Source organism: Carcharodon carcharias, chromosome 11 (assembly GCF_017639515.1).
Source record: "Carcharodon carcharias isolate sCarCar2 chromosome 11, sCarCar2.pri, whole genome shotgun sequence".
NCBI classification, from domain to species: Eukaryota; Metazoa; Chordata; class Chondrichthyes; order Lamniformes; family Lamnidae; genus Carcharodon; species Carcharodon carcharias.
Genome location: NC_054477.1, coordinates 106,192,612 through 106,264,700, shown reverse-complemented (window position 1 = coordinate 106,264,700; position 72,089 = coordinate 106,192,612).

Below are 72,089 nucleotides of genomic sequence, written 5' to 3'. Positions count from 1 at the left end.
GATAAATACTTCAGCTAAAAAGGTAATAGCTGGGAATATTGTCCCCAGACTGGGGCTAACCCAGTGCCTAATATGGAAGCATGAATCAACAGTTTGGGATAGCAAACATTTAGTGTTTTTTGAACTGTATAAAGGAGGCTATAAGAAGCCATTTTGTGTGGCTTGTGTGAGAGACAATAGCAGCACAAAATTCTCAACTGAAACAGCCATGAATCATATGTGACAGCTGGGGCTCCCTGCCATCAGGAAGTACTCTCGCAGCATCTGCTCTACTTATTGAGTCTACCTATGAAGGAAAACTCCAACTGTTCAGCTTCATAAGCCATTGCAGCTGCTAAACTGAACCTCAAGTTTCAAGCCCTTCACTTCAGAAAAAAGGAATTCGAGCAATGGGCTTGCAACGATTTCTCACAGAGACTGATTCGAAATCTCATTTTTAAGTATCTGTTTTTCTTTATCTGCTTTTTAATCTTTGTATCTGTATTTTAATTAATCACTTCATCACTTTTACTGAAGTACTTTTCAGCAGTGGTTTCATAATAAATTAACCTTTGTCTTGTTTAATAATAAAGCTTGACTGCTGAGTTATTCTTAAATTGAATCACTCACAAGTTAAAAGGGGGCTACATACTCATATACACAAATTCTTAGCTCATGGGCCACTTTGAGGAAATGCATTTATATGGTCATGATAGTTGGCATGGGGGCATGAGGGGCCATGGGGGTGGGTGGAAGGGAACAGCTTGGCATATGAGACATAGGGAACCATGGATAGTGTGTGGAAGCGGAAGGCAGGAGATGGCATGAATCAGGCAAGGAGAGTGTGTGGGGGTCAGGGCTATGAGGGATGAGGACAGGAGGGCCTTTGTGTTTTTATTTAAACTGGGACAAAATCCCATAGCACTGAGGCGGGCCTTTTATACAGCCTCCCTCCACACCCGATAGCCCATGTAGCTGCCTCCAATCTTTTTCCTGGGTCAGCTGGTCCGACTCCAGCCTGTCACCATCACCTGGCAATGAAAATTCAGGCCAAAGTATTTATTCAATGCTTCTGCTATTCCCTCGCTCCCCAAGATAATTTCCCCTGTTTCTGCTTCTAACGGACCAATGTTTATTTTAACTGCGCTGTTCCTTCTCATATGCTTAAAAGCTATTGCAATTTGTTTTGATATTTCTGCTAGTTTACTCTCATCTTCTATTTTTTCTCATCTTGCCAACTTTTTGGTGGCTATTTTAGTTTCTAAAGCACTCCCAATTTTCAGACTTGCTACTATTTTTTTGCAACATTATAAGCCTTTTCTATTAACCTAATACTTCCCTTAACAATGAGCTACAGATAGGTCTTTTTTGCTGAGTTTTTGTTTTCAATGGGATGTATATTGTTGAAAATTTTGAATTGTTTCTTTAAATGTTTCCACTATTTATTTACTGCCATTCTTTTTAATCTTTTTTTATCTAATCAGTCTTAGCTAGTTCTCCCCTCATACCTTTAACCCTTTGGGCAGAATTTTTCTGTTGGTGAGTTGGGGGCGGGGCCCACTCGCCGATGCAAAAATAACACGGGATGACGTTGGGAGGAACCCTGGATGTCATCCCGCCCCATTTAAATATTCAGGAAGGCGGACGGACAGCGAAATCAGCTGTCTGCTCGCTGACCTGTCAATGGCCAATTGAGGCCATTGACAGGATAACTAAGCCAAGTAAAGGACCTGCCTGTCCAACCTTAAGGCTGGTGGGCAGGCCAGGAGCCCCAGCGAGCTTCTGAAAAAAACATGAAACCACATCCACTGGCGGGATGAGGTTTCATATCTGTTTTAAAAAACTGTAATAAAGTTTATGTGACATTTATTAACATGTCCCATCTTGTGTGACATGAGGGGGACATGTTAATAATTTTTTTATTTTTCTATTTTTTAAGGTTATAAAACATTCACCGATCTCCCTGAGACAGCACTTAGTCTCAGGGCAATGTCTGCTCTTTCGCGTATGCACGAAAGAGCGCACTCTGACAGTTGGGCAGCCTACTGGGCAGGCCTTAATTGGCCCGCCATCTCTAAATGGCGCCAGGCCCTGTTTCAGTGGCAGTGAACAGTTGCCCATCCGCCGCCGAGCCGGTGGGGCCAGCTCGCCCATCAAGGGCAAAATTCTGCCCTTTGTTTTTGTTTAAAATTCCTGTTTGTAATTGGAGTATGTCACTTTCAATGTCAACATGGAAATCAATGGAATTATGATCACTATTTCTAAGCAGATCATTTACTGTGAAATTATTAATTAACCCTGCTTCATTACACAACACTAGATCTAAGATAGATTTATTCCAAATCATTTCAACAACGTATTGCTCCAGGAAACTTTCACAAAAACATTCTACAAACTCATCTTCAAGACCACTCTTGGCAATTTGATTGTCCCATCCATATGAAGATTAAAGTCCACTACATTTATTGCATTGCCTTTGTTACAAGCTCCAATAATTTCTTGATTAATGCCCTGCCAATGATATAACTGCTGTTATGGGGCCTATAAACTACTCCCACCAATGTTTCTGACCCTTGTCTTTCCTGATTTCCACCCATATTGATCCTAATTCATGATTTTCTGAGCCCAGATCCTTTCTCACTGGTGTCTTTATGTCATCCCTTACTATCAGGGCTGCACCCCCTCCTTTGTCATTTTGTCTGTCTTTCCGAAATACTGTAATATTTATTTCCCAACCTTGATCACCTTGTAACTCTCTGTCTCTCTAATGGTGATTAAATCAAAACCATTTACCTCTATTTGTGCACTGCTAGTGCAGATGCTTCATGCATTCAGATAAGAAACTTGTAAGTTCATGTTTCACTCCAATCCCTGCATTTACCTTATTCACTGACGCACAATTAAGGTTAAACTTTCCGTCCCTCCCTGCCCCAATTTGCTAGTCTTTACCCGCATCACTACACTGTTCTATTGCTTCAACCTTTCATTTTGGATTTCTAAATCCCCCTTCGTCTGAACCAACACCACCCATGACACCACCACCCACCCCACCCCACCCCCCTCCAACCTCATTAGTTTAAATCTCTGTCCACAGCCCTAGTTATATGATTGGCCAAGACAATAGTCCCATCTTGGTTTAAGTAGAGCCCATCCCAAAGGAATAGCTTTTTCCCTGAGTACCGATGTCATGCTCCATGAATCAAAACCTCTTCTTCCCACACGACTCCATGAGCCATTGTTTAATTCTCAAATTGTTTGACCCTATGCCAATTAACATGTGGCTCAGTAACAATCCAGAGATAATTATCTTTGATGTTCTGCATTTTAACTTGGACCCTAAATCCTCAAACTCTCTTAGTGGAACATCAATTTCTGGTTCTACTTATATTGTTGGTTCCCACATGGGCTACAACAACTGGATCATCCCCTGCCCTCTCCATGTTCCTGTCCTGCTGCAAGGAGATGTCTTTAACCCAGGCACTGGGCAGGCAACACAACCTAATGCGATTCTGCAATTCTGGTCATAGCTGCAGAGAATAATATCAATTCCCCTTACTATACTGCCTCCTATCACAATCACATTCCATTTCTCTCCCCCTGATTTGAATAGCATCTTGCATCATGATGCCATGGTCAGTCAATCATTCACCCTGCAGTCCTTCACCTCATCCACACAGGTAGCAAGAACTTCATATCTTTTGGACAAAGTGAGGGACAGAATCTCCTCCATCACTCAATGCTGGATTCCCATAGCTGCCTGACTGGCCATCACACCCTCCTTCTCTGACCATTCATCAACTCTAAAGTTCTGCGTAATCTAAAGGATGTGACTGCCTCCTGGAACAAAGTGTCCCGGTAACTTTCCCCCTCTGATGCCCCATAATGTCTGCATCTCAGACTCCAGCTCAGAAACTCTGAGAGAAAGTTGCTCAAGCTGCAAACACTGACTGCAGGTATGGTTGTCCAGGATTACAGTGCATGCCACAGATTCCCACATGCTGTGGTCACGGCATACTACCACCCCTGCCAGGTTTGTCTAACCTTATTTATTTAATTAGTTAATGCGTTATTAATTCACATAGCTAAAATAATAGAATGTTACACTCTCCTAGCTTGGAGACAAGGGAAGGAGACATACCAGTTATTGGAGGCTGGAAAAATGTAGAAAAAGGAGAACCTCTTTCCCCCTCTGCACCAAATTCCTGATTTTGCCCTCAGTCTATGTCATACTCAGTCATCATCTCCTCTCTGTGCATCCTCTTACTCATAGCATAGCAGTGTGTTTGATCAGCCTGCCCAACCACCACCTTAAACATTCACTCCCTCTACTGCCAACGCACAGTGGTAGCAGTGTTTGCCATCTGCAAGATGCACTGCAGCAACTCACGAAGCCTCCTTTGACATCACCTTCCAAACCTGCAACTTCTTTCGTCTAAAAGGAAAAGGGAAGCAGACAGATGGGAAGAACACCACCTACAAGTTCCGCTCCAAGCCACAAACCATCCTGACTTGGAACTAATTCATCATGCATTTGTTGTTGTTGGGTCAAAAATTGGGAACTCCCTTCCTCACAGCACTGTGGGTATACTTACACTAGATGGACCGCAGCAATTCAAAAAGATAGTTCACCTTCACCTTCTCAAGGACAGTTAGGAATGGACAGCAATTTGTCATGCATTTTGTGGAAAGGACATACCTAGGCAATTTTCCACAGTGTTGGGTAGATGCTGTGTTGTAGCTGTTCTCGAATAGCTTATCTAATGTTACTGCTAGTTATGCAGCACACGTCTTCAGTACTAAAGCAGGGACATTGTATTGTATTCAACACAATCTGTAACCTCATGTCCTGATATATCTCCCATTCTACCACTATCATCAAGAGTTTCAATCTCAGTACAATGAGAAGTATAGGACAGCACCATGCATACTTGAAAATGAGGTGCCAACTTTGTGAAACTACAGCACAGAACAACATGCATGCCAAACAGTGTAAGCAGCATGTGACAGAGTGATCCCACAACCAATAGATCAGATCAAAGCTCTGCAGTCTTGTCACATCCAGTTGTCAATAGTGGGTAAACAATTAACCTGGAGGAGAAGATTCCAAAAACTTACCTAGTGTCCAGTGCCTTCAACTGTTTCTTACTATCACATGGAGTGAATTGAATTGATGAAAGACTAGCATCTATTATTTTGAGGATCTCCGGAGGTGACTAAGGTAGACCATCTACACAACACTTCTGGGCTGAAGATGGTTGCAAATGCTTCAGCCTTGTCTTTTGCACTGGTGTGGTGGGTTCCACTATCACTGAGGATGCCAGAGTCAGTGTGGCTGCTCCTCTTGTTCCTTATGGCATAGATGCATAAGCTGTTCCAATGCTGCAGTGAAGACTGACAGCACCAAAGTTCAGATCAAGATGATTAAAGCCCAAGATAAGTGAAATGACTTTCAACAAGTTGGCAATCCCACATAGGAAACAGTGAATCGTGCTCTTTATAAAAGATTGTTCTCCATTCGTATTAAACTGTAACATCCAGAGTGTGCTATCCGGAAAATGATGGACAAAATGAACTAGACACCATGGCACTGAATATCTGCAGGAAATCTATCTGCTTCACATTAGACTTACTGTCCACAGAATTTCGGCTCTAGTGGTTTTGAGTGTTGGTTTGACCTTGTCACATAGAAGGCTGTAGAATTATTCAGGCCACAAGGTTATGGCTGTACATTGTACCACTTCAGGGGGCTGCAAAGAGTCTGTAACCTCCAGGCAGCAAGGAATTGGTACCTCCTAAGTTTTTGAGTTTGTTTAAAGAAACTCCGATGTAATGCAAACACAAATGGTTTGTGAATCTTTTTTTTTAAGTCGAGCTCTTGTGGGTATTATTTCAGCTCTTCACCAATGATGATGTCCTCTGGGAATATGTTCCCTTTCCACATAGCAGGTCTCTTAGAAACGTTGAGAGTGGGTTTTAATAAGTGTGCTGTCTAACATATGGATCCGGTAGGTTTGCAGTTATTTGTGCACCTGCTGACTACGAGCAGGGACAGTCAGGGGCTGAATTTTAACGCTGCCTCCCCAGCAGAAATCAGAACGATGGACAATTAAATGACTGCAGTGACTTGCTCCTATTCCTTCTGGTGGATTGTAACCTTTACCTGTTCTTTTTAGTAGATGAAAGGGACACCTGCTAGAACACTACAGGCCCTTCTTCAAATATTTAGATCAGTCTCTGATAATGTCATCTGGGACTGACTGCAATTTTAACCTGAAGCCATTGTGCCTTCCCCACCAAGTCAACCAGTTGAAAAGAGGAGTTGGAGCCAGAAGAGGCTTAGGAAAGTGAGTGATTTTTACTTATTCTTTTGTCCTGTTTGGGGCCAGAGTGTGCAGGACTGCACCAATATTCCAACACTGAGCCAAAAGCAAACACTTAGACTTATATAGAACCATTAATGTAATAAAACACCCCAGAGCAGGGAGTAGCTTCAAGCAGGTGTTGGGAGAAATTAAGGGAGATGACTAAAGGCATAGTCCTTAGATGGGAAAGAATATAGAGCATGGCAGAGACATTCACAAAGGAATTTCAGATTTCAATGCTGTGATGACGGAGCACTTGGCTTCTAATGGTAGAGTGAGGACGTAGGAGGGAAATATATATTATTGTGTGGATTTGGATGGTCTGAGGTGGGCAGTAGTGCTGGATAATGGGGAAGGTATGGAAGGATTGGCTCTTAAGGATGACGGTATTGAAATTGATTCACTGACTATGTTTTGGTACAGGCTAGGAAGTAAACATTGGAATCCTGCCTGGATGAATTATGTAAGAGGAGAAGGCCATTCAGCCCCTCAAGCTAGCTCAGCCATTCAGTCAGATCGTGGCTGATCCCTACCTCAACTCCATTTACCTGCCTTAGCTCCATATCCTTTGATATCCTTCCCTCATAAGAGTACTATCCTCATAAATGGCCAAACTCTAATTTTAAGATTATGTTAATCCCTCAACCTTGATTCTCCCACCAGAAGGAAGAGTTTCTCCCTGTATCTACCAAATCAAATCTGATTTTCATTGTAAACCTGTGTGCTTTGTCACTCCATTATTTCCAATACAAATAATAAATGATATTTAGCAAATATGATATGATCAATATGCAGCTGAACTTTATACATCTCTAGCCTCAGAGGTACAAATTAATTGCATACTCTCTTACAAAACCTTTCATCCAAATCCTTTTAACATTTAAACAGCTCAATCAGAGCACTGCTCAATCTTCCATTCTCAAAGAAGTATAAGCCCAGTTTATATGCCATGTCCTCATCATTTTACCCTTTAGAACCTTTTATCATTCTGGTTAATCTATGATGCAGAACAAACTTAGTACTCCAAATGCAGCTTGACAAATTCTTATCCATTTAGAATTGGAGTTTATGTAGGGTAAGATCAAAAAGTGAGATAGGAGTGTACTTATGGTCATTGAGTCTGAACAAAGACATGGGATGGGCTGAGGTAATGACAGAGATATGATGCATAAAGAAGTGGAGAGAAACAACTGGGGTGATAGACTGAACGTGGGGGTTGAGGCCCAAATCAGGGTAAGACAGAGAACTGAGACTATGCATCAAATACAGATGATGGTTGAATTGCTTTTCAGGGTTTTTTTCAGAAGCCTTTGCCTCTGGTTTTGTTGGCCTCCTCATTCCCAGTGGTAGGATATGGTGCTGAGGGTTACAGATGTTGAAATTGCTCTTCATTTAGCAGTCATGGGTGATCACAAGTCAGCAGCCCATTTTAGAACCCACTCGATTTTTCATTCCATTACAACTGCGGTATAAATGGGTTGCAACTTTGCCTGTTCTTGTCCATTGAAAATTATTCTCATCCACACAGATTCCATAGCAGAAGATCATTTAAAAAGCACTCAATAATATTCTTAATGGATGTTAATTTAGGCATGTTTACTCCAAATTACTTATAACACTTATTGAGTATCTGTTAACAGTGCCCTCTGTTGGCTAGTGACCCTGCTCTTTTCATGGACTGCAATAACTTTGAAACCATACCACCCACCATTACCAAGTCTTAAGTGTGACAGTTTGTCCTCCAACTACCGTGTTCACTTTTGTTAATTTATAAATTCAAGATGCTGTATTTAATATTCTTGTGATCAAAATAACATTCCTATTGAATAGCAAATGATCACACTGTGCAATTGTCTCTCTGTAATTGCTGTGGGCAGGTGTCTAATAGTTATGTTACTAGATTAGTAATCCAATAGGCTGAACTAATAATGATTTGTCCCAGCATGACAGTTTGAGAATTTGAATTCAGTTTAAATCTGGAAAGAGAAAGCCGCACCATTAATAATAAGCATGGAGTTGTTGGGTTGTTGTCAAAAACTCAACTGTCCTTTAAAGGAGGAAACCTGACATCCTTATTCAGACTGGCCTATATGCAACTCCAGTATAGAATCAACATGAATTGCTGTTAGAAGGGCTCAATAATTTGGGATGTCAATAATTGATGTCCACATCCAAAGAATGAATTTTTAAAAAATGTAAATGAATGAATGGTGAAAACAGAATGCAGCTCAGCTGTGATGCAGTCTACCCACATTCGCTGTCTGCCAGCACTGTTTTAGCTCCCACAGCCATGAAGGGGCAAATGATCTCTTTCTGTGGTGTAAGATTGTATGGTTCTATGAAGAATGGACAATCAGTCAAGAAAGCAGTGGGTGAACAGATGATGAAACTAATAATCCAGCTCAAGCTGGCAGCTTTCAGAAGGAAGAAGAGAGAATGAAAATGGGAAATATACATAGTTTTAAGTCAGAGCTAGATAGATTCTTAATAAGCAATAGGGTGAAAGAATATTGGAGGAGGTGGGAATGTGGAGTTGAGGTTACAATCAGATCAACCATGATCTTATTGAATAGTGGAGCAGGCTTGAGCAGCTGAGTGGCCTACTCCTGCCCCCAATTCATATGTTTGTATATTTTATTAAGCTGCCACCTCAATATTTTGTTGTCGTTACAAATATGAAGTTTGTAAGATTTTGTAACCCTCTTTATTTTAGTGTAAAATGGAGGAATTAAGGAGTCATGTGACCTGTTCTGAACTCTGCCTGACAACAAGCTTGAGTGGTTTGATCATGAAAGGTTCAAGGGGGGCTCAGGTTGTCTTACTGGGAAGATATTTACATCTGTAAACAAATGACCAGGGCACCTATGCTGATGATGGATAGACTATTAGTCTCCAAGTCACAGGGAGGTGTTAGGATTGTCAAGTTTTATAAACGGTCATATGTTAAACTGTTTAGTTCCAAGATAGAATGGAGTTGGGGGTCTAAAGGATAGCTAATTAACATTTCTACTTGGACACAAGGCCCAAGTAACTCACGTTGACATGGAGATTAGCTTTAAGAAGGGAAGAGTCCATAGCAAGCCATTGTAGTATCAGATTATAGGGCTTTCCTTAAGGTATTTCTGAACCTCAGGGAAAGGCCCATTTGCAAAACCCTGGGTGAGAGCAGAAAGATAGAGGCATCCAGTCTTGACTGTTCACCACACAGATTACTGCTGGGAACTCATGCTCAGATTGAAGAGTTTGTAAGGATTTAAACAAGACTGGAAGATTTGCCTGCATTTGGTTAAAGAGAGGAATCTCCAGAGTAACCTTCAACCTGAAAGTCAATTTGGAGATTAGAATTTATCTGGCTGAAAAAGGGAAAAAGAAAGCAAGCTATCAGGAGCTAAGCATAGCTTTGGACTGGTTCCTGGAGAGTAAAGGGACAGAGTAAATTATAAAAGTGAGGGGGATTTCCAGTTGTTTTTAAAAGTTAAATGGGGGATCTTTTCTGCAGTTTAGAATATATTACCTACTGAGTAGTATTTAGACAATGCTGCTTTTAGATTGTTTATTACAGTATAAATCTTAAAACTTGAAATCTTGCAGTGTGATCTTTTCAGTCGGTCACTGGAATTCAAATATATTTCAAAAGTTATTGGTCTTTCTGGAGATCGTAGCATCAAACACGGCAGAACATTTATTATAGGCCTTTCTATTTTAATATATAAACCACATATTGGAAATAATTGAAGTTCAAAACATGACCAAAAATATAGAAACCTATAACCTTGCATTGGTCCCAATCTGCCAGATTATCCTTATGTATTTTCTGTTGACATGGATTGTTGTGTCCCAGGAGGAAAGAAAATAATAATTTGAGAAATCAGTGACTGTAGACAATTAGAAGGCTCTGACTGTATTTATCTAGCTATTGATTTTTGCGAGTGTTTCTTGATTATTCTCTCCTTTTCTCCACCAACACTTATAAAGTAATGCTGCAGACATGATTCTAACTTAGCATTACTTGTCAATAGAAGGAGAAACCTATGGAACAATAAATTCCATTATGTCAGAAATGTTTTTCTCTCTCTATTATGGTTGAAGATATCTTTCCTTTCAGCAGCTTTATAAAATAATGTAAAGTAAGCAGGTTAACACATCACAAAAAATAGAATTAATGAACTTGTATTTACATAGTATCTTTCACTTTATGCCCCAAAATATTTCACAGGTATTCTCAGGTGCTTTAGATGAAAGATAATTAAAGAGAATGTTAGGCAAGCTGAGGGATTATGAGCAAAAAGCACTTTCCTCTCTGTAATGTAATCTTTACTCCTGCTGCATCAGTTAGAAATGAATTGAAGTCTTTCACACAAGTAAATAGCCAAGTGAATGTTCATTTTTGGCAATGTATTCTTTTTAGGCCTAACTGGACATGTTGCAGTGTCCCATCTGATTTGAGGACTTTCCACAGTGGAGGATGTGAATCTCAAGGAAATTTGTCATTTATTTACATAGGTATATATTGTTAATGGGCAGAATCTTGCCAACTTTGAAGACTTTCTGAGGGTAAGTCAAAAAGCAGGTCCCAAACCCACAGGCGATGCCTGGATGCCCATCTGTGCAATCTTAGTAGAGATGGCCAATTAAGAGACTGCTTCCAGAAAGGCCATACAGTTAAGGATGACAGGCAGAACAGGCATCCAGCTGACCCAATGGAAGGGCCCGCAGCAATGTCCTGCAGGCAGTTCCATCAGGAGAGGAGAATTCAAGAGCACCTCAAGATGGAGGCAACCTCAGAAGATATATGAAATTATTCCAATTATTTGTGGACACAGCTGCCAGATCATTATTGTGGAGGGGTTACCCCTCAACTGGTATTTTATTTTTAAAGAAAGAAAACATTGAATTAGTCCGTGTATGTAACTGAATGGACACCGACACACCAGTGAAAATGCTAAAGGAAAGCCATGCCATGGGAAAACAAACCAGATTTAGCTGTGATTAAGGAGAGCTATCAGGTTGCAGCACACTAGTAAACTGGTACAATGTAAGAAGATTAAGAAAGCTTAGAATCTTTGTAAGAACAAATTAGAACAAAGACCTTTGTGCTGATAAAACAGGCCAAGCAAGGGAGAGCTTAAGGAAAATGGCATGGCATTCTTCAGGATTCTTCTCGCTTCTTTTGGGAGAATCAGCGGATTCTGGTTGATGACTAATTAGTTTAATGCCTGGTTTTAAAATAAGGGAGCAGTGGCATTCACCTGTTAACTTAGATGGGATGGAGTGAAAGATTCACATCCCCAGCATGAAAATAATAAAGACTCCAATTTAACACCCATCTATAAAAGCTAGTAGTCCAGATTGAGGGAGTCTCCGCGTGTTCCCAGACTGTGTGCAACAAAGTTTAGAACAAGTTTACTCTGCTCTGGTTAACAAATTGTTGGCATACAGCTATGTCCTGGGACTATGGAAACTTGATCCAGTGTCAACACTTACTAGATCAACAGCTACAAACAACCTCAGGTCTATTACTTTCTGTTGTGAGGTGTATTGAAAGCCCAACACTTCAATGTATTAAAAGAGAATCATTAAGAGATGAGAATTATTGTTCAGCAAGAAGAACAAAGAGTACCTTTGTGATTTAGGTAGTCTTTGCTGACACATAATGAAGCATCCTGGCTGCTATGTACATGTTCACATTGAATTTCTGCTTCAAACTCCATTATATATAGGAACAGGAGTAAATCATTCAATCAGGTCAGGACGGATCTGTACCTCTACACCATCATCCATCTTCGATCCATATCCCCCGATATCTGGCTTTGTTTAAACAAAAATGAGGCGAAGATCCAATTTTTCCTTGGCAACGAATGGGCAATATTGAATTAAGAAAGCATACATTAATAAAAATCTATCTGACATATCAAACCTACACCTGTCACAGCCTATATGTACTCTACCCATATTATTTAAACTTCTGAGTGTAACATCTGCATAAGTATTCCCTAATCGCCAAACATAATTAAACAAAACATCAGCATATTTACCCATCCACATTAATTGGCCTAACAGTCCTCCCCCTATTTCCATTGTGCTCAATGGAGTACTGTACTTGATCATCTCCCTCTCCTGTCAGCCTGAATTTAGTTCCTAGTCAGATACTTAGCCAGCTCCCTTTTGAAGAAGTTAGTTGATACATTGATGCTGAGGGGAGAATGTTGTTTAATAATGTCCAACCATTTAACACATCAGTTTGAAATTCCATGCACTGCTATTTTAATAGAGGCATTGATCTATTTATTTTAAATGTGTTGATGCTGTTAAACAAAATGGAGAAAGGAATATTAGATGAGTGCCAAGAATTTGTTTTGCTTCTTTTCACCACGTAACTTCAGCCCGCATATTAACAGGCAACCAAAGATTATATGAAACAGTGGGGGTAATTTTAAAAGTGATTCTCAATTCAGTCATCTGTTATACATCTTTCTCTATTTTCAGTACTACAGAGAGCTGTTTAATGACTGGCTGATTTGATCTGTTTTATACTATTGCTCAAAGTTAAATTTACCCCAGCGGCTTTTCTGATCTGATTAGATGTGTGCTCATTTTACTTAATTTGTTACGCTGCCTTTATTTTTCCTCTTCATTTTAAAAAAGACTTGGGCCATATTTTTGTCCAGGTACAGAGGTACATTTTAGTGAGCAAATGGCCACACTTTGATTTTTTTTGGAGGAAGTCCAATTTCCCAAACCAGCGCATTTTTGTTTGCCTTGTTTGCAGGTTGGGAATGCCTCCTGCGTGAAATGCACATCAGCCCCCCCTGACATTGGGTTCTCCAGTATAAGATGGAGATGAAAATCACTTTTCTGAACTGCTGCCAATTTCACTGGGATCTGTGTGGTTTGCAAACACAATAAAGGTACTACTCCTCTGTTGAGCTGTGAAGAAATTCGCCAGGCTGGGAAGGGGTGATGAGTAAAGTTCGGCGACTTTCCTTAAGGCAGAATTTTGAGTCAACGTGCGGCGGTGACACGCCGATACTTAAAATGACACGTGATGACGTCGGGCTTGTGTCCCGACATCACCACCCGCCATCACAATATTTCAGTGGGCGGACACGCTATGAGCTCCGATGCGTGCCTGCCATTAATTAACAGACCACTTAAGGCCCTTGAGCCATTAATACACCGCAATTTTTCAGAGCCTGTGCGATTTTCAGAGCGTCGCATGAGCACAATGAGCAGGCGGGTAGGCCACAATTATTAAAACCTCATCCACCGGCAGGATAAGAGGGGTGAGTGGGCTCACGAATTATAGTTATTAGTCATTTACTTTAGAAACTTACTGCGACTTACTTGTGTGAACAGGAGAACTTCAAATCTCTTCAGATCTGCTTTGACAGGAATAGCAGGATTCAGGTCAGGACTCTGGAGTTAACATCATTCTTGGGACCTTACAGATATCAGACAGCCTTCTCTTAGCCTGGGAATGGGGATTGTGCTCTCCACTCGAGGCACCTCCTCTGAGGAGAAAGAGAGGGCCAGAAGGGGGAGGGAGCCAGGAGTCCATACTGAGATCCAGGGGAGCCACCTTTGGGAGAAGAGGCGCAGGACCAACAGGAAGTGCAAAGCGGAAGGAGCTGCAGGAGATGCCACTATCCTGCTGCCATGGTTTACAGGCAGCAATGCAGCCACCTCAGTATGTCTGAGGTGCAGTGCTGAAGGAGGCTCCACCTCTCAAGGGAGATAGTGACCTCCATCTGTCAGATGATAGGCCCTGAGATCCGCGCCAACTGTATGGGTGGACAGCCCATGCCAGTAGCATTGAAGGTCACAGCGGCCTTCAACTTCCATGCCTCCAGCTCTTTCCAGGAGTTGATGGGTGATCTTTGCAGAGTTTTCTAACCAGCCGTCCTCAGTTGAATCAAGCTGGTGACAGACGATCTGTTCAGGTATGCATTGACTTTCATTCACTACTGCTTGGACGAGACCAGCCAGACAGAGCGAGTAATGAACTGCACACATGTGGCCATCAAGGCACCAGTGAGTGAACCAAGTGCCTTGGTCAACAGGAACAGATTCCACTCCATGAACATGCAGATAGTGTGTGATCACAGGATGCAAATTCTGCAATTCTGTGCAAGGTACCCAGGCAGCTCCCATGACGCTTACACGCTCAGTCACTCCCAGGTGCCAAAGCTCTTCAGTGCTCCAGCCTGGCTGGATGGATGGCTGCTGGGTGACAAGGGCTATCCTCTCAAAAGGTGGTTCATGAAGCCTCTCCGCCATCCAAGAACAGAGGCTGAGCAGCAGTACAATAGGAGCCACGGCATCACAAGGGCTGTGGTAAAGAGAACCATTGGTCTTCTCAAGATGCACTTCCAATGCCTGGGCCATTCAGGGGGTGCACTGGATACCCCTCATATCGTGTGTCACTGATAGTGGTTGCATGCTGCGCTCTGCACAACCTGGTGCTGGAAAGGGGCAATGTTGTGGAGGAAGAAGATGTTGACACAGATACTCTGGCTGCACAAGATGAGTCCAGTAGTGAGTCCGAGTTCGAGCACACTCAGGAAAATGCTGAGGGGATAGACACTGACCTAGGGAGCCTCCAGGGAGGCAGGGACACCCGGGAGGTTTTAATCCAATGCTCCTTCAGCTAGCACACCACAGATGAACCTCCAACACATGCCAGGGCTGCAGGCTCCAAACTCGATACCTGAGAGCAACATTTACCTGGTTAGGAACATTAACTCTGTGCCTTGTCAATATAACTCAATGACAAACAATTCATTCATAACATCACGTGTTCCCGTACACCTGCAGAAGTAATGAAGCACCCAGAGGCTTGTTGAGAACTAAAACATTTAATGATTTAATATAAAAACAGAAATGGAAATGCATTCAGAGGTGTTGAGCTGCACACCGACTAAGAAACAACTAATACAGGGGCAACAGAAAACCATTACTGATCAGCCCGTGGTGTGCCTAAGTTTATGTTTGTGGGTGCCATGTCTAGGTGCTCCCCCCTTGCTGGCACTAGCATTGGAGACAACCTGCTCACTCTGCTGTCCTGTTGGCCTTGATGACCTTGGCGGGCGTCCTCTGGCCTGTGGAGCCTGTGGCGGCCCCGCCTGGGAGGGACCGGCCAGCAGCACAACTGCCATCTCTCCAGTTGCTGCAGCCTTATCGGATGCCACGGTCACTGGTAGAGGGGTTGAGGAGCTGTTGCTCTCATCTGGAGTGCCCTGCGAGGAGACCGCAGAAACGACAGGCAGCTTATGCGCCAACGTGAGGTTGCTTTGGACCTCCCTACTCACCAATGATGGATGGGCACCTAGCTGGGATACTGGGTGCCCAATGCATCTCCCACACTGACACTGACCAGCTGAGGTCAATGCCACTGTGAGGGCTTGCAGGTCCGAGCGCATCCCCAGGATGCCCTGATTGTTCTCCTAGAGGACCCTTTCCATAAGAGTTGCCATTCTCTCCATGGGGGAAACATTTGGCTCGGCCCCGAAGGTCAATGCATTGCTCATGCTCCGCATGGAGTCTTCCATCACGGAGACCATGGCACGCATTGCCTCATGTATCTCCGCCAGATCCACCCGCAGATCCTGCTGGACTTCCAGCATCTGCTGCCTCAGGGACAACTCCGGAGCCTCATCATCAGCCACTGACTGAGCACGTTCCTGGTTCCCTGCGGTCCTTTGACTGCCAGCACCCTGGGCACTCTCTTTCTCCAACCGCACCTCAAGTGAGTATGAAGTGCCCTCACCATTGTGCCCTGGGACACTAGCCGATGATCTTATCCCCACTAAGGTTCTGGTATCTGTGCTGATGCCTGCCTGGCAGAGCTGGTGTAACGCTAGTACGTGTATATCTTCAGGGCTCTCAGATGTCAGTGATGGGCCCGCTGCCCCTTCAGTCCAGGCAGGCTCCGGTGAGGCTGAAAGGAAGAACAAGGACATTTTATTAGTTGAAGTTGTAACACTGTTAATGTGCATGCCTGGCACCCGGATCAGAATGTGCTCCTCCTTCCATTATCAATGGGCAACCCATGTTGGGGGCTGAATTCAATGAACAGTCAAAAGCGGAATGTTTGCACTGACAGACATTGTGACCTCAATGCACGATGGCACTCTTACCATCCACTGGCACCCCAACCTCAGCACAGCTGGTAGACCTGGGCACATGGTGCCTCTTCAGCTCTAGAGCCGCCTGCTCATATCTGGTCAGTATGAATATGTAGAGGTGCCCTCCACCAATCCCCGGCCATTCAGCATTATTGTGTGAGGTCTTCTTCTGAAAGGCGAGAGGAGCATTGATTGGTCCACCCTGTATCTGGATTGTCATTGCAGCCCTGCCACCCCCACCTGAGGGAAACATTGCAGGGCTCATCCGATTTGTGATCCTGGAGCCTCCATACTCACTCCAAGCAGCCAGGGCTGACCCCCTTGTCCAGATGCTGCCTCCATCACATTTGCCATCCACACTGTATAACCTTCCAGAGCAAGGAAGCACTACCACCTACAAGGACAAGGGCAGTAGATGGATGGCTACACAGCCACCTGGAAGTTTCCCTCCAAGTCACTCAGTATCCTGACTTTGAAATGTTTCGGCATTCCAGCACTGCGCCTAGGTACAGATCCTTGAGGTCACCCCCAAAACAGTCCTGTGGGTGTAAGTGCACCACATGCAGTGGATACAGAAGCCAGCTCAGCACCACCTTCTCAGGGGCAATTAGGCATGGGCAATAAATGCTGGCCCACCCAGCAAAGGCTACATGCCATGAATGATTCAATGCAGTAACTAAATTCAGAGTTGGGGGAATGGGGAGGTGGGCTAGAGGGGGCAACCTAACTGCTGTGCTAAGTGACCCATTCCAACACGGTACTCACCCTTCATAATTGCAAGAGGTCATTGAACTGCTTGTGGCACTGAACCCAGGTGTGTCTTACCACATTGTGTGGGCTGACCCCTTCTGCTACCTCCTCCCAGGCACGTTTTGTCATGTGGGGGGGCCTCCTCCTCCCATCTCTTGGCATGATGATGTGCTGCCACCTCCTCAAGGAAGGCAGCGAGGCGCTCATCTGAGAATCTCGGGATTCAATGCCCCGCCGACCTGCCCTCCTACCTGGCCTGCTCTCTGAGACCACTCTCAGGAATCCTTCTGTGAACCATTGTTGGCAGCCATTGGAAGGCTGCCTGCGCAGTTTTTAAACAGGCACCGGGTCACCATTGGATGCGGCAGCCATTGGGTTCCTGCTGTCACCCGCCCCCTCCCTCTGTTCTCAGGAGCTGCAATTCACACTGGGCAGACCTTAACTGGCCCGCCTGCATAAAATGGCGGCATGGGGCTGATCGTGGGTGGTGAACAGCTCCACGCCTGCCCGCGCCCGCTCCAGCCCAGCCCACCGACGTGCTGAAATTTCTCCACTTCGTGTTTCTCTGCTACTTTTAAATTGCAAGTTGAATGTCTGGCAGGGAGGGGTGGTGGAAGGAGGATTTCCTTAAAACCACACCCAGCACATCTGAACTCTAGCAAGAAGGAGCCCTGTGCCTTCAAGCTCAGATCCTGAGTACTAAGAAAAGCATTTTTAAAATCTGCAGTCTAGAATAGGAGCAGACCCATCTCAGCAGCAATACCAGGAGGCAAGGAGAAACAGCAGCAGCAGCCTGAGGTTCCTTTCTTGCAATTTTTTAATGGGATGTGAGCATTGCATTTGTTGCCCTTCCTTAATTGCCCTAGAACTGAATAGTTTGCTAGGCTATTTCAGAGGGCAGTTAAGAGTCAACCACCTTGCTGTGGGGTCTGGAGCTATGTCAGCCAGGACAGCAGATTTCCTTCCCTAAAGGACATTAGTGAACCAGATCAGTTTTTATGACAATTGATGGTAGTTTCATGATTACTATTACTGAGAGACTAGCTTTAATTCCAATTACTTTTAATTATATGAATTTAAATTCCACCAGCTGCCACAGTGGGATTTGAACCCATGTCCTAAGTATATATTAGCTTGGAGTCTCTGAACTACTAGTCCAGTAATATAACCACGACGCCACCATCTCCCCCACATGCACAGCTCCAAGGCAGGGAGGCACGACAATGCCAAGTGCCTACGAGAAGGAGGTGTAGAATGGTGAAGAGCCATCCGCATGTGAGACTATACAGGGACAGGGCAACTTACTTTAATTATTCTGAAAGGCAATGTTGGAGGAGGATAGGTCTGTCCCAAGAGGTAATGGCTGAACCTTGCCAATATTTGCAAAAAGAGCTCCAGCTAAGGGGGAACCAGATAAATGTGCTTATGGCCTTCAAGGTGACAGTGAAATTCAATTTCTTTGAGACCACTCTTTCCAAAGCCCCACATCTGACCTCTGTGGGATCGCACAGTCCACAGCACACAGATGAATCCATCAGGTAACCGACACCCTTTTTTCCAGGGTGGTGCACATCATCTCCTTTGACACAGATGCTGCAGAGGGTGATGTGATTTGCCTTGGTCTCACTATTCCCGCAGGTTGGGGGTGTAGTGAGCTGCACACACTTGGCAATAAGGACACGCCATGTGAATGCTGAGATGCACATCAACTGAAAGGGCTTTAATGTGCAACTCCTCTGTGACCACCACAAAAGGTTTTTACATGTCTGTGCCTGCTACACTGGCAGATGGATGGCTGGATACTCGGTGATAAGGACTGCTCCTCTGAAAACTTCTCATATTCATGCAACATCCCCAGACCTAGCTGCAGAGAAGGTACAATAAGAGCCATCTTCACATGAGAACACTCATGGAACAGGTCATTCTAAGATCATGTTCAGGTGCTTGGAACACTCAGGAGGCTCACTACAGTATGCACCTCACCGAGTTTCCAATCTGCTCCTATGTTATTGCTAATATTTTTCTGGAGTCAGGTTGACTGCAAGTAGCTCTGAATGATTCATCCTCTGGTTTTTATTTTCTTCTGCCTCGTTTAAAGTGGTGCCTTACCGGTGCTCAGTATCTCCCTCTGCAATTCAACCACAGTTAAGAAAATCCCATGTAGAAGCTCAAACTTTGAGACACAGCAGGTTGGTGAACCAGTGCAGGGCACCTTTCTCTTGTGCTTTATTAATTGTACAAGTGAATGATTACTCTGCTTTCTAACCACAACACCATGTCATTAAGCATGTTGATGATAGTGTTATCCTGGGATTCATTATTAAGAACTGTGGAAGGCCAAATAAGTACAAGATTGATAACTTGGTATTTACCAATGATAGATGCAATTTAACATTAAATGCAAAGAAATGATGTTTGACTTTTGCAGGTGTTGATATAACTTAGCTTCTGTTATGATGATCCGGGAAGATGTCAACTTTCTTAAGTACCTAGGAATGGTTTTCAGTTTGGGTTTAAAATGATGTGACAAGGAGTGCAGGAAGGTAGTAAATCACAACAACTACATTTCCTGAGGACATTGAGACAAGATCAAGCTGATAGAAATGTCTTGCTTAACAGTATATTCTACTGATCATATATCTTTCCGTAGTAAGACTAGTGCATCTTGGGTCTGAACTTTGCATTATATTAAGGGTCTAATGTAAAATAAGTTCAAATTATCATCACTTTCATGTGTATGAATCCAAAGTACATAATAGAGGTAATCTCAGTCACAGAGGCCACAAGAATGTTCATGTCTGATGATGTGAGAAATGGAACCATAGGGCTTTTTCTTTTGAGGTTTGAGCTAAGTAATATTATTGTTTATGGAGCCAGGGTTATATGTGACAGGAGTGGCAAGAAGTGGAAATATTTCATTCTCCAGCAATGTCATTGCCCTTGTTGAGAAAAGAAATGCATTCAACTTAAAACACACACGCATTAGTCTTTGCCCGAACACCCACTAAATTATTTTTTTAATCCTAGGCATATCAAAATTTTAAATAAATATTTTTAATGTGCTGCATGTCTCCCTTTATTATAAAAATAATTGTCATTGGTGTCTCTGTTCACATTCCTTGATAAAAGTATGTTTGACTTTGCTGCTGCATACCAGAGAGCAAAAAGGAAACTAATTATGAATAAAGTATGAAGCATGCATGTCAGTTAATAATTGTTATCAATAGCCAAACATACAAATTAAGAGGCAAAAGTGTTAGGAAATGTGATTTTGTTGTAACTTACAGAAATCTGACAAATGAGAGCAAAAGATTAAAGAGAATAAGTTATTGGAAAGCTAAGTACTTCTGTCACCACTTCTCCACATAGATTCAAAACAAAATATATATGAAAGGAGCACGAAAGAAAAGCTCACACTTAATGAGCTGCAAGTTGCATTCTGTGAACGATGTACTCACACTACTGTCTGCAGGAAGATATCTAACAGTCTTGTGTTTATTGTCAGAAACTGTCAGTCTTGATCACCATATGATCAAGAATATTAGGATATGAGTGCTGAGTATGGTATGATCAGGTCATAATGCATGGTTGTCTGCATGGAGGAAAGGAAAACTTGCAATGACTGGCATTTTTCATGACAGCAGGACATCCTAAAATGTTTTACAGTCAATTAAGTACTTTTGAAGTTTAGTCGCTGTTCTAATGTAGTAACCACAGCACCCATTCTGCAAAGAGGGTTATTAGGAAAGTGTAGGGTGCAGTACTTGTGGCCCCTATAAGGAGGATTTGTGTATTGAGATCATGTGGAGTTTAGGATTGAGGATAGGTTTGGGTGATTATGAATCAGGAATGGCTGTGCATTTGCAAGAAAGCTGCAGTTGTCATATATCTCTGGGCTCAAAGCTCCTTGATCTGTTCCTGGCCATGGAGTCTGCTGATCACAGCCAGCATTGCCTCCTCAAGGGAATGATATCATGAAGTAATGTCTCTCCTTCATCAGCATGTCCTGCTACCACCTGTTATGTATTTTTTTTTTCCTGGAAGAGAAAGAGTGATGATTGTAAATGAGTGGGTTTTAGGTGCATTTGTGCCTGATGCCGTACGTGGTTGAAGAGCTGTGGGATGTGCCTGATGGGTAAATAGAGCCTGTGAAGGATGGATAGAGAGATGTGGGGTGTGTGAATGTCAGTGTTTAGTTTGATGGTGGATGAAGTGTTTTGAGTTTGTGACGATGGTGGTAGTGCCTTTGAGCCATTAAGTTCCTTGTGACGTGGAAACAGGGTTCTGGGCCGTAGGCTCCTGACTGTCACCTACCAATGTGGTTGACTCTTTACTGTGCTCCGCAATGGCCTAGCAAGCCACTTAGTTTAAAGGATGGGTAACAAATGCTGGCTCTGCTGGAGATGCCCATATCCCATGAAAGATGTTTTAAAAAAGCAATCTCGTCTCAAATGCATTCCAACAACTTCCTCTGTGGCCTCCATCTCTCCTGTTGATAAAGGATACCCAGCTCCTCTTCAAGTCCCCCTCCAGGACCTCCACCTCCACATCAGAGGATCTGGAAGCCCCCTCTCTTGATTCTTCATGCATCCGTCTACTCTTAGCCATCAGTGGAAGTGGGTGAGTGCAGCTATGTTTACAGCTCCAGAAAAATTGTGTTTCATCAGCTTTTGAGTGCTGAGCTCCAGTTGTCAATTTCAATGCCTGCAGCCATGTTCGAACCATGATAATCCTCAATTAATCCAAAACCTGCATGTTAAATCAAGACTTCCATATAGGCATCTTTTATTAGCACAGCACCCACTTAGCGCCTGCTTTCATCCTTTGGCTAAGGTTTTATTTTAAACTTCCTGTAGGCTTAACATATGGGTAACTATGCTGCATACTTAATTTTTTTTCCAGATTTAGTGTTAATATAGTATGCATCCAATTGATATTTGTTAGAATTCCTGTACTTATTGATCTGGCCGATCATATGCATCACTAATAATAGTTATATAATGGCTGATCAAGCCTATAAATTTAGACATTTCTGAAGCAGATTTTCATTAACTGACATGTGTCAAAGTTGTCCAAACAAGTTTTGATGGTTTAAATCACAAATGGATAATGATTATCTTTCTTTATCCATTTGGAAACTTAAGAATCTGTGAGCAGTGGTTATAATGTATTTGCACTTTGCAAAAATTGGCAGTTTTGTTTAATGAAATTGGATCCAGTTAACTACTGCTTGTTAACATACATTTAAGGTAGAAGCATAAATAAGCCAGAAAGCTAAGATAATGCGACTGCTCTCTGAAAATGCCTGTAGTTGCATTAACATTGTGATATTAGTTTATTATTTACTGCTAATTAATGCTAATTAAAGGCTTGTTCAGGGCTTGCAATGATTGGAACTGTATTCCACTGGGTGTAATCAGAGCACTCCTTGTTCTGTTAGCTGAACTGCAATATTTTTTTTTCTCTCCAGACAAGTAAGGGCTGCTTCAGGGGAGTGTGGTTGCTGTAATTACTGCCCCTCTAAGTGTTACCACAAGTCATTACAAAGAAACATCCTCTGATATTGTTACCTTTAATTACCCAGTCATGATAACACTTATTGTATTAATAGTTTCAATTTTGAATGACCCTCAATGGGCTGTAAAGACCTCACAATGTGACTGATAGCCTTACTACCTTGTTAATGCCAGTCAATGCACCAATCATTTTGAAGGAGATCTACCACTGGGTATCCAAAGCACACGCATGATTCAGGTGATAGGTCCCTTTTAGTACAAATATCAAAGTCCTATGATGTTAACAGAAAATTGAATGCCATCTTAGGTCAGAATTGGTCAGAACCTGCTCTGTACCATGAGTGATCGAACTGAAGAGACCTTTAAAGATAAATCTTGAATTGCTTTTGTGGGCCTCAGAGAAGCAGAAGTGCACCTGCAAGGCCCATAAAAAAATTGGACCATTATGGACTCAAGACTCCTGTGTTCTACAATTGTGAGCCTTTCCCTTGCGATTGGTACTTTTTCTCAAACTTGTTTGTCCTAATCTACCTCTCATTACTGTGATGAATCAGGAGCAGATGGCTGTGAAATATCTCTTATTTACTAATGAAAAAGTAGATATCCTCAACACTGACGTAGCAGAAGTAAAAAAAGACCCTGGGAATACACAACTGTCAAGTTAACTATGATATTTTATTTTTTTTTTTCAATTGAACCAATGATTAGTTCCAAGAGCTGCCTGTGATAATGTCGCCTAAACTTCTAAGGGGCCAGGGATATGTTTCATTGATACTTATATACAGTGTGGTGTTTGCACAGAGCTGCTGCCCACAAACCAATGGGCTGACGCTGAACATTGTAATGTAGTGACTCCTAAAGGCAGATCTGACAGAAAGTAGTCAATAGGAGGATAGTAATGGTTGGAGGTAAGCCCTCTGGTGATGAGTCCATGGCAAATGCAGTATAATGGTTCAATATGAAGTGATGCACTTTGAGAAGAATGACATGGGGAGATAGTATAATGCTTCTGTTTTAAGGGAGCTGCAAGAGCAGAGGGATTTGGGGAAGCATATTCACAAATCCTTGAAGATGGTAGGGCCAGTTAATAAGGCAGTAAAGAAGGCATATGGGATGCTTCTAAATCTCTGGTGAAGGCTCAGCGAGAGTGTTCTGTCCAATTCTAGGCACTACAATTTAGGAAAGATGCCAGAGTCTTGGAGAGGTTACAGAGGATGTTTTACCAGGGTGAGAGGATGTCTTACCAGGGTGACACCAGCGATGAGGCACTTCAGTTATGTGAAAAGATTGGAGAAGCTGGGATTGTTTTCTTACAGTAGAGAAGATTAAGGGGTCAGCTAATAATGGCACTCAAAATTATAAGTTTTGATAGAGTAAGTAGGGAGAAACTGTTGATAAAAACAAAAAAACTGCGGATGCTGGAAATCCAAAACAAAAACAGAATTACCTGGAAAAACTCAGCAGGTCTGGCAGCATCGGCGGAGAAGAAAAGAGTTGACGTTTCGAGTCCTCATGACCCTTCGACAGAACTTGAGTTCGAGTCCAAGAAAGAGTTGAAATATAAGCTGGTTTAAGGTGTGTGTGTGGGGGGCGGAGAGATAGAGAGACAGAGAGGTGGAGGGGGCGGGGTGGTGTGGTTGTAGGGACAAACAAGCAGTGATAGAAGCAGATCATCAAAAGATGTCAACGACAATAGTACAATAGAACACATAGGTGTTCAAGTTAAAGTTGGTGATATTATCTAAACGAATGTGCTAATTAAGAATGGTAGGGCACTCAAGGTATAGCTCTAGTGGGGGGTTTTTTTTATAATGGAAATAGGTGGGAAAAAGAAAATCTTTATAATTTATTGGAAAAAAAGGAAGGGGGAAACAGAAAGGGGGTGGGGATGGGGGAGGGAGCTCACGACCTAAAGTTGTTGAATTCAATATTCAGTCCGGAAGGCTGTAAAGTCCCTAGTCGGAAGATGAGGAGGAACAACACTTCATCTTCCGACTAAGGACTTTACAGCCTTCCGGACTGAATATTGAATTCAACAACTTTAGGTCGTGAGCTCCCTCCCCAATCCCCACCCCCTTTCTGTTTCCCCCTTCCTTTTTTTTCCAATAAATTATAAAGATTTTCCTTTTCCCACCTATTTCCATTATAAAAAAAAAAACCACTAGAGCTATACCTTGAGTGCCCTACCATCCATTCTTAATTAGCACATTCGTTTAGATAATATCACCAACTTTAACTTGAACACCTATGTGTTCTATTGTACTATTGTTGTTGACATCTTTTGATGATCTGCTTCTATCACTGTTTGTTTGTCCCTACAACCACACCACCCCCCCTCCACCTCTCTGTCTCTCTATCTCTCCGCCCCCCACACACACACCTTAAACCAGCTTATATTTCAACTCTTACTTGGACTCGAACTCAAGTTCTGTCGAAGGGTCATGAGGACTCGAAACGTCAACTCTTTTCTTCTCCGCCGATGCTGCCAGACCTGCTGAGTTTTTCCAGGTAATTCTGTTTTTGTTTGGGAGAAACTGTTTCCTTTTGCAAGTAGATTGGTAACCAAAGGCCATAGATTTAATGTAATTAGCAAAATAACTAGATAACTAGAAAAACATTTTCACACCGAACACTACCTAAAAGCATGCTGGAAATAGATACCATAAGAACTTACAAAAGGACAATGGACATGAAGAAGACTAAAAGTGGGAATAAAGGGAAATCTAAGGTATTGGAATTTAATTTAACAGCAGGTCCTGATTTCCATACTTGGAATCAGTTTCCTGGCTGCAACTGACCAGGTTGGTTGATGGGCTTGAAACCAGCGACAGCAGACCACATCCCAGGATAGTAGCAGAGGGCCAGAGGGATCAACACAGGGGATAGAAGATTGCTGAGGGCCTATTAAGGAATTGCATGGTGAAGGGAGGAGATAGTGGGCCATGGAGGGCATTGAGAGAGCATTGGATGGTGGTGGGGCAGCGGCAATGGGACTCCAACCTCTGGGGAGATTAATAGATTTACCTGATGTGCCAGAGGAGAGCACTCTTGCTTCTCCAAGCTGACAAGTAATCCTGGGCTCACAATACTTTACTGTTCCATGCAGTGGTCCTTGACTGCCTTCAGCAGTCCAAGTCTCGGAAAATCTGGTCCAGTAGCGCTAAAGCTTGAACAGGGAAAAATGTCAGAGGCATGTAGCTTCCTTAAACTATTTAAATGAGGGACCCATCTCTGAGGAGCTTTTTGGTTGCCCCAATCACCAACCTCTGTTAAAACCTTAAGTGGGAAGTTTCAAGGCTGGTTTGGGTCAGGTTTGAATTTTTTTTTAGACTTTAACTTCCTACCCAACCCAACCGCACCCTAGCTGTTTTTCTTCAGTCATAATTGCCCTCATAGAATTGTATAGCACAGAAGAAGGCCATTTGGCCCATCGTACCTATTCTGGATATCTGAAAGTGCTATCTAATTAAACTCACTCCCCTGCTCTTTCCCTATAACTCAACAAATTCTTACTTCTCATAAAAGTCCTTTTTGGAAGTTGTCATTGAATCTGCTTCCAGCACCATATCAGGCCTTTCAGGCATCCCATAAAATAATAATTTGCTCTGTAAAAATTACATATCTCCTCAATCCTCACTTTTTTTTCGTCAATCAGTTCTATCACAAAAATCTTTATAAACCATGAGCAGGTTATTTCTGACTAATTCTGAAATGCTTTTTTTCTCTATTTTCTTCATTATCGTCATGGAAGTTGTAATAAGTAATTAAATTCCCATTAGTTTGAACTAACAAGCATTTATCATATTTCAATTTGGCTTTCAAAAATGCTAATAAGTTCTCTAAAATCAATGAATAAATTGTTTGAGTAAATGGCTATTATTTATTTTTAAAATGTGTTCACTAGCGTTAACCTGAGCTATAAATTATAGCTACTGAGCTGCACATTTCAAATGCTTTCTTAAAAGGAATTCTGCAGATCTCCAATACTCTCAAAATTACATAGTGGAGCCAAACAGTTAGTGACAGACATGAATAAGCATTGATTCAGCATTCTCAAGAGGTATATCCATGATTGGTTAAAGTTGCATGTAGCCCAAGGTACAAAGCAAATGTCATTGGCATGAACCACAAGACAAAGTGCCAACAACATAATCACTAGCTGTTTGTTAAAGGTGAAGTAATTTTGTGTGGAGCAACAATTAACTTTAGCTCATATTTCGAAGTATTGTTCCTTGGAGTAAACTTATGCAATAAATCCTAATGTAGTGATACTGCCTGCTCCTGAGCAAGTAATGGGTTAATCTCTAATATCTGTTTTAACTTTTAACAGAAAGGCCTTGTGCACACAAGCTCAGAGTAGCATTACAGCATCAAAAGTTACTAGAGAGCAAGTATACCAAACATAATGAGACAAAACCAGGACAATGGGAAATAAGTGCATTGCGGAAGGTGTATACTAATTCCCTGAGTGAAATGGGCAGCCTGTCTAAAACATGCACCTGAAATTGAAGGTTTAAGGCTTGCTGCAAATTGGCCTCTAGCTTTATCTCCATAATAGAGATGGCAAGATCTCTGTGGCCCTGTCACCAGCTTCTTTAGGTATGTGCAGCATGCGTTGCTTCAAGATTGTGACCGGATTCAGGTACGATCCAACTTCTAGGCCATTGCCTACAATAGACAATCAGGGCTTAAAAACAATAACTGAAGAATGGCCATAGCTGATGGTTAAATAATCTTTATATGAAAAGAAGGGCAGGTAAAGGTATTAATTATTGAGGATATTACAACACTGGAATATAAAGACCTTAAGTGGAGAAAAATATATAAAAATGCACATTAAAGGTGTTATATAAATTCAAGTAGTTTTTGTTGAAAAGTGGTCCAAACGGCCCCTTTGGATTAAGTTGATAAAGCATCGGGGATCAATCACTTTACTGGGAATATTGATGGTAATCCACCAGTTCATCGAAAGAAAATGGAGGATGAAATTAGAGAGATGCAAAGTGAGTGTTGGGGTAAATGGCTGCTGGTCTTACTTAGCCATAAATAGGCCGAGATAGAAAATTGTTTATGATGAAAACAGGGATGTTTCGTGAGGGGTGTTCTCATTACTGTTTTCTCAGTTGCTATGGCTGGAATTTTCTGCCGGGTGTCATGGCGGGGAGTGGGAGAGCAATATGGCGAGAAGGCCAAAAATTGGCTTTAGGCCGTTGTGAAACCAGTTTGCGATCGTCAGCTCCACCTTTCAACGGCGAGCCACATTTCCTGCTGCCGCACATCAGGAACCTAATTTCAGCACTTTAGCATCTCATTATAAGCCCTGCTCACCGGAATCATTCCCCCACACTAGATCATCTGAGCATGGTGGCATGATTGCATGCCGATGTGTTTCAAAACTGTACATAAGCAATGGGCACCTGATGAGTTGCACTTCACTCGCGACTTCAAGGTTTGTTTGTCTGCCTTGCTTCAGGCAGCACTTGCGGTCATCAGCACGTGGAGCACCATGTCACTTTTACGGGGACTCAGGGGCAGGCCTCTACCTATCAGACCAGCTGTAAGGCGGGAGTAGGTTTTCATCGGCTGCAGGGCTAGGGCTTGCTTGGGAAAAGGGGAGAAGCGGCCTCAGGCAAGGCCAGAGGCAGCAGGGCAAGGGTGCTGAGGGAAGGGGATATCCCGCTGTGTGAGTGGGGGCACATGTTGTTCTGTGCAAGTGGCCTCAAGATGGTGAGGGCCAAGGAGGGAGTCTCCAGAGGAGATAAAATCAGATGGAGATGTGAGAGTGTGTGTGAGAGAGTGAGTGGTGATGTCCCTTGAGCTGGCAGTGAGTGAGATGCTTGTGAATGTGTGATGGACTTGTGTGTGTGTGTGAGTTTAAAGTGATGAGATGGTTGCATTACCCTGGTGGCATGGATGAGATCATTCACCCTCTTTGCAAAAAGGTAATAATCCCCGTAATAATAACCAAAAAGGTAATAATCTCCGGATTACTACCTGAGGCATGAGCTAATTGGCACAGGGTCAATAAGATTAAAGAGGTAAATGCATGGGTCAAAGATTGGCGTGGGAGAAATGGGTTTGAATTCATGAGACATTGGCACCAGTACTGGGGAAAGAGGGAGCTATTCCGTTCGGACAGGCCCCACTTGAATCAAGCTGGGACCAGTGTCCTGGTGAATCGCATAACTAGGGTTGTAGATAGGGCTTTAAACTAAATAGTGAGGGGGAGGGTTCAGTTGCATGGAAATATAAAAAAATCAAAATTTAAGGAGAGGGTAAGAGTGCAGGTTAATGACGAAGCTGTTGGTTACCAAAAAGTGAAAGGAAGGCACAGAGTGTGAACACCATATTGCACCAAAGAACCATATAAGAGTAGGGAAAATTGACCATAAGGCAAACTTAAAGGCATTGTATCTGAATGCACGTAGCATTCGGAATAAAACTAATGAGTTAGCAGCGTAAATAGAGATAAATAGGTATGATTTGGTGGCGATTACTGAGATGTGGTTACGGGGAGAATAGGTTTGGGAGTTGAATATCCAAGGGTACTCAGTGTTTTGGAAGGATAGGCAGGAAAGAAAAGGAGGTGGTGTAGCTTTGTTAGTACAGGAAGAGATCAGTCTGTAGTAAGGAATGATATAGGCACTGGAGAGCAAGGATCAGTCTGGGTAGAAATAAGAAATAGCAAGGGAAAGACGTCCCTGCTGGGAGTAATCTATAGGTCCCCAAACAGTAGTTCAGCAGTAGGGCACAATATAAACCACGAAATACTGGGAGCATGTAAGAAAGGCACGGCAATAATCATGGGTGATTTTAATATGCATATAGACTGGACTAATCAAATTGGCAAGGGTAGCCTCGAGGGAGAGTTCATAGAGTGTATTAGAGATTGTTTCTTGGAGCAATATGTTGTGGAACTAACCAGGGAGCAGGCTATTCTGGATTTGGTTTTGTGTAATGAGATGGGATTAATTACTAATTTCACAGTAAAGGATTTTCTAGCGAAGAGTGATCATAGCATGCTAGAATTTCAAGTGCAGTTTGAGAGTGAGAAACTTGAGTCCCACACTAATGTTCTGAAGTTAAACAAAGGTAACTACATATGCTTGAGGGCAGACTTGGCCTGAGTGGACTGGGCAGGAAGACTACAAGGTAGGACAGTTGATGAACAGTGGCTGATATTTAAGGAGATATTCAATTCCTCCCAAGTAAAATATATTCCAAAGAGGAAGTAAGAGGGGGAAAAAACATCCATGGCTAAGCAAGGAAGTTAAAGATTACATAAAGGCAAAAACTAAGAGATACCAAATTGCAGTCAGTGGCAGGCTGGAAAATTGGGAAACTTTTAAAGATCAACAAAGGGTTACTAAAAAATTTAATAAAAAGAGCAAAGGTGAATTATGAAAGAAAACTAGCACAAAATGTAAAAAACTGATAGCAAAAGCTTCTACAAATAGAAAAAAAGGAAAGAAAGTAGTTAAAGTGAATGTTGGTCCCTTGGTGGATGAGACAGGGGAGTTAATAGTGGGGAACGCAGAAATGGCAGAGACGCTTAATCAATATTTTGCCTCAGTTTTCACAGTGGAGGACACTAGTACCACTCCAAAAGCAATAGGTAGTGCAGAGGGTATAGAGAAGGAGGTACTTAGAACAATCACCATCACTGGAGAAAAAGTGCTGAGAAAACTATTGGGATTAAAGGGTGACAAGTCACCAGGACCTGATGGCCTACATCCCAGGGTCTTAAAGGAAGTGGCAGTGGAGATAATGGATGCATTGGCTATAATATTCCAAAATTCCCTGGTTCTGTAAAGGTTCCAGTGGATTGGAAAAATGCCAATATAACACCTTTATTCAAAAAGGGGGGTGGGGGAGGCCGAAAGTAGGAAACTATCGACCAGTTAGTTTAACATCTGTCATTGAGAAATTGTTGGAATCCATTATTAAGGAAGTAGTAATGGGGCACTTGGAAAGTCAAAATGCAATCCATCAGAGTCAGCATGGTTTTCTGAAGAGTAAATCATGTTTGATTAATTTTCTAGAGTTCTTTGAAGATGTGATAAGCAATGTGGATAATGGGGATCCTGTAGATGTAGTATATCTGGAATTCCAGAAGGTCTTTGATAAGGTGCCGCGCAAAAGTTTAATACACAAGATAAGACTACATGGAGTTAGGGGTAATATATTAGCTTGGATAGAGGATTGGCTAACCAACAGAAAGCAGAGAGTCAGGATAAATGGGTCTTTTTCTGGATGGCAAGCTCTAGTGGGGTGCCACAGTGTTCAGTCCTTGGGCCCCATCTATGTACAATCTATATTAATGACTTGGATTCAGGGATAGAAGGTACTATAGCTATATTTGCAGATGACACAAAAATAGGTAGGAAAGTAAGTTGCAATGAAGAGATAAGAAATTTACAAATGGATATGGACAGGTTAGGTGAATGGTCCAAAATTTGGCAGATGGAGTTTAACGTGGATAAGTGTGAGCTTATCTATTTTGGTCAGAAGAATAAAAAGGTGACTTATTATTTAAACGGAGAGGAACTTCAGAATGCTTCAGTGCAGAGGGATCTGGGTGTCCTCGTGCTTGAATTTCTGAAAGCTATTATGTACGTACAGCAGGTAATAAGGAAGGCAAATAGAACTTTGGCATTTATTGCTAAAGGAATAGAGTATAAAAATAGGAAAGTGTTGTTGCATCTGTACAAGGTATTGGTGAGACCGCACCTGGAGTACAGTGCACCGTTTTGCTCCCTTACTTAAGGAAGGATGTAGTCGCATTGGAGGCAGTTCAGGGGAGGTTCACCAGATTGAAACCAGAGATGCGGGACTTGTCTTATGAGGAGCGATTGAGCAGTTTAGGTCTATACTCACTAGAGTTTAGAAGGATGAGAGGTGATCTAATTGAGCTATATAAGATGTTAAAGAGGATAGGCAAAGTATATATGGAGTGGATGTTCCCCTTGTGGGTCATTCTAGAACCAGAGGCCATAATTTTAGGCTAAGGAGTGGTAGATTTAAATCAGACATTTAAAGGAATTACTTTTCTCAAAGGGTTGTGAATCTATGGAATTTATTACCTCAGAGTGCAGTGGATGCCGGGACACTGAATAAATTTAAGGAAGAGATAGACAGATTTTTAATTAGTAATGGGTTGAAAGGTTATGGGGAGAGGGCAGAAAATTGGATTTGAGGCCGAAATGAGATCAGCTATGATCGTATTGAATGGCGGGGCAGGCTCGAGGGTCTGAATTGCCTACTCCTGCTCCCAGTTCTTATGTTCTGCACTGGATGTGGGCATCACTGGCGAGGCCTGCACTTAATGTCCATCCCTAACTTCCCTTGAGAAGGTAATGGTGAACCATTTGTGTGGATAATGGAGGTATTGATTCTGTGGTCACATGATCAAAACTGGCTTTAGATAACACGTGGTTCCAAGGACCAGCAGGGGCCAGGTCACTCTGGGACAAGCATCACAATGGGGAACCACCACACAACAATAAGTACAGGACCCTGCCTAACAACCAGTCAACTCAGGCACTGAGAAGCAGGCTAATTTGTTCCCACCTACGAGAATACATCTCTCTTCTACAGAAGCACAGCCACAACATCGTAAGAAAACCCAGAGACTTTCAACTTCCACTTATCTTCAAAGAACTAAGAGAAGGAACCCATCAGACCTGAAACATCTTCATCTTAAAGGACTCATTTAAACCAAATAATTTGTTTCATGGCATTCTGTTAGAACCTAAGTGAATGTGTCATCTTTTGAACTAATTTTTTATGTGTGTGTGTCTGTGCATTTGATTGTTGTGTAAATAAACTTTCATTCCTTCTAACATAGAAACATAGAGACATATAGACTAGGAGCAGGAGTAGGCCATTTGGTCCCTTGAGCCTGCTCCACCATTCAATATGATCATGGCTGATCCTTTATCTCAATGCCATTTTCCCAATTTCTCTTTTAAACCCTAATATCCAAAGATTTATCAATTTCTTTCTTGAATATACTCATTGACCCAGCCTCCACAGCCTTCTGTGGTGCAGAATTCCACAGGTTAACCACCCTATGAGTGAAGACATTTTTCCTAATCTCAGTCCTAAATTGCCTGTCATGTATCCTGAGACTGTGGCCCCTGGTCTAGACTCCCCAGCCAGGGGAAACATTCTCCTTGCATCCAGTCTGTCTAGCCTTGTTAGAATTTTATACATTTTAATTAGATCCCCTCTCATTATTCTAAACTCTAGTGAATACAGGCCCAGTTGAACCAATCTCTCCTCATATGACAGCCCTGCCATCCCAGGTATTGGGCTAGTGAACCTTCACTGCACTCCCTTTATGGCAAGTACATCCTTTCTTCGGTAGGAAGACCAAAACTGCATGCAATACTCTAGGTGTGGTCTCACTAAGACCCCATATAACTGCAGTAAGACATCCCTACTCCTGAACTCAAATCCTCTTGCAATGAAGGCCAACATACCATTTGCCTTCCTAATTGCTTGCTGCACCTTCCTACTTACTTTCATTAACTGGTATACAAGGACACACAGATCCCTTTGCATATCCACATTTCCCAACATATCACCATTTAAATAATACTCTGCCTTTCTGTTTTTCACAGCGAAGCATATAACTTCACATTTATCCACATTATACTGCATCTGCCATGTGTATGCCCACACACACAACTTTGTCTAAACTGCCTTGAAGCCTCCTTGCATCCTCCTCACAACTCACAACTTTGCCCAGTTTTGTGTCGTCAGCACATTGGAAATATTGCATTAGGTTCCCTCATCTAAGTCATTCATATACATCCTGAATAGCTGGGGCCCAGGCACTGATCCCTGTGGTACACCACTAGTCACTGCCTGCCACCTGGAAAAAGACCCATTTATTCCCACTCTCTGTTTCCAGTCTGTCAACCAATTTTCAGTCCATGCCAGTATATTACCCCCAACCCCATGTGCATTAATTTTGCCCAATGGCCTCTTATGTGGGACCTTATCAAAAGCCTTCTTGAAATTCAAATACACCATATCACTGGTTCTCCCTTATTTATTCTGCTAGTTACATCCTCAAAAACTCCAGTAGATTAGTTAAGCATGATTTCCCTTTCATAAACCCATGCTGGCTTTGTCTAACCTCTTCAATGCTTTCCAAGTGTTCTGTTACCTTGTCTTTTATAATAAACTCTAGCATTTTCCCCACTACTGATGTTAGGCTAACTGGCATGTAAATCTATGTTTTTCCTCTCCCTCCTTCTTTAAATAGTGGGGTTACATTTGCCATCCTTCAATCTGCAGGAACTGCTCCAGAGTCTATAGAATTTTGGAAGATGACTACCAACGTATCCAATATTTCTAGGGCCACTTCCTTTAGTACTCTTGGGTATAGATTATCAGGCCCTGAGGATTTTTCAGTCTTTAACCCCATTAATTTCTCTAGCACCAATTTTTAATAATACTTATTTTCTTCAATTCCTCTCTCTCACAAGGCCCTTGGTTGCCTAACATTTCAGGGAAATAATTTGTGTCCTCTTTTATGAAGGAAAGCTCAAAACATGTGTTCAATTCTTCTGCCATTTCTTTGTTCCCCATTATAATTTCCCCCATTTCTGACTGCAAGGGACCTACGTTTGTATTCACTAATCTTTTTCTCTTCAGATATTTATAGAAGCTTTAACAGTCAGTTTTTATGTTCCTTGCAAGTTTACCCTCATATTCCATTTTCCCCTTCTTGATGAATCTTTTTGTCCACTTTTGCTGAATTCTAAACTGCTCCCAATCCTCAGGCTTGCTGCTTTTTCTGGCAATTTTATGTCTCCCTTTTGGATCTAATACTACCCCTAATTTCTTTTGTAAGCCATGGTTGAGCCACCTTTCCTGTTTTACTTTTGTGCCAGACAGGAATGAATAATTGTTGTAATTCATGCATACAGTCCTTAAATATTAGTCATTGCCTATCCACTGTCAACCCTTTTTGTAAGGTTCCCTAATCCATCATTGCCAACTCATGCCTCATTCCCTCATAATTCACTTTATTTAGATTCAGGATCCTAGTTTTGGATTCAACTTCCCCACTTTCCATCTTAACAAACAATTCTATCATTTAATGGTCGATCTTCTCCAAGATTGTTAATTAATCCTTTCTCATTGCACAATGCCCAGTCTTGGATAGCCTGCTCTCTAGTTGGTTCCTCAATGTAATGGTATAAAAAACACAATCAAGGAAATCCTCCTCTACAGTATTATTGCTAGCTTGGTTTGTCCAATCTATATGTAGATTAAAGTCACCCATGATTACAGTTGTACCCCTATTGCATGCATCTCCAATTTCAAGCTAAATGCCTTCCTTTACATCCCCACTACTGTTTAGGGGCCTATAGACAACTCCCACCAAAGTTTTCTGCCCCTTGGCATTTCTTATTTCCACCCAAACAGATTCCACATCATGATTTTCCAAGCCAATATCCTTCCTCGGTATTACATTGATTTCCTCCTTTGCTAACAGTGCTACCCTACCTCCTTTCCCTATTTGTCTGTCCTTCCTAAATATTGAATACCCCTGGATATTCAGTTCCCATCCTTGGTCACCCTGCAACCATGTCTCCATAATTGCAACTATATTATAACTGTTTATATCTATTTGTGCTGTTAATTCATCTACCTTATTGTGAATGCTCCACGCATTAAGATACAGTGACTTTAGACTTGTCTTTTTAACTTTATTAGCCATCTTAGCTTTATTTTGCTCTATGACCTGATCTGTTTTTCACCCTTGTTTTTACTGCCTTCCACTTTTGCATCTTACTTTTCTGTCTTTTGTTTCTATCCTTGTTTCTCCCTCCTCTGTCTCCCTGCTCAGGTTCCCATCCCCCTGCCACTCCAGTTTAAACCATCCCCGACCACACTAGCAAACACCTCCTCCAAACTGACCAGAAAGCCTATTTGTGTGTTTCCTTTAAATTCACAACACTCAAACGGTTTAAAGCATTCCCTCTAAAATATTGTAAACAATTGAGAGGTGAGAAAGAGGAGAAAAGTTATCCCACTGCCTCTCCCTATTCATAACAAAAGCTAGTAGAGACTTTTCCATCACACTCCTGACTTGTGCCTTATAGATGGTAGACAGGCTTCACTGAGTCAAAAAGCGAGTACTCACCACCAAATTTCCAGTGTCTTAACTGCTCTTGTAGCCAGAGTATTTATATGCCTGGTTCAGTTCTGTTGCTGGTCAATGGTAGCCCCAGAATTTTGATAGTAGGCAATTGGGTGATTGTACCGCCATTGAATGAGTTGAGATTAACTAACAGAACAGATCACCACCATTCACACTAGATATTTAGTTAATAGGACAAACTACACTTAGGGAAGAATTTTCCCCCTGTCGGGGGTGAGGTGCAGGAACGGGTGAGGGCAGGCATGCCTCCGATCAGCGCCCCTAATCGGGAGTGTGCCATTTTATGTGGGCAGGCCAATTAAGGCCCGCCCAGCGTGACGTCCGCTATGCGCTCCGTGTGCAGGCGGGGGTGGGGGATACCCTCAGCAAAGAGTGCACTCCTTCATGCATGCATGCCAAAGTGCGCACTCATCTCCCTGAAGCTAAGTAATCCCTCAGGGAGATGGGCACAAAATTTAAAAATGGTAAAGGTGCACAAACAAAAGTTCCCTGACATATCCCCTCATGTGACAGTGTCACATGAGTTGGGACATGTCCATCACTTTAATTCAAACATTTATCAAATTTTTGAAAACCCTCATGGAACCTCATCCCGCCCGTGGATGAGGTTTCATGCTTATTCTGAAGCCCGCCAGGGCTCCCAGCCTGCCCGCCAACCTTAAGATTGGACGGGCAGGTCCATTAATTATGTCAATTTCTTTTAAATGGCCTCAATAGGCCGTTGACAGGTCAGCGGGCGCACAGCTGATTCGGCTGCACCCCCGCTCAAAATGGAAATGACGTGGGGTGACGTCGGGAGTTCTGACCAATGTCATCCCATGTCATTTTACACGTCGGCGAGCGGGCCCCATCCCCACTCACCAACCTAAAGATCCTGGCCTTAGAATAAATAAGATTAACATTTCAAACTTGTTGCTACAACAAGGAAGAATGTATTGTATTTTAAGCCTGTATTCTAGAGGTTTTGGTAGTTTCATATGTCGAATCACTCTCATAAAAGAATCCTCATTTCTTACCTTTACCTCCAATATCAAGAGAGTAGCAAATCCAGAGACTGAAAAGGGAACTCCCTTATCGGTATTTTTAGCTTGCTCATTATATAATATACCTTTAATACGAAATTCAGAAAGTAGTAGAAATAAATTACTTCACTGGACTAAAATCAAAGGCGCAAAATTATCAAATAGATTTAATAAACCCCCAAAATAAATTAACAGCAAGTAATGAAAAAGAAAGGGCACATTGTTTAATATGGATTGGCTTCAATGATAAGAAGACAATTAGAACATGAAAATCAAGAGGTTGAGTTAAAAATTAGCTTGTCTGTGTGCGAAGATGTTGAACAGCAATTACAGGAGTGAGTTAAAGCTAGTCTTAGCCAACATATCCATGAATCACTTGGGCTGAGAGATTGAGAGAAGAATTTTTAAATTTGTTGAAGTCACTAAATTGATGATATGGCAGGTGACTTAAGATTATGAAATATTATGTGACGGCATGGGAAAGATTTCAGGCACTTAGGAAGTGGATGCAGTTCAATGTAGAAAAACATGAACTAATCATTTCAACACAAAGAATAGAGAGGAAATACTCTTCTTAATGGTCAGATTTTAAAGCTTTAAGGGACCCATAGGACCTTGCTTTGTTGATAGACATGTCATTAAAGCTGATAGCACAAGTCGATAAAGCCATCAAATAGTCTTACTGAATCTTTGGTTTTATATCTAGTGGCAAAAAAATCCAGAAGAACAGAGGTCATGTTGGACAGCGTAATTTTATAAAAGCTCATAGCAAATAAGAGACCATTTGGCCCATTACACCTGTGCCAGCTCTTTTCAGGAGCTATCTAATTAGTTCCATTCTTGTAACTCTTTCTCATAGCCCTCCAAATAATTTATTTTCAAGTATATATTCAATTCTCCTTTGAAAAAGACCCGCCTGCCACTGGAAGCAGTTTTTCTCCTTGTCTATTCTATAGGTGCATTTTTCCGCTCTGGGACTAAGGACAGGATTTTCCCGTCCGTGCACTGAATATAGTGGTGGGCAGGAAAATTGACGTTTATCCTGTCGGCCACAAAGGCGGGATTTTGCACCTTATCATCCGCTTCCCGTTTCATTAATTATGCACACATGGGAAACATGTCAGATCCTAGGTGGGTGGCCCCTGATTTGCCTGCCTCACTTTGAGCTCACCAGTTCCTCACTCTGGGTGCCATATTTAAAAAGCACCTGTGCACAACTTTCTCAATGCATGCAGCCCAAGGCTGCTCCACTGAAGACATGGTCCCTAAAGCCAGGAAGGCAGCAGCCCCCAATTTCAGTGATGGCTCCCTGGGCCACATCATGCCGTGGAGGCCCGCCGTGATGTCCTCTACCCTCAATTGGAGGGGAAGGTCCAAGACTGGGGATGAAGTGGCCAAAATTAAGGCCCTCACGGCTTGTGAGAACCAAGCCATCACGCTGGACAGAAAGGATGTGGACCCTACCTGTAGTGATTGGGAGGTCAATGGCAAACATCCAAGTGAGAATCCTGCACCAGCTCATCCTTCAGACAATGATACTGTGAGTGCACTGATTGGCTTTTGAGTCACCTGCCATGCATTAAGTATCTCTACTTGCTTTCACAGGCACCTCTGTCAAGAGCCCGAGGCCCCAAATCAGCTGGGCTCTCAGCTCGAGCCCCAATGACACCTCAGTTGAGGGACCTGAGGACAGCACTAGTGAAGACCTGTCACAGTGCTCACCAATGCCCTTCACCAGTGCAGAGACACACACATTGGTGGAACCTAGTTCAAGAGTAGACTTGGGGTCACAATTTGGTGAGGATAGCACAGGATCTGGTCCACAGCAGGCGGAGGCTGGAATATCCGAGCTTGCTGGCACTTGGAGGACTGCTGGATGCCATGTTCCTGCTAAGTCCCTGTTGAATTGGTGGAACTTCCAAACAAATGATCTAAGTGACATGTGGTGATGTTGCGGCACATGCCTGACATCATCACGCGTCGTTTTACATGCCAGTGTGTCAGGCCCACCCCTGCATGCTGACATCAAAATTCTGGCCACAGACTATTTTTTTTCCAACTTTAAAATGCTAGGGATTAAAATCACTTCAGATCATGATACCTAGAGTTCCCAAGCAGTGTTTTGAATGTGCCAAAGCACTTTTACCAATGGGAAAAGTACTCTAATGCATCTCAACACCTACACAATGCTGATGAATGTAATGTGTCAATGTATTTTTGCAGGAGAGAGCCCAGTAATCAATCACTGTGGTAAAAACACATCTAGCTTTCAATACAGCATCTATCTATTGAAATTCAAAGATAAGATATTTTTTGTATTTCAAAGCCTATCAATGAAAGAGTTTCAGGAGAAGGTGACTGTTTCCTTCTGTTTTTTTTTTTGGTTTCCCACTTAGGACTGGAGTTCCCCCAACTTCTGCGGATGCCTTAAACATATTTACTTACAGAAGGGGCCCAATTCCACAAATAAATTGTGGAGAGGTTTAAACTGCCCACCCTGCAATGGAGCTAGCAAGGGTGGGAGTCCTATGTGCGGGATGGTTACCCACAACCTTATCCTGCAAAAATTGCCATAAACAGGGATGGGGAGGGGATCCCAGAATTGGATCTTGCCCACCATTTTTAAAGGGCTCCTGTGTTAGCTCAACCTGGTGAAAATCTGGGCCTCAGTGTTGAAAAGAGCCTACTGACAGACATTGAATGGTTGGACAGAATTTGATCAGCGTACAGACAAGGAACTGAAAATGTTCTACAATTGACGTAATGAGTTGCATTATGAACAGGACTGTGTCAACTAGAGTCACAGTATGGTGATACCTTTCGAAAGATAGGATTCTGACAGAATTCCATATTGAACAGATTGGAATAGTCACTGTGAAATCCATAGCAAGAGGTTTTGTTTACTAGCTTGGTCTAGACAGTGATCTAGAATTAATTGTAAGTAAATGTACAATCCACTTAAACTGTAGGAATAAGCCACCAAAAACTCATTCACAACCATGTTCATATCAATTTGTTCATTTCAAAGAGATTTTGTCAATTTTAGTGAAGAGAAAAACAAAAGATTGCAACTGGAATTGAACCAAGAGCAGCATGAAAGTTAATTATGAAAAGATAATTAACCAGGAGCCATGCACTCAAAACACAGGCTGTTAATAAATTTGACGAGATTATGAACTGCAAAGACATAAAAGTGGATTGAAAAAGAGCAATTCCAGCATATGTCCAAAAGTAAAGAAACAGGATTTTTTGTGAATCCTGAACCAAAGCCAAACAGTCCAAATCCTGACTCTACACCAAAATCAATAAGGAGGTCAGGAGGTCTTTGTAAACCAGTTACTAAAATTGATTTGCAAATGTAAGAAAATAAAAGCCAGTTATAACCATGCCAAGTGTACTAATTCACAAAGGTTTGCCTTTTGGTTTTCAGTGTTGAATTTGTATTGTTAGTGAAAGTGGAAATAGCTTATTTTTTTAAGGGGAAACTAATGTAATGCACTCATTTGTCGTGAGTGTGTACAGTGAACAAGGACATCATTAAACACGTGAATTGACCACCTTGGTTTCTTTCTTTAGAAGTGCCTCTCAATATGTACTACCATCTGTATAAGAGGGAAGTAGGTCAAAGAAGTAGTACGTTTTACTTCATGTGGACATATTTTTCATCAAAGTACAGGCCTAATTTCTACAATGGTCAGAAGTCAGGTTGCATCAGAAGTATGACAATTGTTGATAAAAGAGACATGCTGTCAAAGCTTTTCACCTTGCACTCATCAGGACAGATTCACAAGGATAACAAACTTCAAATCAAACAACAATTTATACTGCATGAGAAGAGGGTGCTGATTGGTTGGCAAGTGGACTCTGATTGTTAGAGATGTTGCCATGGAGGTTGCTACCTCAGATTATTCTGGAATGGTAAAGTGTCTCAAAAATATAAGCACCAGGTTTCACGCTGCTACTTTGCAATAGCAATACGAGTGGTATTCTCCACTACAGGATGCTGTCATCAAGTCAAAAAGATGTCCTGCCTACCACACAAATTAATTACATGGTATATGATTTTCAGTGCCAGGTGATGCCAGGTATGGTATGTCCCGACAACTGGGAGATCCGGGCAAACAGCACATCCCTTAGGATGTTCACAACAAGCAAATTATTGACCGCACTCAACCACTCTGTGTTTCCCAAACTCAGAATATAGTCTCCAATATTAGGTGTGATTCTGCAATTGAACAACACTTGCTAAGCAATCTTGATTGTTCTAATGAGTGCACTGACAACTAGTTGTCGGGCTCAGTGTGCCTCACTTACATACACTGGAAGCCACATATATTCACACACAAGGCCCTGTCCTTATAACATTCTGGTGAATTTGTGTTGCTTTCCTTCTAAGGCTAATATATCCTTTCCTAATGCCAGTGCCCAGTAACCTTGTTTTACTCTAACCAGCATTTCTTATTGCTGGAGCGAAACCTCTTTCCTATTTCTTCTTTTCTGTTAGGTATAAAGCTAACATTCCATTAGCCTTTTATGATTACTAGATCTTAGTGATCTTATACATTGATCCTTAAATCCCTTTGGACTGCATTAAAAAGTCTGATTTATCCATTTTTGATTTAAATTGGATGACTTCACACTTACCTGCATTGAAATCTTCCTGCCACTGACTTGCCCTATTGATGTCTCTTTTTAATTTTATAGTTTCATCTATACTACTACTACACTGCCAATTTTATTTCATTGGCAAACTTGGATACATGGCTCTCTATTGTGTTACCTTTGTCATTAATGAAGACAGTGAATAGTTGAGGCTCCAGCACAGATCCTTGTGGGACACCAACAGTCGTTTTCTACCAATTTGAATGAACAGCCTTATCCCTACTCTCTGTCTTCCAAGACCAAAGTAGCCTTCTAACCAGGCCAATAATTTTCCTTCAGTTCCATGAGATTTAATGATTATTAAGAGTCTGCTATATGGAATCTTATTGCATGCCATACAAATTATATCCATAGACATTTCCCTGTTTACTATTTTGGTTATTTGCTCAATTAGGCCCATTAGACATAACCTACCCTTTACGTTTCCATGTTAGCTCTCTCTAACCAGCTCAAATTTCTCAAGTACTTCATGGAGAACTCCTCTGTTCTCTTTTCAATGGTGCCATAGGGCCTTTTACATCTATCAAGAGGGCAGATGGGCTATTAGTTTAACGTCTCTTCTGGAAGGTGGCATCGCTGACTGTGCAGGACTCTCTCAGTACTGCACTGAAGTGTCAGCATGGATTCGGTGCTCAAGTCCCTGGAGTGGGACTTGAACCCATGATATTCTGGCTCAGAAGCAGGAGTTCTATGAATGAACCAATGGGAGGTCTGATGCAGATTTATTCCTCAGCTTCAGGAATGTCAAGTGGCTGGGACTTTGGCAGATAGAGCTCTGAGGAGGGGAAGTGATGTGGAGGCAGAGGAGAATGAGCCAACAGCTTGCCACATGCATTTTTGCCACAGCATTTTTGTGGAACTGGGAGCTGGAGCACTGCTGTAATTTTTGCCTGCAGTAGAAAACTATTTTGCATTTTTCTTTTGGTGTTTTCTGACTGGAGTGCCAGTACACACAGGAGTCATATGCTCCACCTATCTGTCCTTAGCATTGCAACTGGGGTCCAAATTAAGTATGTCGTTCGGGCTTGAGCTTGTGGAGGAAAGAGGCTGACCACTTGTTCAGGCAGGCATTTATTTGGTCCACCTAGTGGTTGGACCCTGTGAAAATTGCAGCAGGCTGACTGCCAGGGTTAACAGTTCGGTAAAGTTAACAATTCCACTTTAAGGTCCTTGTTGCTCTGCTCCAGTATGATCAATTTTCCCAAATCAAAATCGACCCCACCATCTCAATAAAAAAGTCCTGCATTTGAATGATTAATTTTAATGCATAGAAAATAAGCAAAGCCATGGGTCAGGCATGCTGACCTCAGTGACTGATTGTCCATTTTCACTCCTGTCAAATAAATTCCTTTGTGAAGAATGGCGCACGGTGTATAATTAAATGGAAAGATGTTTGGAGCCACAATATGGAAATGGCTGGAATATAGTCTGCATGCTGGTGAGATTCACCCTAGTGACAAGGGGCCTGATTTCCCTCCTGGCATCGGTGGGGGGGGGGAGGGGGGGGATGCCTGGACTGTTTCCGGATCCAGACCCTTTCTGGGGGTACAAGCAGTCACAAGCCCATTTTTTCCTGGAGCTGGCCAGTTTATTGGCTGGAGGTCAAGTTGGACAGCCAATTAGCAACCACAGAGGCAGGAAGGGAGCTGGGATTGAGTAGGCCCAATTTAAACAGACCATGGCAGTCATTACTGTGGCTGCCATTTTACTCATTTAATTGCAGTACCGACATGGTGCAGGTAAGGCAGAGGATTGCGACCTGAGACAGGTCTGCTCCTTGCTTTGCAGATGCTAACCTGGAGGTCACCTTTAGGCAGTGAGGGAGAGTAGGGTTGCCCTCTTCCAAGAGGGTGTCAGGAGAAGGCCACCTACCCTCTCAAACTAAGCAAGCCTGGATAGAGGTGGCTGGGAACATGAGCAGTTGGAGTGTGGTCAGGAGGAGCTGGGTACTGTGCAGGAAAAGATTCAATGATCTTATTAGCTCAAGGTGAGTGCAATGCCCTAGACCCTTATGACAGGCTTCTGGGTTTTCAACTTCTAACAGATACTCCAGCTGAGGAGCTGGTGGGTGCATGCTGATCCTAAACATAGGAGGAGTGTGTGGCCAGGGCACTTACTGAGCCTGCAGCAAGGCTCAGAGCCATAGTGCTGCTGAGGACCTGGTGGTGAAGCTGAGACTCCAATTGACATGAAACCGGTAACCAAACAAGAAGGAACAGATTCCATATTCTGAGCTGAGAAAGCAGAAAAGCTCATTAACAAGACCAGCAACATCACTGCCGAGTGGGACAACATCAGCAGCATGACCAACAAGTGGTGCAACATCAGCATCACCAGCAAATGACACAACATTAGGAGCATCAAGCATGACACCCACACCACCAGGAGCATAAAACATTGGCTGTGCAGCACACCAACTCATCAATGAGAGTGATGAATAACAAATCTAAAAGATGAAGGCACAACGTCCTATTACCTAAGCTATCCACTGTGAATATTAGTCCAGATCTTCTGTTGAGTAGCAATCACAATCAGATACCACTCTGTTTTAACTTTTCCAGCCCCCGACGGTGCTCCAAATTTCTTGCCAGCCATTCCAAGCCTGGCTTCTCCATAAATAGGAAGTGCAGCATCCCGCGAAGAGTTCCGCTGCAGCACTATAGAGCCAGGAGGAAGAGAGAACACGGCCCCTTTTCATTGGACTACCTCCTGTATGGTAAATTTTAAGGTCCAGTTTGAATGTTAGTGAATGGGTGAAAAGGTAAGTGGATGAATGAGTGAACGAGTAGGGTGGTAGGGTGGATGAGGTGGTAGGTGGGTAGGGTGGCTGGTGGGTGAGATGGGTGAGGTCGGTAGGTTGAATGAGGTGAATGAGTTGAGTAGGTGGGTGAGATGAGTAAGCTAGCTAGGTCGGTGAGTGGTTAGGTAGATCGGGAGGTAGGCAGGTCAAGCTGGGAGAGTAGTCAGGTGTTCAGGGGTTAGTGTGGTCAGGAGGAGTAGTTGAATTGAGTCAGGGTTAGTCAGGGGTGTTAAATGGGTAGTTGGGGGTCAGTTAGGGGGATGGTGGGGTGGGTGCAGTGTGAGTGATTGGGGAGACTGTTCTGTAGTTACCCAAGAGTTAGACTAGAGTTTTCCTGCCTACCATTTCCTGGGTAACTACACAGATAAGACCGACAGAACTGTCCGAAGACTTGAACTTTGGCCAGAGTTGGAGACTTTTGCAGAGGCCCCTAGGGAGCAGGGACTTGCCAGTTGGAAGTTTAAACTTCCCTAGCATTTCCCACAGATGTCAGCATCTTGCATGGTACATTTGATATCTGACAATTCAGAGATTGGAAGATCTGGGCCAATATCTTAAGAAAAGAAAACATGCTATTACAGACTCTAAAAGTGTTCTGTTTAATTATAAAATTTGATTTTAATCTTCTTTAGTTAAAAAAAAGTTAAGGATTGGAGCAGTTATATTGATATAGAGACAATGGGTGGAACTTTCTGCTCCTGTTGGCAGTAGGCATGTTTGGTGGCATGAGCGGAAAATTTAGTGAAAAGGTTAAAGATCAGTTTTGCGCTTTCATGAAACCTGTTTGCAATTGTCTACTCCAGCCGTCAATGGTGAGCCATGTTTCCCACTGCAGCACATCTAGAGTCTCATTATAAGCCCTGTTCACCAGAAGCAACTCCCCATGCTGCTTCGCCTGGGCATGTCAATGTGATTGTACACTGACATGTTTCACAACTGTATATAAGCAGTGGGCACCTGGTGAGCTGCACTTCACTTGGGAATTTGAGGTTTATTTGTCTACCTTGCTTCAGGCAGCACTTGTGGTCATCAGCACCAGGCTTCACAGATAGCACCACGTCACTTTAAGGGGGTTCACGGACAGGTCTTTACCTATCAGACCAGGGAGAAGTGGCCTCAGGCAAGGGAAGAGGGCTGTACTGGGGAACGGGATTATCCCAGGGTGTCTGTGGGGTATACATTGATTTGTGCAACTAGCCTCAAGATTGTGAGGGCTGAGCATGCGACCTCCAGTGGAGATGAGGCCAGAAGGAGATGTGAGGGTCTGTGTGAGAGAATGAGTGGTGATGTCCCTTGAGGTGGCAGTGAGTGAGATGCCAGCGAATGTGTGATGACCTTGTGAGTGTGTGAGTTTAGAGTGATGAGATGAGGTGAGATCCTTCATCCTCATTCTGCAGTGGATGGCTGACCTCTTCTGTGCAGCGCTGACCATCGCTGTCACCGCCTCTCAAGCTGGAGTGGTGAGATTGCTGAACCTCCTGTAGCCAAAACAGGGATGGAGGATATCACAGCGGGCATCCAAAAGGTGTTCCAGTGACAGGTCACTGAAGTCTTCTTGGTTTTCTTTGGCACAGTCCTGGGCTGCAAGTACTGAGAACTGTGTACTGTGTGCATGGCTGCAGTTTAAATATGGCACCCAAAGTGAGCAAATAGTGAGGCAACAGTGTGGCAGGCGATTCAGAGCCTGCTCGCCAGCAAGATGGCATGTTTCCTGTTGCTGCATAATTAATGAGATGGGAAGCAGATGATATGGTGTGAAAAGCTGCTATTAAACCGATGGATAAAACATTGCTCTTCACGCCCGCTATCACAATTAGTGCAATTCTGGGATGATTCCACCCAAATTAGTTTTAAGAAAGAGTGATGTTATTTTGTTTGTAAAATGCTAGGAACTAACTTTTATGCAGATGTACATCCAGGGTGTCACATTTACTGCTGTACAATCAGGTGCCGAGCAACAGTGTGTCAGTCCACCAACTACATGGAGAGCTGTAAGAATTACACTCCATGGAGCTCCAGCATTGGAGTATAAAAATGTGATTAATTTGACTTCTGAGAACTAGAAGATATAACAGTTTCTATTCTTCAAACTTATTCTTTCATTAACTTTCAACCATGAGGTACAGGTAACCTGTATCAACTATGAGCAGACTTCAATCACTTTGCACAGGAGTCCATAATGCTGTTGCAAAACATATACACAAAGTATAGGGAAGGAATAGTTCAGAACCACAGTAACATAATTGAATAGGATCATTGCTTGCCCAATATGCTTGATTTGATGATGGCAGTGTGGCATCAATGATAGTAACTATGTTCAAATTCAGGATTTGATGAGCTCGCAGTGGATATCCAAACTGAGGTCTGCCTGTTTATCACTAACTCAAAAATCAGAGCTGAAAGCTTTTTGTATAATGTGCACCATGTAATAAATAAAATAAAACTGACTCCATAAATTATGAAGCAATGTGACAAATTTGCCTTTCATAAGTTAATCACATGAAAAATCCATCTGAATTTTTAACATAAATTTTAAAGAGACGCCTTTTCTTTGGATATAGACACCCATTTCCTTGAATACATTTAAAATACATAACTCACCCAATCTCTATGAGCTGGGAGGGCAGTAGCCTTTCCTTCTTCAAAATGACATGATTGATCTGTAGCATCAAGCAAGTGGAGGCTTATGTAACACCTCCACAGAGCAAATTGCTGTTAAGTGGCATTTCCCATTATACTTACATTCATTGATTTCCCTTTATAAAGTACACTTATCTTACATAGGGCTGACATTCCTCTCCAGGATCAAGCTGGGCACCAAATGAGTGAAGTATACAGGAGGTGCGCTACATTTAAAATTAATAAATTAAACTATTTACAAGGATCAAGCACCGCATTGGTACAAGTGGACTCAAGATAGGGTTACGCACATGGATCAAGAACGAGGGCGGCTTGGGCATGGGAACACTATCACCCTCAAGTTCCCTTCCAAGTAAATCACTTATATCACAATTCTTTCTTTGATGTTTGTCAAAATCATTGAATTCCAACATCTGTGGGAGCAGCTGTTCAAGAAGAAGGTCCAGGAGCTATTATCAAAGGCAATTAGAGATGGGTGATAAATACTGGCCCTGCCAGCATTAACCACATCCCATGATAGAATTTTTAAAGAGAAGAAGACATGTAAATGCATGTTACACTCCTGGCTACCAGCATAAGTCTTCTGGCAGCTCCTGAGGAGATCAGATAGCCTGAAAATAATTCAAGCTGAGTTGGGGGGATGGACAGGGAACTGCAGTAGTGGTGGAAAAATCAAGGGATTTGTTGCAAAGCTGGTTAGATAGAACTGAGCTTGAGGTTTCGGGGGCTGAATGGGCTGACTTCTGTTCCTATGTTCATGTCAAGATACCTTGATGCCTCTTTGTTTCCAGAAATCTGAGAGAATTTCCTGAGACCACAGCAGATTCTCTATTTAACAGAGATTCCAAGCATAAGCCAAACAAAAGTAAGATGGGAAATAAAGAATGCCCCCTCTTCCACTTAATTTGCATCCTGACACTGGCCCTGTGCTTAATGGAGGTGTAGGCCCAATTGCACTGAATTGGCAAAGCTCTGGAAACTCCAAGGTGAAATAATGGGGAAAACACATGAAGCAAACAGCTTCAGACCAATCTCCTCTTTACTTCACCTGGGGACTGAATGTTTTCCCAGGCACAACAAGGAGGAAAACTTGTCATTTATACATTGTTCTTTCTTTAGGTTAGCATACACTGCAATTTTTCAGAATCACCATCAATGTCTTCTCTTCACACTTCCCCACTGTTTTCTTTTTCTGGTGTCATCCAAAATTGGCAGGATGTAATGAGTGGAGCCCCACAGGGGTCTGTGCTGGTGCCTCAACTTTTTACAATTTACATCAATGACTTAGTTAAGGGGAGCAATGGCATGGTAGCTAAATTTGCAGATGACACAAAAATAGGTAGGAAAGTACGTTGTGAACAGGGCGTAAGGAGGTTGCAGATGGATATAGATAGATAGAGTGAGTGGGCAAAGTCCTGGCAAATGGAGTATAAGGTGGGAAAATGTGAAGTTGGCAGGAAGAATAAAAAAGCAGAGAGTTACTTAAATGGAGAATGACTGCAGAATTCCGAGGTGCAGAGGGATCTAGGTGTTTCAGTACATGAGTTACGAAAAGTATGTAGGTACAGCAAGTACTTAAGAATGCAATCTTTTATTATGAGAGGAATTGAACATAAAAGTAAGGATGTTATGTTTCAGATATACAGGGCATTGGTGAGACCGCATCTCAAATACTGCATGCAGTTTTGCTCTCCTTATTTAAAGAGGGATGCAAATGTGCTGGGGGCATTTCAGAGGATTACTAGATTGATACCTGGAATGAGTGGGTTGTCTTATGAGGAAAGGTTAGACAGACTGGGCCTGTTTTCACTGGAGTTTAGAAGAGTGAGGGGTGATTTGATTGAACAATATAAGATCTTGAATAGTCTTGAGAAGGTGGACATGGAAAGGATGTTTCCTCTTGTGGGTGAGTCCAGAATGGGGGGCACTGTTTTAAAATTAGGGGTTGCTCTTTTAAGACAGATATGAGGAGAATTTTTTTTCCTTCAGAGGGTTCTGTGACTTTGGAACTCTTTGCCTCAGAAGGCAGTGTAGGCAAGGTCATTGAATATTTTTAAGGCGGAGGTGGATAGATTCTTGTTAGGCAAGGAAATCAAAGGTTACCTGAGGTTGATGGGAATGTGGAACTTGAAACACAGGCAGATCAGCCATGATCTTAATAAATGGCTGAGCAGGCTCAAGGGGCCAAATTACCCATTCTTGCTCTTATTTCTTATGTTCTTATGTTCTTATGATCTATCCTTGGACCCTTGCTATTTTTCATCTACATGATACCTCTTGACAACTTACTCCAAAATCACAACATCAGTTTCCATGTGCAAATTCATGACACACAACTCTACCTCAGCATGGCCTCTCTCAACTCTTTCACTGGCTTTAACTTGTCAGACTGCTTTTCTGACATTCAGAATTGAGCAGAAATTTCCTCCAATTATAAATTGGGAAGATAAAACCATTGTCTTCAGCCTTTGCCATAAACTCTGCTCCTGAACCAACAACTCCAACCCTCTCCAACAGTCGGGAGTCTGAACCAGACTGTTCATAACTTTGGTGTTATACCTGAGAAAAGCTTAAAACCACATATCCATCCCTGAAACTGCCTATTTCCAACTCCATAACATCACCTGATTCCATCCGTGACTCAGCTTATCTATTGCTGAAACCCTCATCCATGTCTCTGTTAACTCTGACATGACGACTATAACGCACACCTGCATGGCCTCTCACAAGCAATCCTCCATAAACTTGAGGTCATTCAAAACTCTGCCACCTGTGTCCTAACAGACACCAAATCCCTTTCACCGATCGCCCCTATGCTCACCGAACTATGCTTGCTTCCGGTTAAGCAATTCCTTCATTTTAAAATTCTCATCGTTGTTTTGAAATCCCTTCAGGGCCTAGGCCCTCACTCTCTGTGGTGGCCAGGCCTTCAGCTGCATAGGTGTTAAGTTCTGGAATTCCCTCCCTAAACCTCTTCACCTCTCTACATCACTTTCCTCCTTTAAGACACCCCCTTTGACCAAGACCTGTGTCATCTGCCCGAATATTTCCATTTGTAGCCCAGTTTTTTTTTTCAGTAATGCCTCTGTGAAGCACTTTGGGATGATTAAGGACTCTATATAAATGTAAGGTGTTGTTTTTGCTGTTCTAGTACTTTTTTTGTCAGCACAGCAAGCCCAAAAATAATATTGACTAAGTCCAATGTCATATCAACCTCTCCTACATCCTGTCATACTTAATTCTCACCATTCACCCTTTATTTGATGTGATGAAATAACTGCTCCAAAACCCAGATTGAGTGACATGCAACAAGTGGTTGGGAACTGGAATGCACTGCCCGAGATTGTGGCCAGTACATATTCAACTGTGGCTTTCAAAAGGGAATTGGATAATTATCAGAACAGGAAACCTTTGCAAGGCTATGGCAGGGGAGTTAGACTAACTGAGTAGCTATTGCAGAGAGCCAGCACAGACATGATGGGTCAAATGGTCCCCATCTGTGCTGTGACCATTCTATGTTTATTTGATTCTAAGAAAGAAAGAAGCTGTATTTCTACAGTACCTTTCACCAACTCAGGACATCCCAAAGTGCTTTGTGGACAATTAAGCACTTTTAAAATATAGTCACTGTTCTGCCATAGGAAATGTGGAAGCCGATTTGAAGATAGTAAAGTCCCAGAAAGAATAATGAGAGAAATTATCAGATAATCTGTTTAGTGATGTTTGTTTGAAGGATCAATATTGGCCCAAACACAGGGGAGAACTCCTCACTCTTTTTTGAAATAGTTTCATGGGATCTTTTATATCCAACTGTGAGGACAGATTGTGATTTGTTTTAGCATCTCATCTTGACAATGCAACAGTATCTGAGTACTGCAGTTGTGTATCATCCTAGATTTTACACTCAACTGACTGTAATAAGACTTGGACCCACAACCTGCTAACTCAGAATCAACAATGGGCAGATCTTTTAAACAGCTGTCGAGGCTGTTTCCAACCAATGGCCAGCATACTAATTTGCTGGCATGCTCCCGTCTCTGGGCCATTTTCATTCCAGGAAAATTGGAGTGGAGGTGTTGGTGATGTCTTCTGCCTGTAAGCAGTGATAGCCTATTTGGTTAATTGAAGTCCTAGTAAAGCCATTCTCCACACATTGACTGCCCTCCACTGAACCCAAAATATGACCAAGAAATTGGGGCAGACTCCTGGCGGCTGTGGGCCAGTGCTCTAACCACCTAGGGGACATTCCCCACATTCGTCATAGCAGCTGATGCTACAGCTGTGGCTCCTGGTTGCCCAATGGAGGGGTTGCCCCGGCCTGGTAGCAGTGGCCTTTTTTAATGTTAAAAATTTAGAAACTCTCTCCAGCTGGAGGTGGCCTCCCTGTCTCTCTCTATTATCTGCATCATCCTATTGGCCCTCCAGTCTTAGGAGCCTGTCCAATGCCTAACTGAACAGTGAGTGAGCACCCTACCCAATAATTAGCCTGCCAGTCAAAAATTGTGTTGGGTGTTAGGCACCAACATGGCATGGGATCAGTACCAAGAAATATACCTGACAGTGGGGACCTGACCCCAAAACAAATATTCTGTCAAAGGTTACCTGAACAGACCCCTGGCTGACATGATAGAGATTATTGCCATGATGTTACAGCATGTGCTAAGTGCACCATTTTATAGCACTGATCCAAAATGATTGAAGTACTTTAAAAGGACAACGATAAACATTCAATTATGAGCAGGAAGAAAAGCCAGAAACAATTTGCATTGCTATTATTATGGTGGTGTAATGCACACCTTTTCATTGTAGTTGATGTGATGCTGCAGGCAATATTCAACAGGTGACTATCCATTTAATGATGATGCTAAGGGCACTCGGTCTCTGAAAATTGGATTGTGGTCTCACTGATCTGTTACACCCTGGAAGCTGGCTCGATGGAATTTTGGTTGAGGTCTATCTATTGTTAGGCGCCCAATGCCTGAAATCAGGATAGTGAAGTGCCAATTTAAAATAGACAAGTGAGGATTCTGCAACTGTTCCAAGACCATCTTAAACAATGAACCCATAAATCACAAGGATAAACAGTCAAGAGAGCAACATTTCCATCGGTATTCAAAGGGATCAGCCATTGTTCTCATGCTAGTTTGTTCATTTTGACTGCTGTTGTGTGTGTTATGTATATGTATTGTTGACAGCAAAAATAATGATCAAGCACAATACAGTTAAAGACAGTCGATAAAGATTGATCCAATGCATCTAAGGACTTTCCATAAATCCCAACCATATCTTTCTCAAAGTCCACAGAAAATACAACAAAGGCAGGCTCCAAATGTCAAGGTCTGTCGATCAAGCCTTTATATCCATGAGCATTATCAAAAGCTTGTTTTCTTTTCACAAACAGTGTGGCAATTTTCAAGATGATGTAAGTAGCTTCTTTAATAGCGGGTTTTTAATATTAGACATCAGTAACCATTTCAGCAGGCATTAAAACAAAAACTCCAATATATTTCAATAACAAGCTTCCAGTTAGAATCATCCATATAGATTCTGATATTGATTCATGTCTGTATCAGCCAAGTGAAGGCACTCAGTATCTTATCCTGATAAAGCATGATAAAAGATCAAAAGGATCCGCAATTATCTTATGTCCATTGTAGTGGCATTAATTAAGATTAATATGCATTGTGTATGTATTGTAGGGTAAATAATTGATTTCAGAGATAAAAACAAAAAAACTGCGGATGCTGGAAATCCAAAACAAAAACAGAATTACCTGGAAAAACTCAGCAGGTCTGGCAGCATCGGCGGAGAAGAAAAGAGTTGACGTTTCGAGTCCTCATGACCCTTCGACAGAACTTGCGTTCGAGTCCAAGAAAGAGTTGAAATATAAGCTGGTTTAAGGTGTGTGTGTGGGGGGTGGAGAGATAGAGAGACAAAGAGGTGGAGCGGGGGGGCGGGGGTGTGGTTGTAGGGACAAACAAGCAGTGATAGAAGCAGCTCATCAAAAGATGTCAACGACAATAGTACAATAGAACACATAGGTGTTAAAATTAAAGTTGGTGATATTATCTAAACGAATGTGCTAATTAAGAATGGATGGTAGGGCACTCAAGGTATAGCTCTAGTGGGGGTTTTTTTTTATTTATATAATGGAAATAGGTGGGAAAAGGAAAATCTTTATAATTTATTGGGAAAAAAAAAGGGAAGGGGGAAACAGAAAGGGGGTGGGGATGGGGGAGGGAGCTTACGACCTAAAGTTGTTGAATTCAATATTCAGTCCGGACGGCTGTAAAGTCCCTAGTCGGAAGATGAGGTGTTGTTCCTCCAGTTTGCGTTGGGCTTCACTGGAACAATGCAGCAAGCCAAGGACAGACATGTGGGCAAGAGAGCAGGGTGGAGTGTTGAAATGGCAAGCGACAGGGAGGTTTGGGTCATTCTTGCGGACAGACCGCAGGTGTTCTGCAAAGCGGTCGCCCAGTTTACGTTTGGTCTCTCCAATGTAGAGGAGACCACATTGGGAGCAACGAATGCAGTAGACTAAGTTGGGGGAAATGCAAGTGAAATGCTGCTTCACTTGAAAGGAGTGTTTGGGTCCTTGGACGGTGAGGAGAGAGGAAGTGAAGGGGCAGGTGTTGCATCTTTTACGTGGGCATGGGGTGGTGCCATAGGAGGGGGTTGAGGAGTAGGGGGTGATGGAGGAGTGGACCAGGGTGTCCCGGAGGGAGCGATCCCTACGGAATGCCGATAAGGGGGGTGAAGGGAAGATGTGTTTGGTGGTGGCATCATGCTGGAGTTGGCGGAAATGGCGGAGGATGATCCTTTGAATGCGGAGGCTGGTGGGGTGATAAGTGAGGACAAGGGGGACCCTATCATGTTTCTGGGAGGGAGGAGAAGGCGTGAGGGCGGATGCGCGGGAGATGGGCCGGACACGGTTGAGGGCCCTGTCAACGACCGTGGGTGGAAAACCTCGGTTAAGGAAGAAGGAGGACATGTCAGAGGAACTGTTTTTGAATGTAGCATCATCGGAACAGATGCGACGGAGGCGAAGGAACTGAGAGAATGGGATGGAGTCCTTACAGGAAGCGGGGTGTGAGGAGCTGTAGTCGAGATAGCTGTGGGAGTCGGTGGGTTTGTAATGGATATTGGTGGACAGTCTATCACCAGAGATTGAGACAGAGAGGTCAAGGAAGGGAAGGGAAGTGTCAGAGATGGACCACGTGAAAATGATGGAGGGGTGGAGATTGGAAGCAAAATTAATAAATTTTTCCAAGTCCTGACGAGAGCATGAAGCGGCACCGAAGTAATCATCGATGTACCGGAGAAAGAGTTGTGGAAGGGGGCCGGAGTAGGACTGCAACAAGGAATGTTCCACATACCCCATAAAGAGACAGGCATAGCTGGGGCCCATGCAGGTACCCATAGCCACACCTTTTATTTGGAGGAAGTGAGAGGAGTTTTCCACCCACGGTCGTTGACAGGGCCCTCAACCGTGTCCGGCCCATCTCCCGCGCATCCGCCCTCACGCCTTCTCCTCCCTCCCAGAAACATGATAGGGTCCCCCTTGTCCTCACTTATCACCCCACCAGCCTCCGCATTCAAAGGATCATCCTCCGCCATTTCCGCCAACTCCAGCATGATGCCACTACCAAACACATCTTCTCTTCACCCCCCTTATCGGCATTCAGTAGGGATCGCTCCCTCCGGGACACCCTGGTCCACTCCTCCATCACCCCGTACTCCTCAACCCCCTCCTATGGCACCACCCCATGCCCACGCAAAAGATGCAACACCTGCCCCTTCACTTCCTCTCTCCTCACCGTCCAAGGACCCAAACACTCCTTTCAAGTGAGGCAGCATTTCACTTGCATTTCCCCCAACTTAGTCTACTGCATTCGTTGCTCCCAATGTGGTCTCCTCTACATTGGAGAGACCAAACGTAAACTGGGCGACCGCTTTGCAGAACACCTGCGGTCTGTCCGCAAGAATGACCCAAACCTCCCTGTCGCTTGCCATTTCAACACTCCACCCTGCTCTCTTGCCCACATGTCTGTCCTTGGCTTGCTGCATTGTTCCAGTGAAGCCCAACGCAAACTGGAGGAACAACACCTCATCTTCCGACTAGGGACTTTACAGCCTTCCGGACTGAATATTGAATTCAACAACTTTAGGTCGTAAGCTCCCTCCCCCATCCCCACCCCCTTTCTGTTTCCCCCTTCCCTTTTTTTTTTCCCAATAAATTATAAAGATTTTCCTTTTCCCACCTATTTCCATTATATAAATAAAAAAAAAAACCCCACTAGAGCTATACCTTGAGTGCCCTACCATCCATTCTTAATTAGCACATTCGTTTAGATAATATCACCAACTTTAATTTTAACACCTATGTGTTCTATTGTATTATTGTCGTTGACATCTTTTGATGAGCTGCTTCTATCACTGCTTGTTTGTCCCTACAACCACACCCCCGCCCCCCCGCTCCACCTCTTTGTCTCTCTATCTCTCCGCCCCCCACACACACACCTTAAACCAGCTTATATTTCAACTCTTTCTTGGACTCGAACGCAAGTTCTGTCGAAGGGTCATGAGGACTCGAAACGTCAACTCTTTTCTTCTCCGCCGATGCTGCCAGACCTGCTGAGTTTTTCCAGGTAATTCTGTTTTTGTGTTGTAATTGATTTCAGAAGTTCATTGTTGTCATACAATTTTCCTCGTGGTGCCACTTGACGTTGTGACTGTTTGGAACCAATTTGAATATCTAACCTGAAGTTTAAATGTCAACAGCAGCCACTTTTTACATTTAATTATATTCTTATCTCTTGTATTATACAATGAAGCGAGTGGGTTTTAAACTACAATGACAGTGACGGCAGGGATGACAATTTGCAATTTCATTGCAGATTATAAACTCTTGGAGCTCAATGGTGATAAGGTGCTAGCATCACTGGATAGACTGATGAAATCCTTTTAGTTTTGCATACTACTGCTGGGGCTTCACTCTGACAACTGTGGCCAGCCAATTGTGTAATGTGTTGGTATGCCAACATGCTGTGATATGAAGTTGTGAAGGCTTTACAATGCAACACACTGCAACTTCCTGATCACTGCAGAGAGTAACTGAGCGTTCCCCACAGAGACCTGGTCAATCATCACTGCCCTTATAAATTTGTATGTGACTTGTTACAAAGGGCAAAGGTATATAGTGCAAAAGACTTGAAGACACATTTAAACTAGGGAAAACAGTTTCTAAAATAAAGGGTTATCTAAATTAACAAGGGTATTGCGAGGATAGGAAATCTTGTGGTGCAGTATCAGTGTCCTTGTTTCTGTGCAAGAAGCTCCAGGTTCAAGTCCCACTCCAGGATTTGATGGAGTGTTCATAATGTGGCCAATGAGGTTGGGTATCAACCTATAAATCTTTCCAATGGCAGGTGGTGAAAAGTAGGTCAGCCATGTGATGGAAAGAAAATTAGTGTCTCCACTATTTGTAGCTCTGTACTATGGATTTATGCCCATATAACAGCGCATGTTGCCAAGTAACTTGAACTCCTTGTGGGGGGTGGTGTGGTTGGCATTCATTATGGCCAGTGGGGGTCAGATTGGTGCCAACAGCATGGGGTTTGATCTCTGTTCTGGCTGGGTTAGATGTGGGACCTGCTTCCTTGCCCTATCCATGGCGGCAGCTGCAGCACAAGGGTTGGACCTGTCTTTGGGCATTGAACTGAAGAAAAACAGATTGTAAGGGTAGTAACGAAGCTTCACAGATGCTTTCTGGCTTGCAGAGTATTTCCAGCATTTTCTATTTTTATTTATTATTTGTAATAAACTTGCTGTACCGGACAGATTTCTTGTTAGAAACAGCAAACTTTATTTACAGAGCTCCTGTTGAAGCTACATGCTTGAACTAGGTCCACAACTAGAAAGCTCCATCCCTAAGATTACCCAGGCTTAGGGTTGATTCATCTATATAGTCACATGATCTCCAAACCAGTATGGAAGGTTTTACTTACAATCACTACACCCCTCCCCCACCCCACACCCTTTAATTTTGTTTTACACCTCTTATTTACAAGAATATCTTAATCCGTAACATATACAAACATACATATTTCATGCAATTATAGATTCAGTCTCTGAGGTGATTTTCTAATTCAGGTAGAGCGGCATAGCTCTACAACTTGAGATTCTACCACTGGATCAACTCGACCAGGAACTGCAGCATCAGGGACATCCTTAGACAATGGCAGTTTCGAATTATTTACTTCAACAGAGACAGCAGGTATGTATATTCTATGTCAGTGTGCACCTCAGGGATCAAAGGTTCAACGTCAATTTCAGGTGGAGTAACTGGCTGTTGGAGTGACCCACATGTCTCTAAACAATCCGGTTTTTCACTTGCACTTGGCATGACGAAGGGCCTGTTTCAGAGACAATTATACCTGGAAGCCATCTAGGTCCAGTTCCAAAATTTCGCATCTTTACTGTGAATATCATGATTCACTTCCTGAGTACTCTGGTTCTTCTCCACCCTTCACTATAAGTTAGGGAACACCAGACTCAACCTTGTACAAAGGCAGCGATTCATTAGTAAATTGGACAGCATTGAACCCATTGTTAAATGAGGAGTCATGCAATTGTTGACAAGAAATGGTGAAATTCATGCTTCTCCGGATAATTTCTTCACTCCTATTTCAAAAGTTTTTATTGCTCTGTCTGCTAACCCATTGGATGAGGGGTGATATGGTGTTGTTTTAATGTGCTTAATCCCATTTAAGTTCACAAATCATTGGAATTCCATACTTGTGAAAGCAGTACCATTAACCCAAAACAATGACTCTGGTAGGCCATGTACACTAAAATATTGATGCAGCTTTTCAATAGTTGCACACGATGTAGGTGATCTAACTTCATATACATCCATCCACTTAGAATGCGCATTGATGATCACTAAAAACATGGTACCTAAAAATGGACCTACGTTGTCTGTATGTAGTCTAATCCAGGGTCAATCAGGCCACTCCCATGGATGCATTGGAGCTGAAATGGGCAACTCCTGTTGTTGCTGATACTGGAGACAGTGTTTAACCATTATTTTCACTGTCTATACCTGGCCACCAAGTGTAGCTTTGCACAAGCATCTTCATTTTCAATCTGCCAGGATGCGCACTATGAAGCTCTGTCAATAGTGGTTCTCCTCCTTGCGAAGGGATGACGACTCTTGCTCCCCATAACAAGATTCCATCTTGACAACTTAATTCAGTTTTATGAGCATAGAATGGTTTTAACTCTTCAGAGACTTGTGCATTTTACTATACTTGCAATACCTGTTCTCGGACTCTTGATAAAATTGGATCCCGGTTGGCCCAATTCTTTATCTGCTTCGCCCACACCGGCGAGAAGTCTAGGAAATTCAAAACACGTACTACTTCCTGAGGTACTAGAGCATACGTAATGTTATCTGACAAAGGAAGATGGCTGAGGGTGTCTGCATTTGCTATATGCACAACTCGATGGTGCATAAAGGTGTACTCATATGCTGACAAAATCAAAGCCCATCATTGAATTCTAGCAGAAGCTATTGATGGAATTGCTTTACCTTCACTAAATAAACTCATTAGTGGCTTCTGATCTGACACTATAGTGAAACGTCAAACGTGCAAATATTGATTGAATTTCTTTACTCCAAATATTACCGATAAACATTCTTTATCAAACTGTGAATAATCCTTCTCAGCTTCAGAGAGGGTTCTGCAGACATATTCTATTGGCCTTTCAGAACCACCTTCCATCCTGTGTGACAATACCGCTCCCACCACATTGGGAGATACATCACAGGTTAATATTAATTCTTTTGATGAGTCATAATGTACTAGCAGACATGATGAGTGTAAAAGCTTCTTGACTCTTGTGAAGGCTTCCTCTTGCTGTGCCTTCCAGGACCATCTGTGGTTCTTCTTCAATAATAAGTGTAAAGGGGCTAACTGGCTTAATCCTAACTTCTTTAAGCGGCACAATTCTGCATCCGCCTTCTTTTTTAGGGAGTAAGGCACAGGTCTGGCCTTAAAGAACTGGGGTGTTGCCTCCAAATCTATGTATATTTTTGCTTGTAGGCCTTTTACCTTTTCCAGCTCATCACAGAATAAGCTGTCATAGGCGTTTAACAGCTCAGGAATTCCTCCTGTTCTAACCTGAAAAATTTCTGACCATTTGAGCTTAATTTCTTTCAACCAATCGCAGCTCAGAAGGCTAGGTCCTTCATCTGTTACAACTATCACTGGCATCTGGGCTGTCTGTTGTCTATACATACAGGTACAGAGATGATGATTTTCATTGCCTCTCCAGTGTACGCCTTCAGCTGCGCTATGGTTTGCTCCAGATTCAGTGGCTGGGTACCTTCACTTAGCTACTTAATGATGTGTTCGCCCACCACTGTGGTCGATGCTCCTGTGTAAACCTCCATGACTAGAGACTTCCCATTTATTTGAAGGGTGACAGTGATTGATTGAGTTTTACTGGCCTTGAGATTGAAAAGGGAATGGACATCAATATCAGCAGCTTCTGGTTTATTTATATTGTGCACTTCAATCATCATGGGCTGCTGTCTGAATGGCTGTCTTGATTTCACCCTGAATTGTTTTACAACATGCCTTTTTTTGTGACAGTACTGTCGTTCTGCTCTTTAAATCTGCAGGTTTCCCCCTACATCGGTAACAACTTAGTTTCTGAATCGCTGGTGAGTTACCTCCAGTATTCCTTATTGTTTTTCAAGTGGTAGAGACTACTTCCCACTTCATGGCTGTCTCCCCGGTTTCACGCCACGCCAAGAATAGGTTCCCACCTCAACTGAAGAACGGTGCCATGTTGCACACTCTGCAAAGCCTGTGAGTCCCTCTCAGCACTCTCCTTGCTAGTGCTATTTCCATGATGTACTTCAGTTTTAATTTCTGCAGGTAAACGGGGCTGAATCATGTCGTCATGTATGCTGCCAACCAAACAACCTCATAACAAGCCATTGAAGGAATCTCTGAAGTCACAGTGCTCAGTCAACTGTTTTAACTTCGTGATATACACTGTGATTGACTCATCCAGGGCTCTTACTCTAAAGTTGAACTTGAATCTTTGTATAATCGCTGATGGCTTAGGCTTTAAATGTGTCTTCACAAGGTCTACTAGCTCGTTAAAATATTTGGAATTAGGCATGTTTGGGGCAGTCAGACTACGGATGAGGTTATATGTCTGCCCCTGCTGACACTTAGAAGAATTGCTTCCTGCTTCTCTTCCGCTGTTATTTCATTCACCACAAAGTAGAAATCTAGGTGCTCTATGTACTGACTTCAGTCTTCCATGGACAAGTTGTATAGGTCAATTCTGCTGGAAAGTGGCATGATTGGTCTGTATACTTTTCTTTCTTCCCTTAAAAATTGATATACTCACATTCAGGAGGTGAGATGCAGCATCGGAGCTATTTATCCTCATTGCCAATTGTAATAAACTTGGAGTACCGGATAGATTTCTTCTTCTAAGAAACTGTAAACTTCATTTACAAAGCTCCTGATGAAGCTACATGCTTGAACCAAGACCAAGGCCAGAAATCTCTGTGAGTAAGATTACACTTAGGGCTGATTTGTCTGTACAGTCACATGATCCTCAAAACAGTATGAAAGGTTTTACTTATAATTAATACATTATTATAGTTGTAATGAAGGTTCCTGATAACAATTGCGTGCCCTTGAAGAAGGGTCAATATTGCTACCCATCGACCCCTTATGCAAAGTGTATGTGAAAGTTGACTGAGTGAAATAGGGGGTCTAGATCTCAGTTGTAAAGCTTTCCAAGGTCAAATTGCATAATGACACCCTTGTATCATCAAGAAAGAGTTGTCATTGAGGGTTGCTGGTGCCCATATTCCCTTGCCTACCATGAGTCACTACCAATTAATGAGAAAGAATGCAAAGGGTGAAAAAAAAGAAGGAAACATTTGCAGGCAAAACAGGGCCAAAACTGCTATGTGTCTTTTCAGTCTACACATCTGCCTTTGCAGAAGAAATGGCAATACATTTTCAAGTTGGTATGATGTATGGCTTGTAGGGAAATTTCGAGATGATGGCTGTTCCAAGCACCTGCTGCCCCTGTTCACTTTGAAGGTGCGGCCTAGGAAGTCTTAACAAGTTTCTGCAATGCATCGTGCAGGTGATACATATTGCTATCTCACGGGTGGAGGGTGTGGATGCTTAAGCTCATGAATGTGGTGCTGAACAAGTGGCCTGCTTTGTCCTGGATGTTATTGAGCTTTTTGAGTGGTGACAGAGCCATCCAGGAAAGTGGAGAGAATTCCATCACGTATTTGTGTCTTGTAGGCATTAGGAGGCTTTGGGGAATCAGGAGGTAAGCCTTGTGTGGCAGAATACCCAGCCTCTGAGCTTCCTGGTAGCCATAGGCCTTGCTTGGCTGGTCCAATTCAATTTTTGGTCAATGGTGACCCCACCATCGCCCCCACTTCACTCCACTCCCCCATCCAGCTGCTGATGCTGGGGCACTCAGTAACTGAAATGCAGTCGAGTATCAAGGGAAAGAGGTAAGATTCTCTCTTATTGGAGATGGTCATTGTCTGACCCTTGTGTGACATGAGTGTTACTTGCCAGTTTTCAGACTAAGCTTGCATGAAGTCACAAATTATTTCATTTCACAAACGATCGAGCTTTGAAACATTCACCATTACTTCTGCTTTCTTTGATGGACAATAAATTAAAATGATAGTTGCAATTTCTACTTTAATATTCTTTGTTTCTATCCAGTGAATTGTAGAAATGATTTAATGGATGTGCTGCTACGATGTTCCTTAATGAGTGGTTCTTGATATTTTTCCATTATGTATCATATCCCATGACAAGAAAAAAGATGTGCAAGATTCTTAGGTCTCTGTGATTCTAGAATTCTATGAGCTGTCTATCTCTGTACAGCCTTAAAGTCTTAATTGTGTATCAGAAATGGATGACCCATACTGGCTGGGTCAGGCTGCATGACTTCTTGATCATCTGCCACCTGATCAGAAATAATGGCTGCTAAATTCATTAGCGCACAAAACTGAGCGTGCAACTAAGGTATTTCATAATGGAGAGGCTTGAGGACCATGCTAAATTTGTTCTCAGATCTCTTTGTTATAATTGTGACGAGTTGTGGGTGCCAATCTGTTCAGACTCTTTGAATTTTTCAGTTAAAATAGTGGTTGGTTGGAACGCAGTGACAATAGAGTGACAAGTACACTGCAGTGATGTTAACCAGCTTCAGTCTCCAGTGGAGAGGATTAAAATCATCCTTTATATCAAACGTTGCCAGGACTGAAACACCTTGGCCTGAATTTTGCATTCCGAGTCTGGTCCGTGCCTAACCCAATTGCACGTGTAATATTGAGGTCAGTGGCCACTGACAATTAAAGGACCAATTAAGACCACTAAAAAGCCAACTGACTGGGATTTTACGTTGCCCATGCGACTTTTCGCTCATCTCACGGGCAAAACGGGAGGGGGAATTCACGTTTTTTTCATTTCCTCATCCACAGGCAGGATAAAAGGTCCCCAGAGCAGCAGCACATTCTCTGTCGCATGGGCAATGTAAAATCCCAGTCAATTGGCTTTTTAGTGGTCTTAATTGGTCATTGCCAGTCCTTTGCTGTGTGAGTATGGAGTTGTCCCAGAGTTTTGTTGCCTCTCGTTTGATTGTCAAGGCTGCCTTTCAGCATTTCAGGTCCTCATCTTCCCTGGAAGGTCCCCCTGAGTATCGCAGCACAGCACTCCTTCATTTTCAAGGTACTGTTCCTCTACATCCCATCCAATGGGGATAGCATATTCTGCCGGTGGAACCTTTCCTGAAGAGAAAGAGATAGGCAGGAGGGAGAGGAGTACACACGAGCATGGGCAGCGCCCCAAGGACAGACCTTTAAGAGGAGAGGCAGGGGCTCACTTGGTGCAGGGCCAGCATGGAGGCCAAGGAGGGAGGGAATGCCCAAGATGCCATTACCCAACGTCCAGAGTGTTCAGGCAGCGCTCCAACTATCTCCTGTTGTCTGGGCTCCAGTACAATAGGAGGTGCCGCCTCTCCAGGGGCACAGCGACAGCAATATGTCACATGCTAGGTCTGGAAATCTCCTCCAACTGCGCAGGCAGACACTCCATGTCAGTGGCTTTGAAGTCACAGTGGCCTTCAACTTCATTGCCTTTGGTTCAATGGGGGATCTGTGCAGTGCATCTCAACCAGCTTCACACAGCTGGGTCAAGCTTGTGACTGATGCTATCTTCAGACACGTCCGCATGTTCATCCACTTCCAGACAGACGAGGCGAGCCAGGCAGAGAGAGCACAGGGTTTCACTGCGATGGCTGGGTTCCCCCGCGTCCAGGGATTGCTCTCACGTGACCATCAAGTGCCAGCAGATGAGCCTGGAGCTTTCTTAAACAGAAAAGGGTTCCACTCAATGAGTGTTCAGATTGTCAGTAACCATAGGACACAGATCCTCCAAGTTTGTACCCGTTACCCTGGGAGCTCACACGATGCTTACATCTTGCAGCACTCACAGGTACTAAGGCTGTTCGTGACTCCTGCACGAGGGGATGGATGGCTCCGGGTGACAAGGGCTACCCCTTGAAGAGGTGACTGATGACCCCATTCCTTTACCCAAGAGTTGAGGCCGAGGAGAGGTACAACAGGAGTCATGCTTCCACAAGGGCGGTGGTGGAGAGGGCCATCCGGCTGCTGAAGATGCGCTTCAGATACATTGACTGATCAGGGGGAGCATTGCAGTCTCCTCCAGAGCATGTCTTCCTCATAGTCGGTGCATGCTGCGCTCTGCACAAACTGGCTTTGGCAAGGGGGGGCTGCTATTTGAGGTTGAGGAAAACGAGGCAGCTCCAGAGGGCATGGAGGATGACTCATGTGATGGTTTAGAGGAAGACCCTGGGGAGGCGCAGGGTGAAGACATCAAGGCAGAGGACAGGACCCTTCATGGAGGCAGGGGCACCAGGGATGCTTTAATCCAGCGAACCTTCTGCTAGGCATCCAAAGTATTGATGCCTCCTCAAGACAATGGCTCTGTCTCCTTTGCTGACAATCAATAAATGAGAACCCAACCCAGTACGCCAGCACCACAAAACACCATATGTTTATAAGCCTGTACTGCATCTGGCACCTATTCATATCATCCAGAAAACTCAGCACATTTAACTTGAATAAATATTTCTGTTACTTCACATGAACAAACAAAGAACAAACAAAGTGTCCGTCCCTAACACAAGAGTCAAAATAATTCACGCAAAAAATGTCATCCGTGACACACCCCTGTTGTGCTCAAGGTACCTTCAACTTATGTCTGTGGGTGCTGTGTCCTGGTGCTCCCCCCACCCCACACTCCTCCTCGCTGTCAGTGGCGGTGGAGGCAGCCTGCTGACTCTACTGTCCTGGTGGCCCTGATGACCTTGGCAGTTGTCCTCTGCTGCCGGAGCCTGAGCAGGTTCCACCTGGCGGGGTGTATCCAGCTCCATAGTCAGGCACTCCTCATTCATCGCAGCATCATCAGATGGAGCGGCCACTGGCAAAGGGGCGGAAGAGCTGGCATCCTCATCCAGAGTGCCTAAGAGAAGCCTATAGAGATGACAGGTAGCTCGTCTGCTAGCGTGAGGTGCATTTGCAACTCCCTGCTCACCCTTGATGGGTAGGGACCCAGCAGTGAGATTAGGTGCCTTACCCATCTCTCACACTGGCAGAGACCTCCTGAAGGCTTGCAGGTCTGAATGCGGCCCCAGGAACCCCTGAGTCTGCTCCTGAAGCTCCTTCTCCATAGAGTCACCATTCCCTCAATGGACGAGGTAGCACTCTCGGTGTTAATGGTCAATGCAGAACTCATGGGCTTCTCTGAGTGAGGGTACATGCTCCTCCACCCCTCTGCCAGTGGTCTCTAAAGCTGATGATGCCGCAATGACTGAGGAGTGCCCTGCTATAGGGCTGGATACACCCTCCCAGGCGGAGCCTGCTCAGGCTCCAGCGGCCAGATGACGACCACCAAGTTCATCGGGGCCACCAGGATAGCAGAGTCAGCAGGCTGCCTCCGACACCACTGACAGCAAGGGTGGGGGGGAGGTGTTGCTGGTGGGGGCGGGGGGTGGGGGGAGCACCAAGACACAGCACCCACAGGCATAGGTTGAAGGCACCTTGAGCTAAACAGGGGTGTGTCACAAGTGACATTTCTTGTGTGAATCATTTTGACTCTTGTGTTAGAGATGGACACTTTGTTTGTTCTTTGTTTGTTCATGTTAAATAACAGAAACATTTATTTGAGTTAAATGTGCTGTGTTGGCTGGATGGTGTGAATAGCTGCCAGATGCAGCATTGGCTTGTAAAAGTATGGTGTTGTGTGGTGCTGGCATACTGGGTTGGGTTCTCATTTATTGATTGTTAGCGAAGGTTGAGGAAAGTGAGGCAACTCCAGAGGGCATGGTGGATGACTCAAGTGATGGCTTGACAAGGCATGCTCTGCATGGACTCCTCCATGATGGAAACCATGGCATGCAGACCCTCATGGATCTCTGCCAGTTCCCCTCCTCACATCCCACTGGACATCTAGCATCTGCTGCCTGATAGTCAATTCCAGAGACTTATCACCTGCATCAGATGCAGCATGGTCCTGGTCATCAGCTGTGCTCCCACTGTCAGCTCCATGGGACCTCTGCCTCTGCCAGCTCCTCATGTGAGTGTGATATGCCCTCTTCACTGCACATTACCCATGGAGCTAACTACCTAATGCCCATCGCTGTGTGAGTATCTGCGCTAGTACCTGGTTTAGAGATGGTGTGACGCTGGTGTGATGTGATGTCTTCCTCTGAGCTCAATGCAGAGTCCTCAGGGTCACCAGTGGCTCCTGTGGATGGCGCATCTGTGGGAGGAAGGGAAAAGATCAGTACATCTAATCATCAAAGTCACTATGCATGCTAGGCAGGCTGAGGAGACAGTGGAGACCTGCCGCATGGGACCATTTGCATTGGAGCTTCAATGGGCTCTCTGGCCACGACAGTTCAGTTTCTGATGAGAGGAGCCCATTATGTTTCCAGTAACCACCGCACACGTATCTGTCACCTGCACTCTTACCTCCATCCAAAACCCCCGCCTCACTGAGGAGCGAGCTGGCTGATGGCATTCAAGCTCCAGTGAATCACTTACGTGCTTAGTAAGGAAGCACAGATTTGGCACTCCTCCACCCATTCTGCGACACTCTGCAGTGTTATGACTGCTCTTCTCCTGACAGGGAAAAGTAGCCTCTTTATTGCTCCATCTCTCTGAAGGTTCTGTCCTGGTTCCCACCTGCCCTCTCCCCCAAGCATTCAGTGGGCTGTGTCACTGTGCCATATCTCACCCTGCAATGCACTGAGGCCAGTTGTGCTGACATCCCAGCCTTGGCAGGGCAGGCTTAAGTGCCAGTTGGCATACACACTCTTAGACCCCTGAACGTTCCGAGCAATGGCCACCCACTAAAGTTCTCTGCACAGGTCAGCACCATTTCTGCATTTACCCTTGCAGCAGATCATTGAGACTTTTGTGGCACTAAAGCCACATGTGGTGCACCACGGAATGCCCGCTGATTTGGGCAGCGACCTTTGTCCAGGCCTTCTTGGTCAGGTGGGGCAGCCTTCTCTTTCCATTCCTGTGCATTAGGATTTGCCGCCTGGCACTGACCTCCTTGACCAGCACTCCCGGGCACTCATCAGAGAAATGGAGGGCACTGTGCCCACCCAACTTGCCCTCCCGCCTTCCATGACCTCTAGGTGCTGAGGCCATGACTGCACACCAGGACATTTCTTGCTCAGCCTCCCCCAGAACTCCTGGCAGTCATCAGGGAGCTGCTTCTTCCACTTTGAACACCCCGCCGGGTCTCCAAATGCACCCGGTGTTCGCATTCACAGCATCTCAGCTGGGAACAGGTTTTACATCCACTCCCAGCCCCGCCGACTTCAGACACACCCTGAGGGTAAAATTCAGGCCCTTGTTTTGATGACCTGCTGCATAAAACAATAGAATCTGAAGTATCTTGGCAGAAGAAGTGCTAATCATTCAAGTAAATGATTTGGATTTGCATGTGTGCACAATGATGCTGCGTTTCACTGACATCTCCCACCCTAACTCACTTCAATTTTGTTTGCCTGCATTTTTCTTCCCATAACATTCAGCATTCTGTCACCAGCGAAAGCCACTGCCCTTGACATCAAGGCAGCATTTGACCGAGTGTGGCATCAAGGAGCCCTAGCAAAACTTGAGTCAATGGAAAACTCTCCATTGGTTGAGTCGTACTTAGCACTGAGGAAGATGGCTGTGATTTTTGGAGGTCAATCAACTTGGTTCCAGGACATCACTGCAGGAGTTCCTTAGGGTAGTGGCCTTGGCTCAAACATCTTCAGCTGCTTGATCAATCCTTCCATCATAAGGTCAGAAGTAGGGATGTTTAGGGATGTTCACTGATGATTGCACAATGTTCAGCACCATTTGTGACTCCTCAGATACTGAAGCAGTCCTTGTCCAAATACAGATAATATCCAGGCTTGGATGACAAGTGCCAAGTAACATTCGCGCCACACAAGTGCCAAGCAATGACCATCTCCAACAAGAGAGAAGCTAACAATTGCTCCTTGACGTTCAATGGCATTACCATCGCTGAATCCTCCACTATCAACATCCTGGGGGTTGCAATTGACCAGAAACTGAACTGGACTAGCCATATAAATACTGTGGCTACAAGAGCAGGTCAGAGGCTAGGAATTCTGCAGCGAGTAACTCATCTCCTGACTCCCCAAAACCTGTCCATGATCTACAAGATACAAGTCAGGAGTGTGTACTCTCCACTTGCTTGGATGAGTACAGCTCCAACAACACCCAGCTCTTGACACCATCCAGGGAAAAGCAGCCTGCTTGATTGGCACCATTTCCACAAACATTCACTCCCTCCACCACCAACGCACAGTGACAGCAGTGCGTACCCTTTACAAAATGCACTGCAGGAACTCACCAAGGCTCCTTAGACTGCACCTTTCAAATCCATGACCGCTACCATATAGAAGGACAAGGGCAGCAAACACATGGGAACACCACCACCTGGAAATTCCCTCCCCAAGCCACTCACCATCCTAACTTGTGAATATAATCGCTATTTCTTCACTGTTGGCCGGTCAAGATCTTGGAACTCCTTCCCTATTGGAACTGTGGGTGTATGGACTCCTGCAGTTCAAGAAGGTCAGCTCGCCATCACCTTCTCAAGGGCAATTCCGGATGGGCATTAAATGCTAGCCTAGCCAGTGACACCCACATCCCATGCATGAATTTTAAAAATCTACATTGATGTTTTTCTTATTCTGCACTTCTTGCACTAGATAAATGACAATTTGGTCAATTATTGAATCAGAAGATAATAGTGTTACAAGGGCTAACTGGCTGCTTAATAGTGTTACTTATAACACATTCAGTCTCACTGAAGGCAATTATGTATCCTGGGTGTTTTAACAAAAACATACGAAATGAAAGTTCATTTCTTTTCATTTAGCTTGTAATTAATGAATTAAAATTCAGTCCTGATTTTTGTATGTTCTATCCCTATCTCCATTCCTTGACTTTGATAGTCCTATTAAACTTCTGAAAAAGGCCTTCACCCCAAATGTTTGCCCTTTCTCCCCATGAATACTGACAGATCAATTGTGTAATTCCAACATTTCTTGAATTTTGTCACATCTGCAACATTTATATGTTCTTCTTGCCTTAATCTTTATTTAACCCACTGCCTGCACTTCGAGCAATTTTCCCGTCACTAAGGTCCTGCTCCTATCTAGAATACAAACAGTAGTTTGCATTGCCATGAGCTCTTGCATCAATGGCACAGCTTCAAAATAACATGCTGCATATAAATCAGAAAATAAAGGAGCCTGGGCATGGCAGCTTCAATTAAAACGGCCAGTCTGTTTCTTTTTGCATGTGCACTGAACTTACCAACTCCAGATAATTCAGTTGAGGTTACTTTAAAGAATGACATGTAAACACCATTGCATACTATGGCTGGGATTTTTCCAGCCCCGTCATGGAGGGACCTGCCACAATGGCCAGCCAAAAGTCCATTGACTTTTGCAGGGCTGGACGATCCCAGCAGCAGGCTGGGTCGGAAAATCCCATCCTATATTGCATTAAATTTGACCAGCTTAGAGTCGTCCAAATATTCTGTTGTGTTATATTATGCATGTAACCTTATCAGGCCAAAGAAATGGTCTCATTTTTATTAAATCCAGTTTTAATAAAAGTCATAATTATGCAGTTTGATCGTGTAATGCTTGTGGAAGCATCCATTGGTACTTTGCGGTTGACGTTGGACTTTGTGTATAGTGTCAGGACAATATTGTCAAGGTTGGGCTTGGAGTGAACTGCACTTCATACAGCTTTACATCAGTTAAATGAGATTTTATTGACACTGGTTGTAGGAGTTCACTGGTACTGTAACTATTGCGATTACACTTGTGCCCACTTAATACTGATTCCTCAATATAGTTTTCCAGATTCAGATCTTTAGGAAATATGTCAATTTTAATTGTTGCTTGGATTTGTATCAGCAGAGTACCAATGCAGATCTGCACTAGTCTGTGCACTAGTATTAAGGCACAACTAAGGGTAAATGCTGAGCTGCACAAGTCCCAGAGGGAAACTTGAAATAGCTGCCACAACTGTTTTTGCAATTTGTATTTTTATTTTGAGATGCATACCTTGAATTCAGAGTCATAGAGGTTTTGTACAAAACTAAATTAAACATTTATTAATAGGTGAAAAGATTTTAAGCATATAACTTGACAGAGGTGTAACTGGAAGTCAGATTAATAAGGGGAGCTAGGAGTTATTATAGTAGTACAAATTACTACTATAATAACTCCTAGCTCCCCTTATTAATCTAACTTCCAGTTACACCTCTGTCAAGGCAACAGTAAAAACAAATAAATTTCAATAGACCCAGGCAAAGCACACAATACCCACAGTGAGTTTTCTTTGCTTTGGTTCCTGCAGACAGCAACTTGATACCTAGAGGCTAGAGGTTTTTCACACTTGTTAGATTTAGAATGACTTCTCCTTACACATAACCTCAGCTCCTTTATACATGTTTCTCCCCTTTTACTGTAAATCCCATTGTTCCAATATGTCTTTGCAACTTTACTTTTTTCCATAATATGCATCTTTCATAGTATTCCTGTTATCGGTAATCTTTGGGAAAAATAAACACACTGTTTGGCTTAGCCTCTGTTGTCTAGGTGTAACATCTTACCATCTCTTTGAAATTCACTACTCTGGTTTATCTAAAAATGTTCCTCACACCTCACATTCTAAAACATCAGCCATGTTTACCTATTTAGCATTTCAAACCTGGCTTCCCTTTTGAACACTCAAAAGCTCCAGACTAGCTGTCTCTAATTCAATTAAATCTTCCACACACACATCCACAGGGTGAAACTAATCCAAACACCGCAATTAACCTACTTTTACAATAAATCACAATAATATTAAGAAAATTATTATATTTTCATGGCACTACCTCTTCTTACTTGGATACATGTTACAAATTTTGAGCAATGTACCTCTTACAGAATGACTTTGCAATTAAAATATTACACCCAAAATATCCAAGATCAACCAGAAAACCACAGAAATAAAACAAAAATCCATAGTTTGAATTCATTCATTACAGCCAAGATCTCCTTCAAAGTGTGAAATCAATTTGGAAGGATGTGCAAACTATGAATGTAGAAAAAAAGGTTAAATCTTGTGAAGCAAACTACAATTATGATCACCCAGGCAGTGAACACATAGTTGGAAAACTCCACTAGTACCCTACTAATACAAGTTGAAGGGTGTACTGAGACTGACTTGCTCCCCAAATACATGATTTTTTTCAAGCCAGCATGACTGGCATCTTAAATATAACTGCAGCACCGAACTAAGAAATGAAATGGCAACTCATAGAGAAAGATTATGTTTGCCAACCTCATCCCAATCAGAAAGAATAACTGAGATGAGAACCTGTGCATTTCTCTATAATGTTCACTGAATGACCCAGGTAGGATGGAGAGTTTAGATCCTACCTTGGTTGGTGAAGGGGTTCCTTAAGGTGCTTGGCAGAAACCAAATATAAGTTAAAGGGAAAGTGCACTAAGTCCAGTGTGCAATAATAGTTCTATTTTGCCAGGAATTTCATCAAAAATGCTCCTCTTCCACAAAGGTAATTTCACCAGAAGTGAATCAGAAACTGTGCATGCACATCAGTGAGGTTTTCAATGCATTTCCAGCTGCAAAATGGGAGCTCCTGACCACCCAAGTTTCAAGTCTATAAACATCCACTTCACAGGCACAAACTAAGAAACAAAGGGTAATTGTTGATGGATGTATTTGCAACTGGAAAATGGCTTCCAATGGTGATCCACAGGGCTCTATGTTGCGGCCCTAACTGTTTGTTGTATATATTAATGATTTAGACATAAATGTGGGAAGCTTTGTCAGGAAATTTGCAAATGGCACAAAAATTAGCCAATGTAGTTTATAGGGAAGAGGTTAATTGTCGACTCCAGAATGATCTCATGGGTTTGGATGAGCAGCATTTTCCATAAATGAGACTATGTGCAGTGCTGGGCATTTTCAGCAGTGCCCGCTTCGCTGATCGAAATGGCGAGAACCTGCACCCGATTCTATGCTTGGAGCCTCATTAATTATGCAAAGGCATGCATCAGTCCAAATAGCCTAATGGGTTGGGAGTTCATTCATGCACCCACCATCAGCTGGCAGGTTCAAAGGGGTTTTCAGAGAGAGAGCAGGTTATACAGATGTGAGGAGAAAAAGCCTCATAATAGCTATTATTGTAGAATTACTGTAATCATACACATACAGGAGAAAGAAATTTTAGGTCTTCTTCCTTTCAGGCTTGGAGCTATACTGCTGCACTACACCCACACAAACCCTGGTCACCTGGTCAGGGGCCAATTAAAATGTTGTTGCCAGGCAGTT